Genomic DNA, 71,808 nt, shown 5'->3' on the forward strand with positions numbered 1-71,808 from the left:
GAGGTGTGGGGAAATGGGGGCATAGTGTGCCAGCAAGTGGACAATGTCTCTCTCTCTCAATCGATAAACACTGGTCACACAGACAGCTAAATGAACAGGCACACTTGAAACCCCAATGACAATGTAAAAATAGAGCATGAATCTCAACAAGGAGATGGCAGCTGGAAAACTACATCTCACACAACATAAAATGTATGCAGGGGCATCTCAACAGCAGGTACAGTCAGACCTCTCTTTTTTTTATAATTCCATTTTCAATTTACCTTGTTATATAATATGAAAACCTATGCAGAGAGGATATTATGCTACTGGACATGGTAAGAGATGTTTTAGGTGATAAGATGTGGATGTGTTGATTGTTGAAGTAATTCATGCATTTACAAATTGAGCACCTGGTTACAGGGGGTGGACAGCATTCATCCCAATGTTCAGGCTGTTCTCGTTATCTCATCCTCTGGTTCATGGTACAAAGAGGAGTCAGGACCCATCACCGTTTTCTCAGAACAGAACAATTGGAGCAGCTTTCTTTCTTTTTCAGAGCTATGCACACAACTGTATTCTTGGAAACCTTAAAAATGTTTATGTCTGTGAGCTGGGTTGCTTTGGTGACGTGACACTCAAGCTCTACTGTGACTTTTTTTTAATACTGACATTTCGCAGAATATTCCACGGCTAACACGTTTTCTACATATTGTGTTAAATGTCAAATATGTATAAAGAAAAGAGACAGTTATTTTAGTCTTGTTCCATTTCCACAGGCCCCCCTCAACTGCACCTGCACCTGCTACGGTTAGTAAAAGCTTTCTTTAAGCTCGTCATTATTTGACTCTTTGTTACTGATGCATCCACAAGAAATACTGGGAGTGGTGTTATTATTACACCATAGAAATAGAATTTTTATTTGATGGCTTACACACCGTCAATGAATAGCGTTCCCCCATATGGTTATGAGACATGGGTATTAACGGACAGAATGGGCTGTGAGAACACCATCAGCACCTCACTGAGTTTAACCTCGGCACAATAATCCCTTCAAGGTAGAGAGATTCATGTGCAGGTAGAAACCCTGTGGCTAACTCATCCCTGAGTGATCAATTGATTCAAAGGAGATAGCCTCCTGTGGATTAACTTTTCCCTGTGTGACATTTAGTGACTGTTCATGGCTTGGTAACAACCCAATAGTTCGGCAGCACACAAATAGGTACCCATGGAAACATGAAATCCGTGTTATCAGATGATAAGGGAGGACCGACGAAATGGAAACGGCATTATCTACACTTTGGGTAATACTGACCGGCTTCTTCATTATACCGAAAGGTGTTAAATAAGGTAAAACCCACCCAAGCCTAACCCAGCAAATGAAATAGGAATTGTAAGTGTTTTGTTTCCTGTTCTGTTCCATTGTCCTCTGCTGTGTTTGAGAGAGGTATTAATGCTCTCAACCTGCTCTTCAGACATGATGTCGGTTGGAGAGGTCTGAACAGACACAGACACAGATAACTAGACATCTTTGAAAGAAAGAGACAAACAAAACACTGAAATAACAACATCCTTGAGTGCACTGAGTAAACAGGTAGGCTGTTCTCAGTGAAGAGACAGCCTACCTGATATTCATAAATATGTCTGCAGCTCACAGAGATCCTCTCCAGCCAAAGGGTCACCGTCTTTGGTTGCTGAGAATTTTCCTGCACTTGTAGTATATTTGAGGTTTTTAAAAGCTTCAAAAGTTTAATTTCAATTTAGAAATTTTGCCCTGATGAAGAACATATCAAAACATATCAACCCCTACAAAAATGTAGATTAATTACAATCCACATAATCTTTTTTTTTTTTTTTTTTTTTTTTTACAATTTCGTGTTGCTACAGGATTATTTTCCTGCTTTAGTAAACTGGCTCAAATTAAGATCCCAAATCTGCCCCAAAACAGTCATCCCGTGCAGGCAATTTGTCTTAATTTCACAGATCAGTAGAGCAGACCAGGACAGACTTAAAGCTAGAATCCTTAGTTTCTACATCCATTTTTGGACGTATGAATGTATGATATACTGTATACCCGCTGATTCTTGAAGAATATAACTTATAAATGCCTAATGTGCTTAGTTCAACTGTCGTACCCCACCAGAACACAAAATATAGATTGTTTTACTCCAATGTTTGTAAACAAAGTAAATGTAAACAACCACTAAAAACATGGTTAAAACTATCATTTTGATATCATGGATGGTCAGTCCTTGCATTCATAGCTCTGTGAATGAATTTGAGAGTGGTAACATTTCTCCAGGCTCCTACCTCAGCTTTTTACCAAAACAGAGGTGGGGTGTCCGCTTTGTTGTTTCAATTAAGGACTCTAGCTTTAAAATAGGTGAATGGAGTTCAACCTCTATCCTGTTGTTTTACCAATCTATCTAGATTATATTGTACTTCATGGAAAACATGGGAGGCATGTTCCCAATAATTCATGAATATGCCAGTGCAGTACATTTCCTTGGAACCTCCTATGAGCCCTAAACCTCATCCCATCCCTGGAGTGACAATACACTAGGTGAGCCAGGATTAGATTGCCATAGAAGAGTTGATAAAATACACCTTTATTCATGTGACTTACTGTTGAGGCACATTGTGTGTGCCTATATTCAAATGTGTCCCTTTCACCTGAGCATTGCAGTAACAGCTTGTATTTGCCAGGAGCATTCTCCAACCAACTGAACAATTTGGACAATAACTATGTCACCCTGCACATGGATGACTGACACAAGAGGACCACGTAGTGTCTGTAAGTATTGGACTTGAAGAAATCAATCTTGACCAATCAATTGGTTTTCTTCAAAACACATTCTGCAAGCTCTGAAACCAAGTGAATTATCAGATACCCATTTTTTTCTGGCTATTATTGTATAGCCTATGGGCAGCCAATTACAGGTAGGCCTACTAAAATTATAATAAAATGTATAATAGAGTCTGACACTGGAGAAAATAAAATCTCCACCCGACTGTGAGATAACCGTCCGTCTCTCTCTCTCTGTCTTGCTCTCTCTTTCCATATCAGCAGCAGTGGCTCTGCAACGTGCTGTGTACTCACCACTGTTCAGGAAGGACATGAATGTGTCGAGAGCGCACTTGACGGAGGTTCTCAGTCATTCAAGGAGTTCACTTCTCCTTTTGCTCATCAGCACTTGAGGTACGATGCCTTTGATCATTTTTACCTCATAAGCAAGGTAGCCTGAGAGTTGTAGGATAAATTAATTTGTGATTTACTATTATTAATTGCTATCATTCTGATCTTTACTATAAAAAGTGTTTTTTTCCAAAATAATGTGTTGTTGATATTAATCAGTATATTACTGTGGTTATCATTATGTTGTGTAGTAAATTGTTGTTGTTATAATAGAAGTGGTAGTAAAAGATGTATAGCAAGAGTACATTAGTATTTTATTAGAAAAAGATTCCACATTGAATTAATGTCTAAACCTTTATTTCATTCACCCTGCAGTTGTCCTTTTAGCAAATATGAAAAAAGATGCCTGGAAACAATTACTCAGAATTTAATAAAAATTACTAGCAGGCAAGAAGATAATAAAATACAATAGTTTTCATTAACCCATACTTTATTGGAGCCCAAGAGGCCATTGGCATAAAGATATTGGGAACAGATATATTGAATGCAGGTTTTAAAATAATTGCATATTATTGAGTTGCAGCCAGGTAGCCACAATATATATATTTTTTTCAAATAGAATGCGTACATCTCACATTGCATCCATCTTTATCTCTATATAGTTGTATCTGTTGGCTTAGACAGTGGGTATAATCCTTTGATGAATAATTGTCTAGATTCTCTACTTTGTCTCCAATCAGACCCACGAGCCACTGCGGCCGCTCCTGAGAAGTAAAAAAAAAATAGTGGCCACCACCCCCATCTAAGTTGCCCATCAGTGCATCATATCATGTTAAATGTATATATTAATCATTATAACACTCATTATTAACCAGAGGTATTTTTACATCAAGTTGAGGGTCATGTAGGCATGTCAGCAATCTGAACTGTTACATTTCATCCAAGCCAATACATTTTTAAATAGCTTCTTAGCATAGAGCAATTTCTCAAGCAAGAATTTTGCTAAGACTGTCTAGGAGTGGTCTGAGTGAGGAGGAGAAAACTGAAAACTAGCTGTTATTGGCAGAGATTTGGAACTCACCGCCTGTTGATGTCAGATGAGGTAGTCATCTGGAATGCATTTCAAATAACAGGTGTGCCTTGTTAAAAGTACATTCATGGAATTTTTTCCTTCTTAATGCATTTGAACCAATCAAATGTGTTGTGACAAAGTAGGGCTGGTACAGTATACAGAAGGTAGCCCATTTGGTAAAAGACCAAGTCCATGTTATGGCAAGAAGAGCTCAAATAAGAAAAGAGAAACAACAGTCCATCATTACTTTAAGACATGAAGGTCAGTCAATTCGTTATTTTTTCAAAAACGTTGAAAGTTTTTTCAAGTGCAGTCAGAAAAACCATCAATTGCTATGATGAAACTTGCTCTCATGAAGACTGCCACAGGAAAGGAAGACCCAAAGTTACCTCTGCTGCAGAGGATAAGTTCATTAGAGGTACCAGCCTCAGAAATTGCAGCCCAAATAAATGCTTCACAGAGTTCAAGTAACAGACACATCTCAACATCGACTGTTCAGAGGAGACTGTGTGAATCAGGCCTTCGTGGTCGAATTTCTGCAAAGAAACCACTACTAAAAGGACACCAATAAGAAGAAGAGACTTGCTTGGGCCAAGAAAAACAACCGGTGGAAATCTGAGGAGTCCAAATGAGAGATTATTGGTTCAAACCTCAGTGTCTTTGTGAGACGCAGAATAGGTGAACGGATGATCTCCGCATGTGTGGTTCTCACCGTGAAGCATGGAGGAGGAGGTGTGATGGTGCTTTGCTGGTGACACTGTCAGGATTTATTTAGAATTCAAAGCACACTTAACCAGCATGGCTACCACAGCATTCCTCAGCGGTACGCCATCCCAGCTTCGTGGGACTATCATTGTCCTGTTGTTTTTCAACAGGACAATGATCGAACTCACCTCCAGGCTGTGTTAGGGCTATTTGACCAAGAAGGAGAGTGATGGAGTGCTGCATCAGATGACCTGGTCTCCAGAATCACCCCACCTCAACCCAATTGACATGGTTTGGGATGAGTTGGACCGCAGAGTGAAGAAAAAGCAGCCAATAAGTGCTCAGCATATGTGGGTACTCCTTCAAGACTGTTGGAAAAGCATCACATGTGTAGCTGGTTGAGAGAATGCCAAGAGTTTGCAAAGCTGTCATCAAGGCAAATTCTACTTTCATAGTTTTGATGTCTTCACTATTATTCTACAATGTAGAAAATAGTAAAAATAAATAAAAACCCTTGAATGAGTAGGTGTGTCCAAACTTTTGACTGGCACTGTGTATATAACACAGGAGTATCACGTTTTTGACTGCAAAGGGCCTTTAATTGGCCATGCATGCACTTATACTATAAGATATTTTTGTAGAAAATTCTTTATGTTTCAAAATAGCTTCCCCTCCCCAAAACTCGTTTCCCGAAAGCATTTGGAATACTGTGCAGCTGAGTCTATCTGAAGGGTTGGGAACATTTTCTCAATCACTCCAGAGCTAATTCACTTTAATAGACATAGCCTGTAGTGTGTAGCAAGCCCCACACTACAGGCATGTTCTGATTGATTAAAGTAGTCATGGATCTTTTTGGGATTATTTGATTGATTAGGATCCCCATAAAGCAAAGGTTTGCTGTTCACTTGCGCTGTATAAGATGAAGGGAGTTCCATGCACTCATGGCTCTGTATAATACTGTAAGTTTCCTTCAATTTGCTCTGGACCTGGGGACTATCATACTCGTAACCAATCATCGAAAGGAAAAAGTCCTATAAAAGCAAAAGTAAAAGTCAGTTTGGTTTTGTTGATGAAGATATACTGTACATTAACGTACGATCTACTGTATATCATTCACATGTTTGAATGCCATTCATTTCCAGTTATGATAAATATACCGGTAGTTAAAATACATTTTTGCTTATTGTTTGTCACAAAAATTTTCCCAACCTCTTTTCCCAACCTGTGCTCTGACTCTTGCAGGGTAAGGTGCTAAGAGGCTGCTACTCAGGGCTCCCTATTGCCTATTGCTTTGCGGTTAATCAGATAGAGTATGGATGGCAGTGGCAGTGGCTGGACTGGGGGTCTGCTGCCCTCTGTAAGCGAGAAGACAACAGAGGGGCACTCAGTCTTTGAGATGGCTGTTCAGAATGACTCGGCCAACCACAGCTCCCTGTTTGCAGACGTGGCTCTGCTGCAGAGCTTCAAGCTGCTCATCATCCCCTGCTACTCCCTGGTGGTGGTGGTGGGTGTGTTGGGGAACTACCTGTTGCTCTACGTCATCTGCCGCACTCGCAAGATGCACAATGTCACCAACTTCTTCATAGGGAACCTGGCCTTCTCAGACATGCTGATGTGTGTGACCTGTGTACCCTTCACCCTGGCCTATGCATTCAACACTCGTGGCTGGGTGTTTGGGAGGTTCATGTGCTACCTGGTGTTCCTGATCCAGCCGGTTACCGTCTATGTGTCTGTCTTCACCCTCACCGCCATCGCTGTTGACAGGTGAGTGTACCCACTTCGACTCGAGAGAACTAAAAAAGTCCATGGGTTTTCAAAGGGCAGTTTCAAATTAACTGTGAAAATAAAAATAAATAAAATAATGACGTTGTAATTGTTGATCTATATCTATGATTTTTTTTCTTCTCAATTCATTCAAATGAATACTGCTGTGCACTTTCCCTGCCAGGTACTACGCCACTGTGCATCCTCTGAAGAAGCGCACCTCTGTGTCCACCTGTGGTTACGTCCTGTCAGGGATCTGGCTGCTGTCCTGTGGCCTGGTGGCTCCGGCCGTGGCCCACACGTACCACGTGGAGTTCAGAGAGGAGGGCCTCACTATCTGTGAGGAGTTCTGGCTGGGACAGGAGAAGGAGAGGCTAGCCTACGCCTACAGCACCCTGCTGGTTACCTACATCCTGCCACTCTCCGCTGTCTGCGCCTCCTATCTCTGCATCTCTTTCAAGCTGAGGAACTGCGTGGCGCCGGGACATCGGTCCCGAGACCAGGCAGAGGCACAGCGAGCCCGAAAGCGAAAGATCTTCCGTCTGGTGGCGTTAGTGGTGGCGGCCTTCGGGGTGTGTTGGCTGCCCATCCATGTGTTCAACGTGCTGCGTGACATCGATATCCGCCTAATTAACAAGCGCCACTTCCTGCTCATTCAGCTGCTGTGCCACCTGTGTGCCATGAGCTCCTCCTGCTGTAACCCCTTCCTGTATGCCTGGCTGCACGACCGCTTTCGCGCTGAGCTGCGCAAGATGTTCACCTGCCACCACCGCATCGGCATCCCCACCAACCACTGTGCTATGGCCAGTGTGGTCCTCTGACTGCGCAGGGACAAGGAGATAGAAGAGACACAAGGCCTCTGATACCTGTGTAAGCATGTTGTAGGTCCAATTTCCTGATAGTGTTCATGTTTGTTCGTGACCTAATGTAGACATAACAAGAGATCATCATTAACAATACAGAAAATCTTGGACTTACAGCTGATTATAGAGATATGAGGTGGTTTCCTCATTGTTCATAGGTAAACAAATCAATTGAACATAAATTAGGTGATTAACTGGAAATAATCAATAAATGAGCAGATTGAACAACATTAAGAAGGTGAAATTCAAGAGACAAAAAGAGCAAGAGAAGAGAGACGAGAGAGAGAGAGAGAGAGAGAGAGAGAGAGAGAGAGAGAAAGAGAGAGAGGGGAGAAAAGAGGTGGCAGGAACTTTCCGTTTGATGTTTTGGAATATAAAAGGCAATTATGCATACAGTCAATGTTCAACTAATCTCAGTTACCCAGAAGTAAAATTCTAGCGAAAGTTGTTACTTCCTGTCAATCTGTCCACGAGAGATTGTTTAACACAAGGAGAACAGTAGCAAACAGGAGAATCTGAATACACAAAATGTTGTCAATGCTCATAAGAGGTCTTGTAAATAATACCATTAGTTAATAAGTAATCATCACAGTAGTTGCTACAGGAAGTCATCTTCCATTCATCCAGATGGACAGCTGTCTGCTGAGGTTAGAGCGCAGCACTCAGTGCACAGACTATATACTGTCAACTCAAATCAGTGTCCAGTATGCTTCTGTCTGTTGTGTTAATAGACAGGTTTGGTCCCCAGACTGGTCAGCCTGGTCTCATAGACTAGATGTAACATAGTAAATGTAAATATGTAAAGTCCCAAATTAATATGATATGACACCTTTAGTATGGTTACAAACAGAAAGTAGGGTGGTTGGTTGGGGTGGATGGGTTCTAAAGCGAACGTCTACCAACCCAAGGTTGCGTGTTCGAATCTTATCACGGACAACTTTAGCTAAATAGCAACTGTGCAACTACTTACTACTTTTTTAGCTACTTAGCATTTTACCTTCCCCTAATCATAACCCTAACCTTAACCCTTTAACCTAACTACTAACCCTCACCCTAACCTTAACCCTTTAACCTAACCCTAACCCAAATCTAACCTTAACACCTAACCCCCAGCAAATGTTAGCCACCTAGCTAATGTTAGCTACAACAAATTGGAATTCGTAACATATCATACATTTTGCAAATTCATAACATATTGTACGAATTGCAATTCATAACATATTGTACAAATGCAATTCGTAATGCATCATACAAATTATAATTCGCAATATATCATACAAAATTGATAATGGACATCCATAAATTAATACATACCCAGAAGTCAAATATCATACTAATTGAAGTAACTTGGACTTACATTTACTATGTTACGTCTACCAGAGTCCAGGTTGGACTGCACATCCCTGGAGCACTGCTGAATGATGTGATTAGAGATATCTCTGTCTGCAAACTGTGAATAAACATGCTTAAATAAAACAGTAGGTGAGCTTTTTCCCCCTATGGTTAAATAATTCATTTTTATTGCAGTCTTCTCAGTCTCCTACATATGTTTGTTTGTGGGGAATGTACCACGCCTCTGAAAATAGTCATTCAGAATGAGGTGTTTGTTAGGCATTTGCTAAGGTCATGCTTGCCACTGCTTGATTGCATTATTGACTGATTATCATAACTCCAGAAAGTTTCACTGAGGTGTTGATTCTCATTATTTTTTAGACAAACCACAAGACTACCCACTTTCAATACATTTAAGCAAAACGTCATGGTGGTTTGCTAAAGTTGTCGTGTGTCAATTTGTAATAAATGGCCTTCTGTGGTTTGTCATGCTATATAAAATGCCTGTCCTTATTAAGTGATTGCATGCAGTTATGTGTAAAATTCTCAATAAACGAACACTGACAATTGGCCCATTTTTTAAAAATTGAATTACCTTTGGAAGTGCTAATAAGCTTAAAGGGGCAGTGCAGTCAAAAATGTGATTTTTGTGTAATTGCCTGGAATTTCTGCCTGTTCAGGTGGGATAGAGTGTTTGGCCCAGATCTGATCAGATTATTCTGACCAATGACCAGTCATCTTTTATTTGCATATGTAACCAAGGGGTAGGTGGGGTATTATCAACCAGCTAATAATTAGAATCAGGTGCCCTGGATTGGGGTTGGAGCAAAAACCTACAGGACGGTAGCTCTCCAGGAACAGGGTTGGAGACCCCAGGTCTAGAAGATCCTATCCGCCAATCAGGGTTGTGTATGTAAATATGTCTACATTTGTATCAACACGCCCACATGATCAGACTGAGCATTTCAATGGCAGAGGCTCAGGGAAATAAATTATAAAAAATATATTTGGAGTTATTGTCATGAAATAAAAACCCAGTGATTTATTAGACATTATTAGTGATGATTTAAAAATACAATTGAAAAGACTGCATTGAGGCTTTAATGTATTACAGATGGCAAATGTCTTAATTAATAAAGACTTGAAATCACATAGACCAACATCACAGAACAATATTTACACAGGACTAATTAATATACACTTTAATTAAGCTATTCCATCAATAGAGTGCCTTTTGCATAGTTTAATTTGGTAATTTATTTATTTCACCTAATTTTAGGATTCTGTCAGAAAGAACACCTGCTTTTAGACTATGATTTGACTATTAGATATTCAATGTTCCTTGAAAAATAATTTTAAAAGGAATAGTTTCACCACATTAAAACGAGAGTTAAATTCACGTAAAAGGGTTGACCTTAAAATGAGGTACAAATGTAAATGAATCACTAATCACATGAAATACATTTACATTTTAGTCATTTAGTAGATGCTCTTATCCAGAGTGACTTACAGTTAGTGCATTCATCTCCCACATCTTGCTGTGGGATTATTTATTATACTCTTTGAAGAAGCACGGTTTCAGAGAATAGCTTGACTGGGCTGAGCAGGAGCTGCCCTCCCATAGGGTTGGGATGGCTATGAGACCAAAGGTGGCAGAACAGAGTACTCGGGTTGGGGTGTAGGGTTTGAGCATGGCCTGAAGGTAAGGAGGGCCAGTTACTCTTACTGCTCCGTAGGTAAGTACCATGGGCTTGTAGTGGATGCAAGCTTCAACTGGAAGCCAGTGAAGTGTGCAGAGAAGCGGGGTGACATAGGAGAACTTGTTGAAGGTTGAACACTAGGGAGGCTGAGCTTGCTGAGCTTGAGGTAGTAGGCCAACATCTAAGCTGAGATATCTGCCAGGCAAGCAGAGATGTGTGTCACCACCTGAGTGTCAGAAAGATAGAAGGAGAAAAGTAGCTGAGTGTCATCCGCATTGCAATGACAGGAGAGACCATGTGAGGATATGACAGAGCTGAGTGACTTGGTGTATAGAGAGAAGATGAGAGGGCCTAAAACCGAGCCAGTAGTGAGAGTACGTGGTGCAGACACATATTCTCTCCACGTAGGTAGGATGCAATCCAAGAGTGTGCAGAGCCTGAGACTCCCAGCCCTGAGAGGGTGGAGAGGAGGATCTGAGGGTTCATGGTGTTGAAGGCAGCGGATAGATCTAGGAGTATGAGAACAGAGGAGAAAGAGTCAGCTTTGGCAGTACGGAGAGCCTCCGTGTCACACATGAGCGCAGTCTTGGTTGAGTGACATGTCTTGAAGCCTGACTGGTTAAGGTCAAGAAGATCATTCTGAGAGAGATAGTGAAACAGTTGGTCAGACACAGCACGCTCAAGTGTTTTGGAAAGAAAAGTAAGAAGAAGTTTTTGACAGAGAGGTTGAGTGTTCATTTCTAGAGGAGGGGAGCAACTCTTGCCAAGTCAGAGGGGACGCAACCAGGGATGAGTTGATGAGGGAAGTGAGGAATGGGAGAAGGTCTCCAGAGATGAAGGAGAAAGAAGGGAATGGGGTCTGGAGGAGGGAGAATGTAATGGGGTCAAGTGGGCAGGTTGTCGGGCGGCCGGTCCTCAACAGTCTCTGGAGAGAGAGGGGAGAAAGAGGTCAAGGCGTAAGGTAGTTCTGTGTGAGTGGGACCAGTGGACTCAATAGGCTGCGTGGATGAGGAGCAAATGTCATAAACCTTCTTTTCAAAGTGGTTGACAAAGTTGTCTGCAGAGAGGGAGGGGGGAGGGGTGGAGGATTAAGGAGGGAGGAGAAGGTGGAAAAGAGTTTCCTAGAGTAAGAGGCAGAATCTTGAAATTGAAATCTATAGAAAGTGGCTTTAGCAGTGAATACAGAGGAAGAGAAAGTAGACAGGAGGGAAAGAAAGGATGATAGGTCCTGCGGAAGTTTAGTTTTCCTCCATTTTCTGTAAGCTCGCAATTAGTTACTCAGCCATAGAGCAGAAAGGGAGGGCCAAGTCAGAAAATTGTGCACATTTATATATATATATATAAATAAACTGAAATATCACATTTACGTAAGTATTCAGACCCTTTACTAAGTATTTGTTGAGGACCTTTGGCAGCAATTACAACCTTGAGTTTTCTTACGTATTACAAGCTTGGCACACCTGTATTTTGGGAGTTTCTCCCATTCTTCTCTGAAGATCATCTGTCAGGTTGGATGGGGAGCGTCGCTATACAGCTATTTTCAGGTCTCTCCAGAGATGTTAGATCGGGTTCAAGTCCAGGCTCTGACTGGGCCACTCAATAACATTCAGAGACTTGTCCCAAAGTCACTCCTGTATTATCTTGGCTGTGTCATTAGGGTCGTTGTTCTGTTGGAAGGTGAACCGTTGCCCCAGTCTGAGTGCTCGAGCGCTCTGGAGCATATTTTCATCAAGGATCTCTCTGTACTTTGCTCCGTTCATCTTTACCCTCAATCCTGACTAGTGTCCCAGTCCCTGACGCTAAAAAAACATCCCCACAGCATGATGCTGCCACCACCATGCTTCACCGTAAGGATGGAGCCAGGTTTCCTCCAAACGTGATGCTTGGCATTCAGGCCAAAGAGTTTAATCTTCGTTTCATCAGAACAGAGAATCTTGAGTCTTTAAATTGTCTTTTGTCAAACTCCAAGCAGGCTGTCATGTGACTTTTACTGAGGAGTGGCTTCCGTCTGGCCAATCTACCATAAAGGCCTGATTGGTGGAGTGCTGCAGAGATGGTTGTCGTTCTGGAAAGTTCTTCCATCTCCACAGAAGAACTCTGGAGCTCTGTCAGAGTGACCATCGGGTTCTTGGTCACCTCCATGACCAAGGCCCTTCTCCCCCAATTGCTCAGTTTGGCTGTGAGGCCAGCTTGCGGAATAGTCTTGGTGGATCCAAAAATGTTCCATTTAAGAATGATGGAGGCCACTGTGTTCTTGGGGCCCTTCAATGTTGCAGAAATGTTTGGTACCCTTCCCCAGATTTGTGCCTCGACACAATCCTGTCTAGGCGCTCAACGGGCAATTCCTTTGACATCATGGCTTGGTATTTGCGCTGACATGCACTTTCAACTGTGGGACCTTATGTAGACAGGTGTGTGCCTTTCCAAATCATGTCCAATCAATTGAATTTAACACAGGTCGACTCCACTCAAGTTGTAGAAACATCTCAAGGATGATCAATGGAAACAGGATTCACCTGAGCTCAATTTCGAGTCTCAAAGCAAAGGGTCTGAATTTTTACATTGGGACAGACACAGTGGCGACTTTAGCATGTAAATCTTGGTGTGGCAAACAAAATACAAAAAAAATCGATACACACCAGCAAAGCCACTACACAACACTAAACAATACATTAATTGCACTATAAAGGTGACAAATGATCCCCATAAACTGTTAGGGCCTACATTAAGCTGTCCCAACAGCAGAGTTTTCAAAAAAAGATAGCTGATAGGGCTGACTTTCTTAAACAAATGTGGTTTCTAATGACAATTGACATGTACAAACTATGGCATAAGGGAACGACGAGTGGATAAGAGGCAATCCGTAATTTTGATTAAGACATCAATGAGCGAGCTAGGATGGACGTGGTCAATATAACTATTTGTTCAGCACTTTTGAAATGTACAGCGATAGAATTCAGAACATGGGCCATTTTGTTTTTTGTTGTTTTCTTACAGTATTCTCCCTGTACACCAAGTCAGGACCGTAGGATAAGTAAAGGGGGCATATACTGTAAGCAGACAATGTGTAACGGTGTTCCTCCTCCTCTTCATACGAAGAGGAGGAGTAGTGATTCGACCAACATGCAGCGGGTTGTGAATACATAATGAATTTATTAAGGTAAACGACGAAACACGAAAACAAACACTGGGAAGGATTACAAAATAACAAAAAACGAATGTAGACTGACCTAAACCATGAGTACTTACATAAAACACGAAGCACGTAGGAACAGGTACAGACTATGACAAACGAACGAACAAACGCTACAGTCCCGTGTGGTGCAGACACAGACACGGACGACAATCACCCACAAACAAACAGTGAGAACAACCTACCTTAATATGACTCTCAATCAGAGGAAACGACAAACACCTGCCTCTAATTGAGAGCCATACCAGGCAACCCAAAACCAACATAGAAACAGAAAACATAGACTGCCCACCCAAAACTCACGCCCTGACCATCAAACACATACAAAACAACAGAAAACAGGTCAGGAACGTGACAGAACCCCCCCCCCCCTCAAGGTGCGAACTCCGGGCGCACCCCTAAAACTCAAGGGGAGGGTCTGGGTGGGCATCTGTCCGCGGTGGCGGCTCCGGCGGCGGACGAGGACACCACTCCACCACTGTCTTTGTCCCCCTCCTTAGCGTCCTTTGAGTGGCGACCCTCGCCCCCGACCATGGTCCAGGAACCCTCACTAAGGCCCCTCCTACATAGAGGAGACAGCTCAGGACAGAGAGGTAGCTCAGGACAGAGAGGTAGCTCAGGACAGAGAGGTAGCTCCGGACAGAGAGGTAGCTCCGGACAGAGAGGTAGCTTAGGACAGAGGGACAACTCTGTACTAATGGCAGCTCCGGACTGAGTGGCAGCTCCGGACTGGGTGGCAGCTCCGGACTGAGTGGCAGCTCCGGACTGAGTGGCAGCTCCGGACTGAGTGGCAGCTCATGACTGGAGGGCAGCTCATGACTGGAGGGCAGCTCATGACTGGAGGGCAGCTCATGACTGTAGGGCAGCTCATGACTGTAGGGCAGCTCATGACTGTAAGGCAGCTCATGACTGGCTGGCGGCTCTGGCAGCTCCTGACTGGCTGGCGGCTCTGGCAGCTCCTGACTGGCTGGCGGCTCTGGCAGCTCCTGACTGGCTGGCAGCTCTGGCGGCTCCTGACTGGCTGGCGGCTCTGGCGGGTCCTGACTGGCTGGCGGCTCTGGCGGCTCCTGACTGGCTGGCGGCTCCTGACTGGCTGGCGGCTCTGGCGGCTCCTGACTCTCTGGCGGCTCCTGACTGACGGACGGCTCTAGCGGCTCCTGACTGACGGACGGCTCTAATGGCTCGGGACAGACGGGCGGCTCTAATGGCTCGTGGCAGACGGATGGCTCAGAAGGCGCTGGGCAGACGGATGGCTCAGAAGGCGCTGGGCAGACGGATGGCTCAGAAGGCGCTGGGCAGACGGATGGCTCAGAAGGCGCTGGGCAGACGGATGGCTCAGAAGGCGCTGGGCAGACGGATGGCTCAGAAGGCGCTGGGCAGACGGATGGCTCAGAAGGCGCTGGGCAGACGGATGGCTCAGAAGGCGCTGGGCAGACAGATGGCTCAGACGGAGCTGGGCAGACAGATGGCTCAGACGGAGCTGGGCAGACAGGCAGTGCAGAAAGCGTTGGGCAGACGGCCGACTCTGCCCTGCTGAGGCGCACAGTAGGCCTGGTGCGTGGTGCCGGAACTGGAGGTACCGGGATGACGGCACGCACTTCAAGGCTAGTGCGGGGAGCAGGGACAGGGCACACTGACCTCTCGAAGCGCACTATAGGCCTGGTGCGTGGTACCGGAACGGGAGGTACCGGGCTGAGGGCACGCACCTCAGGGCGAGTGCGGGGAGAAGGAACAGTGCGTACAGGGCTCTGGAGACGCACAGGTGGCTTAGTGCGTGGTGCCGGAACTGGAGGCACTGGGCTGGAGACACGCACCATAGGGAGAGTGCGTGGAGGAGGAACAGGGCTCTGGAGACGCACTGGAAGCCTGGTGCGTGGTGTAGGCACTGGTGGTACTGAGCTGGGGCGGGAAGGTGGCGCCGGATATACCGGACCGTGTAGGCGTACTGGCTCCCTTGAGCACTGAACCTGCCCAACTTTACCTGGTTGTATGCTCCCCGTCGCCTGACCAATGCGGGGAGGTGGAATAACCCGCACCGGGCTATGTAGGAGAACCGGGGACACCATGCGTCAGGCTGGTGCCATGTAAGCCGGCCCAAGGAGACGGACTGGTGGCCAGATATGTAGGGCCGGCTTCATGACATCCGGCTCAACACTCAATCTAGCCCTACCAGTGCGGGGAGGTGGAATAACCCGCACCGGGCTATGCACACGTACAGGAGACACCGTGCGCTCTACTGCGAAACACGGTGTCTGCCCGTACTCTCACTCTCCACGGTAAGCCCGGGAAGTTGGCGCAGGTCTCCTACCTGACTTCGCCACACTACCCTTTAGCCACCCCCCCCAAGAAATGTTTGGGTTGTACTTGCGGGCTTCCAGCCTTGCTTCCGTGCTGCCTCCTCATATCGTCGCCTCTCCGCTTTAGATGCCTCCAGCTCCGCCTTGGGGCGGCGACACTCCTCTGGCTCTGCCCAGGGTCCTTTACCGTCCAGAATCTCTTCCCATGTCCAATCCTCCTTGATCCACTGCTGCTGTCGTTGCTGTCCGTTAACCCGCTGCTTGATCTGGGTTTGGTGGGTGATTCTGTAACGGTGTTCCTCCTCCTCTTCATACGAAGAGGAGGAGTAGTGATTCGACCAACATGCAGCGGGTTGTGAATACATAATGAATTTATTAAGGTAAACGACGAAACACGAAAACAAACACTGGGAAGGATTACAAAATAACAAAAAACGAATGTAGACTGACCTAAACCATGAGTACTTACATAAAACACGAAGCACGTAGGAACAGGTACAGACTATGACAAACGAACGAACAAACGCTACAGTCCCGTGTGGTGCAGACACAGACACGGACGACAATCACCCACAAACAAACAGTGAGAACAACCTACCTTAATATGACTCTCAATCAGAGGAAACGACAAACACCTGCCTCTAATTGAGAGCCATACCAGGCAACCCAAAACCAACATAGAAACAGAAAACATAGACTGCCCACCCAAAACTCACGCCCTGACCATCAAACACATACAAAACAACAGAAATCAGGTCAGGAACGTGACACAATGAAAGCTTTTACAATATTCGATGATTACATCGATGATTTCTCTGAAACAGGCTACAGGCATCATGTGCACCACCAAGTCAGAACAGTAGGCTAAGGGACTAAATGATTAGGGTGAGGCATTTGGGCTATTAACAGCTTACTACACAACATACACTTAGTATTACTTTCTAAGCTACAGTATACACATCTCCCTGGCAAATTACATCAATTATGCAACAGCATACAATACATTTTTTAACTCAACTTGAACTCAACTGGTGCTCACTTGAATAGGAAGGTGGCGCTCAGTCGTTCTTGTGGGCATATTTTGTCGTCAAACTTTCTCATCAAAGTCTGGCATTCTCTGGATTTGTGGTGCTTTCAAGACAACTGGGAACTCTGAAAAAAACAAGGTTGAATCATGATGTCAGTGATCTTCAGGTTGCCGCTCTAGAAAAAGCCCCAAGTTCCCGACATGGAATTCTGAGTTGGATGACCGTTCAAAACATATTTTCCCAGTCAGAGCTAGTTTTTTTTCGAGTTCCCAGTTGTCTTGAACTCACTGAAGTCTGAGATTTCCCAGTTCCGAGTTTCCAGTTGTTTTGAATGGGGCATAAGCAGGGGCGAAGCCAGAGGGGTGTCCGGTGGGCACTGGACACCCCTGACATCTGATTGGCCAACCTGGGTGCCACCTCAAAATTGAATTCGCTGCTGGCAGTTTGATGCTGATTGACATCTCATTTCACCTGTTGTTGAAAGAAGCATTTATTTTGACGTTCGGTGGCGCATTTTTCAAATCGAGGACGAGGAAGAGAGAATATTAACGTTGGTTGCGAGATACAGAAGAATAAGAATAAGAAGAACATACAGAAGAAGAAGAGAGAATATTTCCACAGCTCCACAAGCTCTTTTCGCGATTGGTGAAAACATCATATTTGAAGTAAGATTAAGGTTTAGCATCGGGTTTAGGTTTCCTGAACAACTTTTACGAAAGTTGAGTCGCTGTGTAAGTTAACGTTAGACATTTGGCTCCATTAAAACAGACAGTTAATCAGATAAGAGAGAGCCTAACATTATGTTTACATCTGTGCTAGTAATACATGCATATACAGTGCAGTGTCGTAAGTTACAGTATATGAATGTTAAGCTAATGTGGGGTAATTAGTAGGCTACAGCTGTCAGTTTTCAGCAAGTCAACATTCAGCAATTTGAAATCCATTAACTCCGTTAGATTTTCGTAATTGAACAATTGTTATTATCAATCTGTTAACGTTACTCAAAAGATTACCACAATTTGCAGATAGCCTGTTTGCTATCGTAAAGGTGTAAGAAATTATAGTTAGCTAAGTTACTTACTGCAGAGCAGAGCTAGCCATGATCTAACAGTAACTTAGGCTGGTAGTTGATTTTAAGGTAACGTTGTCACGTCCTGACCATAGTTCTTGTGTGTTTTGCTTGTTTAGTGTTGGTCAGGACGTGAGCTGGGTGGGAATTCTATGTTGTGTGTCTAGTTTGTCTGTTTCTATGTTCAGCCTAATATAGTTCTCAATCAGAGGCAGCTGTCTATCGTTGTCCCTGATTGAGAATCATATATAGGTGGCTTGTTTTGTGTTGGGGATTGGTGGGTAATTGTCTATGTCTAACGTTAGTAGCTTATGTGTGCACTTTCGTTTGTAGCTTCACGTTCGTGGTTTATTGTTTTTGTATTAGTTTGTATAGTGTTCGTTTCGTCTTCGTCTCTAATAAAAGAAGATGTATTCATATCACTCTGCGTTTTGGTCCGATCCATGCTCCTCCTCAGACGAGGAGGAGAACGAACGTGACAAACGTACAGTTATGATAATGGGGATTTGTAATTAAGATTGAGATTGGCCTAAAATGTGGGTAATTGGATGCTTAGACTGTCTTATTTTTGCATAGGGTCAATTAAACATGAAAAGAAATGGAGAGATATCAGACTTCTTTTTAAAGGAGCACAAACAGGCAGATCAGGTGCAAACAGACCCCGGCCCTTGCATCACCACCGGACCCCAGAGCAGCTCCCTACCTGAGGCTAGTCAGAGTCAGTGTGGTCAGACTTCACAAGGACCCAGTCTACCACCATCACATCAGAGCATCTACCAGGCAGTAAGCCACATGCCCAGTTCAGAATTTAAGTTTAGCTTCATCTTGTAATAGATGATTTTGTCAGATTAAGCCTCACTTTAAAATGTTGGTTGTTGATTCATGCGTGTTCTTGTTTTGATGGCTGTGGCATTTTTATTGTGATTATACTCTAATTATTATTGTGTTATTTTAATGTAATAGATGTATCAAGGGATGACACAGAGACCTCTGGCTCTGAGCAAGACAGTGAGCCAGAGCTGCCAGGAGATGTCATCGAGACCCTCCCTACTGCATCAAGCACCAGATATGCTGTTCCAAAAGGACCCAATGGTAGGCCAGGCCTATACTTTAAACTACACATTATAGTTAGCAGCTGTTAGTGTCTAATCTTGTAGATCCCTTAATTATACATTTCCATAGAGATATGTCACATTATTTAATAACATGTATTTCAGACATTTCAAGATCCAGAGAAGAGGGCCCTGTACAGCTGTGTTTGAACACATTTTCCAGAACTCAGCATGGTACTAGGAAAAGAGCTCCTGGTATAAGGACAATTCATGGCTTGAATATTCTGTAAATCAAGATTCAACTTAATGTTTCGCCTGTAGGTATTTTTCTCTGCCCAATACACCTGAATCTGCCTTCACATCACAGGCAGGTTTTTATTAACTGGAAAAAGGCACTGTTTAAAGATTCTGGGTTTAAGCTCCATTCAAAGGCAGAGCATCATATCAGTGCTATGTATGCTTAGAATCAGCATAAAAGGGCTATTGACAGCAACTCATCAATGTTAGAAAGGAAAACTGTAATTATATTGAAACAATTTCAGATGTGCTTCTAACTGCCACTCAAAATATAGCGCAGAGAGGTAATCTAGAGTCTGATGATGCTCACAAGGGTAATTTTTTGACAATCTTAGAAGAAATAGCAAATCATGACCCTCTCATAGAGAAAAGGATGAATGCATGTGATAATGCTATGTACACAAGCCACCAAATCCAGAAGGAAGTTCTTGAGGGCTGAGCTGAGATGGTGCAAAGTGAAACAATAAGAGAAGTAAAAGAAAGTGAAGTTTTGTGTGTAATTGCAGATGAAACAAAGATTTAAAGAAAAATAAGACGTCTTTAGTTGTGAGGTACTATTACAACGGAGCCATCCATGAAAGCTTTTTACACTTTCAGTCAGCTGAAAGCTTAGAATGCAGCAGGTCTCACAAAAATGATAATTGATTGCCTTGAAGAACATGGTCTGGACTACAGAAATAATCTTGTGGGGTAAGGCTATGACGGTGCATCCGTCATGAGCGGAAAGCATTCTGGTGTGTCTGCACGGATTAAAAACAGTGCAAGATTTCCATTTTATGTGCACTGTAATGCACACTGTTTGAATTTGGTTCTTGTTGATGCTGTAAAATCAGGGCTTGAGGCAGTTAACCTTTTTGCTGTCCTGCAGAATCTTTATAACTTTGTATCTGGCTCGTATGTTCATCTCAAGTGGCTTGCAGTTCAGAAAGGGCTGTATCCACAGCAGCAGCCCAGGGAACTACAGAGACTTACGGATGTAAGGTGGGCATGCAGATACATGGCATGCCGTAATCTGAGGGACAGACTTCCAGCAGTTCTGAGAGTGCTACAGGATATCACACTTGAAAATAGTGATGATAGATCAGTGGAGGCAAGGGGCCTTCTTTCTCAGATAGATTTACATTTCATGGGGCTTTTGGTTACCTTTTGTAAAGTGCTTGGTGAGGCCAAATGTCTTTCTGACATGCTCCAATTAAGCTCTCTTGACCTAGCAAGGGCTGTGGCTCTAGTAGGTGCCTTGGCAGACACATTACAGGACTACAGAAGTGAGGGTTACTTTGGAGAACTATGGAAAGAGATTGAAGAGATTGCAGAGCACTGCAAAATAAGTGTACAAACAGTGTGTAAAAGACAGCCTAAAACCAGCTTAAAATGTCACGACTCATTGATGATGAGCACTGTAGGACAGAAAAATAGTGACCAAAGTGATGGTGAGAGCTTCCAAAGAGCTATCTTTTATCAGGTGTTTGACAGTCTCACAGCTGCGCTGGCGAGGCGTTTTTCAATGAAGAATTGCGAGATAAGGCAAGGGGTCCAGTCTCTCAACGCAGTGTACAACATTCTTGAATGAGGAGCCTCTGTTTGCCTTTGCTCAGACCTTTGAGTCAGATTTAGAGGACCTCAAACATGAGGTTCATTTAACCAAGCGGCTTCTTGATAGGAGAGAGAAAAGTGGAAGGGACAGACCATCTACTTTCTTTGACTTTGTTGTGTTTCTAGAATGTTATAAAGAGGTCTTCCTTGAGCTATTTCGACTTTATAAGATTTCTGTTGTTACACCAGTCAGCAGTGCTTCTTGCGAGAGAAGCTTCTCAGCTTTAAAACTGATTAAAACTTAGGACAACAATGGTTGATGACAGGTTAAGTCACCTCGGAATTCTCAGTGTTGAGTCAAGGAGGGCACGCTCCCTCAACATGGATGAGGTTGTGAAACATTTAGCCAGTTCTCACCAGAACCACAGAATAATGCTGTTTTAAATCTACCAGGGATAATGTGGCACTTAGGCAGTCCCCCTGGTCATGGTTAAAACCTGCACTGTATATACTGACGTTTTAAAATGACAAATCGAAAAGGGTATCATGTCACACAGATTTAATTTGGTCTTGATTGGGCCAATTCCAAAACTTTTCTTTGCTATTAGTTAACATAATATATGAGCATAAATATGATACCGTAAGTTTGTAATATTGATATATATTCATGAAAACAGTGACCCAAGTGTGTGTGTGTGTGTGTGTGTGTGTGTGTGTGTGTGTGTGTGTGTGTGTGTGTGTGTGTGTGTGTGAGAGAGAGAGAAAGAAAGAAAGAAATTGAGCTGTAGTTCCGAGGTAGGCAACACTGAGGCATGCATGAGAGCATCAGCTGTTCCGGAAGACTGTGTGACCACGCTCTCCGTAGCTGACGTGAGTAAGACCGTTAAACAGGTCAACATACCCAAGGCTGCGGGGCCAGACGGATTACCGGGACGTGTGCTCCGGGCATGTGCTGACCAACTGGCAGGTGTCTTCACTGACATTTTCAACATGTCCCTGATTGAGAATGTAATACCAACATGTCTCAAGCAGACCGCCATAGTCCCTGTGCCCAAGAACACAAAGGCAACCCGCCTAAATGACTACAGACCCGTAGCACTCACGTCCGTAGCCATGAAGTGCTTTGAAAGGTTGATAATGGCTCACATCAACACCATTATCCCAGAAACCCTAGACCCACTCCAATTTGTATACTGCCCAAACAGACCCACAGATAATGCAATCTCTATTGCACTCCACACTGCCCTTTCCCACCTGAACAAAAGGAACACTTACGTGAGAATGCTATTCATTGACTACAGCTCAGCGTTCAACACCATAGTACCCTCAAAGCTCTTCACTAAGCTAAGGATCCTGAGACTAAACACCTCCCTCTGCAACTGTATCCTGGACTTCCTGATTGTCAGGTGAGGTGGTGAGGGTAGGTAGCAACACATCTGCCACGCTGACCCTCAACACTGGAGCTACCCAGTGGTGCGTGCTCAGTCCCCTCCTGTACTCCCTGTTCACCCACGACTGCATTGCCAGGCACGACTCCAACACCATCATTAAGTTTGCAGACGACACAACAGTGATAGCCAGTGGTAACAGTGGTAGCCTGATCACCCCCGACAACGACGAGACAGCCTATAGGGAGGTCAGAGACATGGCCGGGTGGTGCCAGAATAACAACCTATCCCTCAACGTAACCAAGACTAAGGAGATGATTGTGGACTACAGGAAAAGGAGGACTGAGCACGCCCACATTCTCATCGACGGGGTTGTAGTGGAGCAGGTTGAGAGCTTGGACCTCAGAAAAAGAAATGTAGATCTCCACAAGTCTGATTCATCCTTGGGAGCAATTTCCAAATGCCTGAAGGTACCACGTTCATCTGTACAAACAATAGTACGCAAGTATAAACACCATGGGACCACACAACCGTCATACTGCTCAGGAAGGAGACGCGTTCTGTCTCCTAGAGATAAACATACGTTGGTGCGAAAAGTGCAAATCAATCCCAGAACAACAGCAAAGGACCTTGTGAATATGCTGGAGGAAACAGGTACAAAAGTATCTATATCCACAGTAAAACAAGTCCTATATCGACATAACCTGAAAGGCCGCTCAGCAAGGAAGAAGCCACTGCTCCAAAACGCCATAAAAAAGCCAGACTACGGTTTGCAACTGCACATGGGGACAAAGATCGTACTTTTTGGAGAAATATCCTCTGGTCTGATGAAACAAAAACAGAACTGTTTGGCCATAATGAGCATAGTTATGTTTGGAGGAAAAATGGGATGCTTGCAAGCCATAGAACACCATCCCAACCGTGAAGCACGGGAGTGGCAGCATTATGTTGTGGGGGTGCTTTGCTGCAGGAGGGACTGGTGCACTTCACAAAATAGATGGCATCATGAGGGAGGACAATTATGTGGATGTATTGAAGCAACATCTCAAGACATCAGTCAGGAATTTATAGCTTGGTCGCAAATGGGTCTTCCAAATGGACATTGACCCCGAGCATACTTCCAAAGTTGTGGCAAAATGGCTTAAGGACAACAAAGTCAAGGTATTGGAGTGGCCATCACAAAGCCCTGACCTCAATCCTATAGAACATTTGTGGGCAGAACTGAAAAAGTGTGCGATCAAGGATGCCTACAAACCTGACTCAGTTACACCAGCTGTCAGGAGGAATGGGCCAAAATTCACCCAACTTATTGTGGGAAGCTTGTGGAAGGCTACCCGAAACGTTTGACCCAAGTTAAACAATTTAAAGGCAATGCTACCAAATACTAATTGAGTGTATGTAAACTTCTGACCCACTGGGAAGGTGATGAAAGAAATAAAAGCTGAAATAAATCATTCCCTCTAATATTATTCTGACATTTAACATGCTTAAAATAAAGTGGTGATCCTAACTGACCTAAAACAGGGAATTTTTACTTGGATTAAATGTCAGGAATTGTGAATGCAAACTTCCGACTTCAACTGTATTTCTATCAAACCAGAACTGGAATGTTTACTCAAAGCAAAAGTTGTAAAAGTATACTAGACATTTATGGAATAAATCATATACCTAGTTTGATGTTTCTGTGACAAACAGTGAATTAGTTATTGATTCATACCACTTTAAATGGCTTCTTATAGATTTTATGTAGTTCTATAAATCAAAACTGAAATCTTTTGTCGTAGCAATTTCCTGTATTACTAAATGAGGAGAGTTACAAACCACACACCAGTCAGAGTTATGCTTAAACTTCATCTTTAATTATATGAGCTTCACCATAGCCCTTTGACTCTCAGATCAATTCAGCGTCTATAATGAATTCTGAGTCCCTACAGTCGAAATCAAAGATCTTTTATAGCCAAGATACACCCCTCTCAATTTACATGACGAACCACAGAACTCTTCACAAAGGGCCTTTTACTTGAGAAAGGAGTATCCCATAGCCAGATAGCATTAGCTATACATAATCGTTCTGTTTGGTCTCTAAGACGAGGTTCTGATCTCGTTCCTGGTACTTCATACTACAAAAACATTACCTCACTATCTGGAATGCTCTTCAGGCTTTATTGGCCAAAAACATCGTAAATCTCCTCTGTCAGTGCTATCTCATAGAGGCCCATCCTCAGTGGAACACTGAACACACAATAGTCGCCAGATTCTATTCTGTCAAATAAAAACAACCATTCTAATGCAATACAAAGATTATAAAATAATCTTTCAAGCACTATAACATAATCTCGCAACTTTCCACAAAACAACGGTTGTAATAGTATGCTAGACATTTATAGAATAAATCATATCTAGTTTTATGATTCTGTCACAAACGGTGAATTAGTTATTGATTTTTACTTTTTTAAATGGCTTTAAATGTCTGATGAACGTCCAAATGTGTGAATATAAAACCAAATGTACCTCGGTCGTCTACGTGGTCAGGCTTCTCACTTAACGTTACACCTTTGTTATCGTTCAGGGGACGCGCTGCTGTAACAGACAAGCTGTCTTTCCAGAGCACGCGCTGATGCTGTAACTAGTAAATTGGTTGTCTCTTCTTTCTTCAGTCGCGTGCCACATTCTGTTGTTATGTGAACGATTGGCTGAGCCTTGGATACAGCCAGTATTGCTCCAAACGCGCATTACTCGCTCACAGCCAGTAAGGATCCAACCCCCCTCCTTTCCCAAACTTTTCTCATCAGATATACACAAATCACGTAGGTCACCTATTTTGGATTCAAAACGGCAAATTTCGCCGAAAAGGTGACTAGTTTGCCTTCCTGTGATAAGTGTGTGAATTGGACCATTTTCCTGTCCTGCTAAGCATTGAAAATGTTATGAGTACTTTTGGGTGTCATGGAAAATGGAGTAAAAAGTACATTATTTACTTTAGGAATGTAGTGAAGTAAAAGTTGTCAGAAATATAAATAGTAAAGTACAGATACCCCAAAAACTTACTTAAGTACTGCTTTAAAGTATTTAGACTTATAAGTACTTTACGCCACTGATCATTTCCTGTTTCCATCAGCCCGGTCGTGACTTTTTTTCCCATGCGTCAAGTAATTCATTTGCATGAAATGTTTGGATAAGGTATGGGCAACTTTGATGGGGGTGGGGGCAACAACACATCTGAACTCATCATGGAGGGGCTGTAGTGGCTAGCGGGTCTCCATACCCACATAGTCAGAACTGGCCCTAGCCTTTTGGGGCACCGAAGTTACATTTTATCAATTCAACATCTATTCTACATTGGTTCAACGCCATTTCATTGAAATGACGTAGAAACAACATTGATTCAACCAGTGTGTGCCCAGTGGGATATGAATGGACTGACAAGAGGAGTAAATGAAGAGGCAAGACTGCAGGTAGACAATAACTAGAATGCACTAATCTAAGTTAAAAAAATATGTATACTGTGTGACAAGAAAACAGTGACTGTCCACAAATCCCACATGTGGTTGCTATGGTAACAATCATCTCACCACAACATCAGTAAAAAAAACACTAGAGAACATGGCTTCAGAAAGTTCAAATCTAGATGACTAATGCCTAACTTCTGTAAAAACTAATAAATATTTTAGGCTGACAGCTGTAGACAACCTAATAACCAACAGTGCTGACTGTTTGAAAAAACTATTTTAGACTACAGGCTGTGCTGTGACAACATTGACACTAATTAGGCGAATGTGCTCTAAAATCACTGACAGCCAGCCTGAGATGATGAACTGGGTTTAGGCCACTGTAATTAGTCAAATAGATAATTTGCAAAGAACCACAAATCCAAGGAGTCTATTGGGACACTTCAAGTACAGTATATGGGCTTGTTTTCCAGTTTGAAGTACAGACCATTTAGTAAAATATTTGGATGCACACACACCTTCAATGCAATAAAATTGATCAGCCAAAGAAGAATTTTTCAATTAAACTAACGCATAAAGGATACAATCACCATTAAAATTAATATAGTCCTAAACACTACTGGTGAGTGTTTTGAAATAAGTAGATTTAATGTGTTGCCTTATGACCTGAAGGGTACAAGAGATTATTCAATATTCATACAAAATAGTCAGCCAAATAGTTGCATTATAATGCATTACAGATCAGACAGCGCAGTATAGCTAAGTCACCTGGTTACAATGTGATCCCTTCCTGTCAGAACTCATCATCAGAGGAAGCTAATGCCTCTTTAGCCTCAACATAGTCTCTGATCTCCTGAGGAGTACGGATGTAACTGTCAATCTCACTGTCTGAGATCTCCTCATCACCAGTCACCTCCACCACCGGGACCTGCACCCTCCTTATCTTAGCGTACCTCACAGAAGGGGGTTCAAACAAACTCCTCTTGCCAGAGTTTGGTGCTGAGGGCTGGCTGTGCTGGGAGTCTGTGCCAGGCCCCGTATGTGGCAACCCCTCCATTACAACAGTGTATGTCAGGTCAACATCTCCTTGTTGCTGGATGCTCCCTGTGTCTGGTTCTCCCACAAAGGGTTCTTTAGGGGTCTGCCCTGGGGTCTGGGATGAAGCTGCACCCTCCAGGCAGGGTGTGTTGGTGTGGGATCCAGGTAGGGAGTTCTCTAAGCTTGGTGGGAGTACGGATTCAGAGGCCAGGGCTTCCTCGTGACTGCTCAGGGCCCTCCTCAGTAGCGTGAGTCTATGGTTCAGGATGTCATCCACCATCTGGATCACAGTCTGGGGTGTCACCTCATCCCCCCTCAGCCAGGGCAGCTCCTGGCCCAGCTTACACAGCACCTCCTTCAGCTCAGTCACCCGCTTCGGCGCTATGGAGGACTTGGTCACTTTGGCCATCTGGCAGAACCTGGCCAGTGTGTATTTGAGCCGGGCCTGGGTGGGTTTCAGGGACTGCCAAGCCAGGAAGATGGAGGCCGTGAGGATGGGGATGGGCTGGCGGCCAGTCACTAGCCAGGCATCTGCAGCCAGCTCCAACAGGACAGCAGCTCGCTTTGTCAAATCCTTGGAGGACTCTGACAACTCTTCATGGACATGTTGAGGGCTTAGTTTGTATCTTACAGAGAAAGGAGAGAAAATACAGTTTCTCAATAAGCATCAAATGTCTACCTAATAACAACATGTGCTCAGTCAGGCAATTTATTTATCATCAGGCAATCAAGGCTAATGTTTATAGTTGAGGTGATTGACGTACGCCTGACAGTGTGTCTCCAGTAGGTCAATGATACTGGTGGGGGGAGCCTCTATCTTCAGAATCTTCACCATCTCCTGGTAGACCACACCTATCAGCCTGGGGTTCGCCTCCAGGAGACAACAAATGGTTCCCATGGCGATGGGCCAGCTGTGCTGCCTGCAGGTCGCCAGCACGCAGCATCCTGCCAGAACCTCTTTCTTCTGCAGGCTGACCCTGATGAAGTTAGGGTGCTCATAGGCCTGCTTAAAATGGGTCTCTGCAGTCTCCTCCATGAGGAAAGTGAGCCTGAGAATACGACAGAGAGCACGCACCCGGTGTATGCCTGTTTGGAGGAAGTGATACAGTATTGCCAGCCACATATGATTAAAATACACAGCAATTTGTGATATTCAACCCTCACATTGTGTCAGAAACAGGTAGTCAGTGGTTCTAGAGGGAAACGGTGCAGTTCCTACCATTGATTAGATTACGGCATGGCTTCTTGTCCACTTCTGTGCTATTAGTGTATCTTACATCTACAGGACCAAAACAAGCAGACAAGGAAATACAAACAAAGTGTTCAATTAAATCACAGTCACAATATAGACAGCAGGCATGTGGAATAGCCTTACAGAAGAATGCATGACCAACACTCAGTAGGAAAGCACATTCTTACAGGCAGCTGCATAAATAATTGTGCTAAGGTGACAGATAAACCAGTTAGTTAGATAACTAGCTACCTGTGCCCTGTGTCTCTTCACTTCGGGTAGTGGTGAGTAGACCTTCGGATACCACAGCGCCACAATCTGCACATACAAGTTGTGGTTGTGAATAATGTTCGTCGTCCACTATGTCGAGCGAGCCACACTCCGGACACTTCAGACCGACAGTAGCCATCTTCAGTTTGATGTATGTTGGTTAACGTTAGCTAGCAAATCATAAACTTGTGAGTCAGCCAAAACCTACCACAATACCATTCATGTGCTGTGAACGACCAATGAACGTTTCGAGTTCTTAATGTGAGCTCAGCCTTTATAATCCGTGTAGAAACAAGACACCCTTACTTTCGTTCCGCTATTGAAAGCTACTGCAACGCTCTACTTCTATTGGAACAGCGCATTATATCCATACGTTACGTTCATCGCGTGAAATCGATGCGTCAAGCTTTATTTAAAGGTTTATCACAAGGTATTAATACACACTTTACAGATGAGAGAGCGATAGAAAGTGTGCGCGAGTGAGAGACAAAGAGAGAAAGTGGTGTGTGTGTTTGTCAACCGGAGGCTAAATAAATTACATGATTTTTTGAAAATGAGTCTTTATTTTATCATTGCAAAATAGGCTTTACATGGACCGAATATAGACGTTCTGACTTTCACCTAATCTCTCGTGGACAGATGTAATTGAGCGTTTGACCCAATTACGTGGGATACATGAGATTTTAGTTCTGGGTGTCCGAGATTAACTTTCACCCAACTATACAGTAATAATTTGTATGACCAAAGGCAGACCAACATACTCTGACACATCTTGCTACTGTATTTACCTATGGACAGTGGTAGCTGGTTTAAGAAAACAGTCTCTGAATTTCAATAGCTTTCTTCACAAGGAAATGACACTTTGAACGGTATTTATAGGTTACACCCTTGCAATTTGTTTCCAGGGGTGCACCTGTCAGTGAGATTGCCTTTTGATGAATGCACTCTCGATTCATTGCATAGTCCACACTTCCCAGTAAACCTTGCTTATCTGTAGTCTAAATTGTAATAATTATCAATCCATGTTTACCTCTTAGACTAGCAATTTATCAATTCTTTCCTCCTCAAAGTGATTCAACATGAATTTGACAATAGGAAAAGGACATCTATGTACAACATTTATAGGAGTTATACAGTATCAGGGAATAATATCTGTACCTCAGACAAGCAATACAAACACTTTACCGACAGGTATTACTCATTAGAATTCATTGTAATACTTGTCATAAGCATGTTTGACACCTTATACCAGTCTGTCTGCTTTACATAAAGTGTTAACAAATAAGCAAACTCCACTGTTCTGTTGGAGCTTTCATTATTTATTATTCAATTCATTCTTCAGTGTCATTGCGCTTGATTTAACCTTCATATCATACTCGTCGCAAGAAAATCAAAACATTAATACTAAGAAAAATCGAACTGTCAAAAACGTAAGGCAACTTCCCACAGGCCTATATGGACTTGTGCTTTGTTTGTGTTCTTATACTGTCTTTACACGCCCATAAAGTTAAGAAATCCTTTAGTCAAAATGTAATGAACAATTAAATATTCAACAATCAAAATGTAATGAACAAAAGCGCATCTGTTCAGTAGGAACAGAAAGCCAGTGCTTGGTATGGTATACATGGGTGTCGGGTGAATTCAAAGTTATTTGGGAGGAAAGAGGGAAATATTCAACCAGCCCAATACATGTGCATTGAGGAAGATCCATATTTTAGGAAGGGCCTGCTCTGAATGATTAGGAACACTCATTTGAGTGAGTTCATGGTCATCAGGATACTGGGTTGCTCCTCGATGATGCGCACCAGCAGGTTGTCAATGTACTGCTCCAGCTCCTTGATCTTATCGTCCCTTTTGGAGAGCTGCTCCTGCTGCTTCACCACCAGGGAGATCAGCTCTTCCTGGGTCAGCTGGGAGTAGGGACCTTTGACCACTGTGTCTTTGACCTAGAAGGAAAGGGAGGGAATGGAGGTGGTACAATCAGTCAGTGCCATTTATATTTTTCCATAGACTTCTCCAAGGATACTATATGCCATGCATTATCTATAATGTCTATAGCGTTGGGCCAGTAACTGAAAAGTCACTGGTTTGAATCCCCAAGCCGGCAAGGTGGAAAATCTTCCGTTCTACCCCATGAGCAAGGCAGTTAACCCCAAACAACTGCTCCCTGGGCACTGATGACGTTGATTAAGACAACCCCCCACACCTCTGATTCAGGGGTTTGGGTTATTTTTGGAAGACATATTTTGGTTTAATGCACTCAAGTTGTGCAACTGACAAAGTATCCCCCTTTCCCTATTAAGCAATGTTTGAACTATGCACAAACCCTTACATAGAGAAACATTCAATGCACAAGAAAGGTCTAGCTTTCAGACACTTATAAATGGAGGGCATTGGATGGGTGCAATGTTACCTAAATCTCCATTCTAAAAAGTCTTTGAGCCTATGATATGGGCACAGAGACTCAGAGAGGTTTGTGAACTCTAAGCTCTGACAGCTTTGTGAGAACTCTGTTAGAGCTCGTATGTCTCAGATCCCAACACGATAGGCAAAGCCCAGTGTTATTCACAGTGAGCTTAAGGTGCGTCATCGACAAGACAAAGAATGTTGTAGAATAGATCAAGTAATCTGTGGCAATTCTTTACAGGGACCATTTGGTGGGAGGGATTGTTGTGACTGTGTTTGTGTGTAAGTGTGCGTGCGTGTTAGTGTGTGCCCGCCTACATGTAGCTAGAATGGGATTTTATTGTACTAATGTTTGATTAAAACCAACTGTGCATCAAATAACTTGTTGGATAAATTGAAACAGCAGCACAGGACATTTGCATGAGGTGCCTGGGGGATTGATTTCAAATATATCCTGGTACGTTAATTGCATAAGATTATTATGATAATATTATCAAAAAGAGCCCCTGCTGTGCATATTAACACTTTTCCCAACATACACTATTAGAAAAAAGGGTTCCAAAAGGGTTCTTTGGCTGTTCCCATAGGATAACCCTTTTCGGTTCCATGTAGAACCCTCTGTGGAAAGGAACCGAATAAGGTTCATCAAAGGGTTCTCCTTTGGGGACAGCCAAATAAGCCTTTTAGGTTCTAGATAGCACCTTTTTTCTTAGACACAATGGGGTCTGAATATTCAGTACACATACAGAGGGGTGTAGTGCCATTCTTTTAGGTGCGGAAATGCATTTTTTTTTTTGTGACATCATTTCTCAAAGTTTGTAACAGATGCATTATAGAATAATGCATCCTCCAATTGCAACATCTGCCTATGCCCACACATATTGTCTCAATAAATTATTCCCATTTTCTTTTTCTCCCCAATTGGTAGTTACAGTCTTGTCCCATCGCTGCAACTCCCGTACGGACTTGGGAGAGGCGAAGGTCGAGAGCCGTGTGTCCTCCGAAATAACCCAGCCAAGCCGCACTGCTTCTTGATACAATGCCTGCTTAACCCGGAAGCCAGACGCACTAATGTGCTGGGGGAACCACCGTACACCTGGTGACCGTGTCAGCATGCATTGTGCCCAGCCCGCCACAGGAGTCTCTAGTGCGCGATGGGACAAGAACATCCCTGCCGGCCAAACCCTCCCCTAAACTGGACAATGCTGGGCCCATGGGTCTCCCGGTCACAGCCGGCTGCGACAGAGCCTGGACTTGAAACAGGATTTCTAATGGCACAGCTAGCACTGTGATGCAGTGTCTTAGACCACTGCGCCACTCGGAAGGCCAAATGTTTCTATTTTTAAATACCCTCAAACACCAAAATAGGCAATCATGAATGTTAATTATTCAAGTTTTACCGGTGAAATGTCCAAACTCCATGCCAATCATTTGATCTCAATCAGTTTCATGGGAATATACATTTAGATCTTCTTGAACTACTGTTCTGTAAGTGAATTACAGCAGATGGCCTCAACAATTAGCCTTTCTTGTATTTTGTTTCAATCTAAGCATAGACTATACATCCTGCCGAGTTGCGTGCTCAGTTGAGTTTTGGGCGCATGAGGAAAAAAAACCAGTGACTTCAGCGAGAACCCTAAAAGTCATAAAAAAATGACTGAGGTAGTGTTTTTGGTGTAACTGTAATATAGGCCTACTACTACGCTATTATATTTGGGTCTGTTATGTAAATACTAATTAAATCATTAGGCCTGTGTGATCTTGCAAGACATAGGCTACACTAACAGGGCAAGTTCATTAAATGCGTTATACATGAGCCTAAGTCCATAAACTGTTTTGAGGACAGACGTCTTAGCAGCCTGGTCTCGGACTAGACGTACCATAGTAAATGTAAATCCGGGACACTGAAATTAGTATATGTTACAATTGGTATGGTTACATAAGACCGGTCGCTTAACTTCTCTAGGATAGGGGGCAGCATTTTCACGTTTGGATCAAAAGCATACCCAAATTCAACTGCCAGCTACTCATCCCCTGAAGATAAGATATGCATATTGTTAGTAGATTTGGATAGAAAATACTCAGAAGTTTCTAAAACTTTTTGAATCATGTCTGTGAGTATAACAGAACTTATTTAGCAGGCGAAACCCTGAGGACAAACCATTCAGATTCTTTTTTTTTTTTGAGGTCACTCTCTTTTCAATGGATTTTCTTTGGGAATACAGATTTCTAATTGACCTTCTTGCAGTTCCTACCACTTCCACTGGATGTCAACAGTCTTTAGAAATTAGTTAAGGGTTTTTCCTTTGTGTAATGAAGTACGGCCATTTTGAATCAGGGTCACTTGTTGTGTACTGTTAGATAGAGGCGCGTGACCAGAAAGCATGCTACAGATTGTTTTAATACTGTATTGAACACAGATCATCCCGTCTTCAATTTTATCGATTATTTTTGTTAAACAATAGCTAAAGTTGTATTACAAAAGTAGTTTGAAATGTTTTGGCAAAGTTTACAGGTAACTTTTGAGATATTTTGTAGTCATGTTTCACGAGTTGGAACCGGTGTTTTTCTGGATCAAACGCGCCAAATAAATGGACATTTTGGATATATATCGACGGAATTAATCGAACAAAAGGACCATTTGTGATGTTTATGTGACATATTGGAGTGCCAACAACAGAAGCTCATCAAAGGCATGAATTATATTTTTATTTCTGCGTTGTGTCGCGCATGCAGGGTTGAAATATGCTTATCTCTCTTTGTTTACAATGGTGCTAACTCAGATAATAGCATTGTTTGCTTTCGCCGAAAAGCCTACTTGAATTCTGACATGTTGGCTGGATTCACAACCAGTGTAGCTTTAATTTGGTATCTTTCATGTGTGATTTAATGAAAGTTTGATTTTTATAGTAATTTATTTGAATAAGGCACTCTGCATTTTCTCTGGCTTTTGGCCAAGTGAGACAGTAGCGTCCCGCCTAAAGTCAGATTTTTGGATAGAAATATGAACTTTACCAACAAAACATACATGTATTGTGTAACATGAAGTCCTATGAGTATCATCGGATGAAGATCTAAGGTTAGTGATTAATTTTATCTCTATTTCTGCTTTTTGTTACTCCTCTCTTTGGATGGAAAAATGGCTGTGTTTTTCTGTGGCTATGTACTGACCTAACGTAATCGTTTGGTGTGCTTTCGCCGTAAATCCTTTTTGAAATCAGACATGTTGGCTGGATTCACAACAAGTGTAGCTTTAATTTGGTGTCTTTCATGTGTGATTTCATGAAAGTTGGATTTTTTTAGTAATTTATTTGAATTTGGCGCTCTGCATTTTTACTGGCTTTTGGCCAAGTGGGACGTTAACCTCTCTGGGATATGTGGATATGTAAGGCAAAAATGAAAGTAAGGTGGCTGGTCGAGTGTATAACGCGAACATCTTGCAAACCAAAGGTTGCTTGTTCGAATCCCATCATGGACAACTTTAGCATTTAACTTCTTTGGGACTAAGGGGCAGTATTGAGTAACTTCGATGAAAAGGTGCCCAGAGTAAACTGCTTGCTACTCAGGCCCAAAAGCTAGAATATGCATATAATTAGTAGATTTGGATAGAAAACACTCTGAAGTTTCTAAAACTGTTTGAATGATGTCTGAGTATAACAGAACTCATATGGCAGGCAAAAACCTGAGAAAAGATCCAACCAGAAGGTGGAAAATCTGAGGTTTGTAGGTTTTCAAGTCTTTGCCTATCCAATATACAGTGTCTATGGGGTCATATTGCACTTTCTAAGGCTTCCACTAGATGTCGACAGTCTTTAGAACGTTGTTTCAGGCTTCTACTGTGAAGGGGGAGAGAATAAGAGCTGTTTGAACCAGGTGTCTGGCAGAATGCCATGACCTCAGTCAGGCCTTTCTAAAGACAAAGGAATTGTCCGGTTGAAACATTATTGAAGATTGATTCTATACATCGTTTGACATGTTTCTACGAACTGTAATATAACTTTTTTGCCTTTGTCTGGACCTAGTGCCTGCGCTTTTGGATTACTGTACTAAACGCACAAACAAAAAGGAGGTATTTGGACAAATTATGGACTTTATCGAACAAAACTAACATTTATTGTGGAACTGGGATTCCTGGGAGTGCATTCCGATGAAGATCATCAAAGGTAAGTTAATATTTATAATGCTATTTCTGACTTCTGTTGACTCCACAACATGGCGGGTATCTGTATGGCTTGTTTTGGTCTCTGAGAGCTGTACTCAGCTTATTCCATGGTGTGTTTTGCTGTAAAGCTTTTTTGAAATCTGACATGGTTGCATTAAGGAGAAGTATATCTTTAATTCCATGCATAACACTTGTATTTTCATCAACATTTATGATGAGTATTTCTGTAAATTGATGTGGCTCTCTGCAAAATCACTGGATGTTTTGGAAGCAAAACATTACTGAACATAACGCGCCAATGTAAACAGATTTTTGATATAAATATGAACTTTATCGAACAAAACATACATGAATTGTCTAACTTGAAGTCCTATGAGTGCCATCTGATGAAGATCATCAAAGGTTAGTGATTAATCTTATCTCCATTTCTGCTTTTTGTGACTCTTCTCTTCGGCTGGAAAAATGGCTGTTTTTTGTGACTAGGTACTGACCTAACATAAATCGCATTATATGCTTTGGTCGTAAAGCCTTTTTGAAATCGCACACGGTGGTGGGATTAACAACAAGTTTATCTTTAAAATGGTGTATAATACTGGTATGTTTGAGGAATTTTAATTTTGAGATTTCTGTTTGAATTTGGCGCCCTGCAGTTTCACTTTCTGTTGTCAACTCGATCCCGTTAACGGGATTTGAGCCAAAAGTGTTAAGCTAATTAGTAACTTTGCAACTACTTTTTAGCTACTTTGCAACTACTTAGCATGTTAGCTTCCCCTTCCCCTAACCTTGCAAAGTAGTTGTAAAGTTATGTGAGAATGCTGTTCATTGACTCAGCATACAACACCATTGTTCCCTTCAACCTTAGGACTTTGGGACTGAACAACTCCCTCTGCAACTGGATCCTGGACTTCCTGACGAGCCAACCCCAGGTGGTGAGGGTCGGCAACATCACCTACGCCACGCTGACCCTCAACACGGGGGCCCCACAGGGATGTGTGCTTAGTCCCCTCCTATACTCCCTGTTCACCCATGACTGCGTGGACCCACACGACTTCAACACCATCATCAAGTTTGCTAACGACACGACAATGTGGTGCCGGGACAACAGCCTATCCCGCAACGTCAGTGAGACCAAGGAGCTGATCGTGGAATACAGGAAACGGGGGGCCGCGAGCACGCCCCTTACACATCGACGGGGCTGTAGGGGAGCGGGCCAAGAGCTACAAGTTCCTCGGTGTCTAAATCACCAAGGACTTAAAAATGGTCCACTCACACACGTAAAGTTGTGAAGGCGTGACAGCGCTTCTTCCCACTCAGGAGGTTGAAAAGGTTTGGCATGGGCCCTCAAATCCTCAAAAGGTTCTACAGCTGCACCATTGAGAGCATCTTGACTTTTTAATTTTTTTTGTTATTTAACCTTTATTGTACTAGGCATTTAACTGGCTGCATCATTGCTTGGTATGGCAACAGCACCACCCTTGGTCGCATGGTGCTACAGAGGTTGGTGCCGACAACACAGCACATCACTGGAGCCGAGCTCCCTGCCATCCAGGACCTCTATATCAGGAGGTGTGAAAGACCAGCCACCCAAGCCATAGACTGTTCTCTCTGCTTTCGCACAGAAAGCAGTACCGGTGCATCAAGTCTGACACCAAAAGGCTCCTGAACAGTTTCTATACCCAAGCCATAAGAGTGCTAAATAGCTAACAGAATGGCTACACAGAGACAAAAAAATATACAAGGGTCAACTCAGTCTATGCACACAAACTCCAACACACACATAACATGCAGTCACATTTATACTGACTCTACACATACATACAACCATAATTTAAACTACTGCTACTCTGTTTATCATATATCCTGATGCCTAATCACCTTACCCCTATACATATCTACAGTTGAAGTCAGAAGTTTACATGCATTAACTCATTTTTCAACCACTCCACAAATTTCTTGTTAACAAACTATAGTTTTGGCAAGTCGGTGAGGACATCTACTTTGTGCATGACAAGTAATTTTTCCAACAATTGTTTACAGACAGATTATTTCACTTATAATTCACTGTATCACAATTCCAGTGGGTCAGAAGTTTACGTACACTAAGTTGACTGTGCCTTTAAACAGCTTGGAAAATTCCAGAAAATGATGTCATGGCTTTAGAAGCTTCAGAAAGGCTAATTAACATAATTTGAGTCAATTGGAGGTGTACCTGTGGATGTATTTCAAGGCCTACCTTCAAACAAAGTGCCTCTTTGCTTGACATCATGTGAAAATCAAAAGAAATCAGCCAAGACCTCAGAAAAAAATTGTAGACCTCCACAAGTCTGGTTCATCCTTGGGAGCAATTTCCAAACACCTGAAGGTACCACGTTCATCTGTACAAACAATAGTACGCAAGTATAAACACCATGGGACCACGCAGCCGTCATACTGCTCAGGAAGGAGATGCGTTCGTTCTCCTAGAGATGAACGTACTTGGTGCGAAAAGTGCAAATCAATCCCAGAACAACAGCAAAGGACCTTGTGAAGATGCTGGAGGAAACAGGTACAAAAGTATCTATATCCACAGTAAAACAAGTCCTATGTTGACAAACTGAATGGCCGCTCAGCAAGGAAGAAGCCACTGCTACAAAACCGCCATAAAAAAGGCAGACTACGGTTTGCAACTGCACATGGGGGACAAAGATGGTACTTTTTGGAGAAATGTCCTCTGGTCTGATGAAACAAAAATAGAACTGTTTGGCCATAATGACCATTGTTATGTTTGGAGACAAAAGGGGATGCTTGCAAGCCGAAGAACACCATCCCAGCCGTGAAGCATAGAGGTGGCAGCATCATGTTGTGGGGGTGTTTGCTGCAGCAGGGACTGGTGCACTTCACAAAATAGATTGCTTCATGAGGCGGGAAAATTACGTGGATATATTGAAGCAACATCTCAAGACATCAGTCAGGAAGTTAAAGCTTGGTCGCAAATGCGTCTTCCAAATGGACAATGACCCCAAGAATACTTCCAAAGTTGTGGCAAAACGGCTTAAGCACAACAAAGTCAACTTACTGGAGTGGCCATCACAAAGCCCTGACCTCAATCCCATAGAAGATTTGTGGGTAGAACTGAAAAAGCTTGTGTGAGCAAGGAGGCCTACAAACCTGACCCAGTTACACCAGCTCTGTCAGAAGGAAGGGGCCCAAATTCACCCAACTTATTGTGGGAAGCTTGTGGAAGGATACCCGACACGTTTGACCCAAGTTAAACCATTTAAAGGCAATGCTACCAAAGACTAATTGAGTGTATGTAAACTTCTGACCACGTGATGAAAGAAATAAAAGCTGAAATAAATCATTCTCTCTACTATTATTCGGACATTTCACATTCTTAAAATAGTGGTGATCCTAACTGACCTAAGACAGAGAATATTTACCAGGATTAAAATGTCAGGAATTGTGAAAAACTGTGTTTAAATGTATTTGGCTAAGGTGTATGTAAACTTCAGACTTCAACTGTACATATTTTGTCTTGCCCATTCCCCCTCTGAATGGCACACATACACACGACATTTCTGAATTATCTCAAGGCTTAAAAATGATTCTTTAACCGGTCTCCTCCCCTTTCGTGTGCCGTCGACTGGTAAGACGCTTCAGGAGGACGGTCAGGTGGTTTTGGGATTGAGCCTCCGTGTGAGATGAATCAGGAGGAAGTGGTACTTGCTAAGCAAGCGGAGTGACGTCCTTTACACTGGCTATTATAATGTAATATCCTACATAGAGTCATTTCAACATCTCGTTTTTATTTACATTTGGCTGAGTTGTCAACTGACATGAAATCAATAAAATAAAATAAAAATCACCATGTCATTGGATTTGCAATTTCGACCTGTTACAAGCTCTTAAGGATCTGACCCTTTTTTCAATTTTCACCTAAAATAACATCCCCAAATCTAACTGCCTGTAGCTCAGCACCTGAAGCAAGGATATGCATATTATTGATACCATTTGAAAGGAAACACTTTGAAGTTTGTGGAAATATGAAATTAATGTAGGAGAATATAACACATTAGATCTGGTAAAATGCATTTTTGTTTTGTACCATCATCTTTGAAATGCAAGAGAAAAGGCCATAATGTATTATTCCAGCCCAGGCGCAAAAAAGCGATGAAAGTTACAAAGGCTGGCATTTCTGTAGATGTGATTCATACTGGCTGAGGGCATTGTCTGAATGACATCACAATTAAACTAGCAGAGAAAAATTTGTATAAAATAATACAGCTCAGTATTTGTATTATTTTATGCAGTCTGTTTTGCTCATCTTTATCAAGGGTGCCAATAATTATGGACCTGACTGTATATTCCTTTAAAGTACCTGTATCTTCTCTTGAAGACCACCGAGGATCCCTGTAGATTTACCAGCCTGTCCCTCATGGATGTTGGAGGCTGGCTGGTTTTCCAGGGAACTCAAGGGCTTTACTGGGTGTGGCCTGAATCGAGATAGACAGAGACCATGAGAGTGAGAGACTCAAACTTTTCTGAAAAGTATTGTGTTAGAGGGCATGCAGAAGGTGGATGTGGGGGATATCGGGATACATTCCTTTTCTCAAAAAGCAGGTCTGATTATTTGAAGTTGAAGCTTGCTGCCAACAGTGGGAAACGATTTGTTTAATCAGTTATACATGACAAGAAATCCGAGCAGGGTTCGTCTTCACAATTGACTCATTCCCATCATACATGACACAATGACAAGCGTATCTGTACTCTTCTTTCCCTCTTAGATAAGGTTAGACTGCAGAGGATCCACAGTGTACGCGTGGTCTGAGTAATGGCATTTTACAGGCTCCACTGAGCTTTGTCAGATTCTACAGGAAGAATAACATGACAAAAAGCAATGAAAGCTACAAAGGCTGGCATTTCTACAGTCCTTATTCATACTGGCTGAGGGCATTGTGTGAATGACATCGTAATTAAACAACTAGCAGAAAATAAATTACACCTGCAGTAATTAGTAGCTAAGTGCTCTTTGATGACATAATATACTGCTAATTGCTCTGGGGAGCTATGTTCCAATTGCTTTATGTTAAACTCCATAATAATTACAGTATAATAATTAAGAAAATAGTACCAGCTATGATTTCCTTTGCACAATTTTTTAAAGTATTGCAAATACAACCTAGTCATAAGTTTAATTCAGGAAAGTACAGCTAAACATTTGATAAGAGAGTAGAAGAGTTTTATAAAGGGTCACATTCATGAAGTGTTCTGGAACAATGCATTTTACAAGCGATTGGGGAGGTTTAGTAATTCTAACTACAGTACATTCTACAGGAGAGGTTTGGTGGACAGCACATAGCTGCTACACGCTACAGGAAAAGGCTGAGATCTCTCTCACCTGCGTGTGCTTGAGGCAGACCTGTCCCCTCTCCCTCCTGCTTCCTCTCCACTGCACTGCTCTGTAATGGAGGGCAGAGCTCCAGCATGAAGCAGGGTCTTCTGGCCAGGGACAGAGCTTGTTGTCTGGGGAGGGCAGTCTCTCTTGCCCCCTGATCCCTTCAGGGGCTCAGGGTGGGGTAAGGAGGAGGGGGCAGGTGAGGGGAAACATGGGGGCTGGGCAAGGGTAACACACGGTAGTGCCACACCCACCCCGCCATTCTGCTTTCTTACCCAGTTACCTGAGGAAAGCTTACTCGAAGTGGGAGCCGCTGGGCTTTGTAGTTTTCCAGAACTCTGTTTACCAGCTTCCTCCTCTCTAAATGTGGATGTTATCTTCACTGGAGGCAAGGGAGCACGGGCCCGCTTCGCTGATGTGCTTTTGGTGGGACAGGAGACATCCTCAGCTGGCCGAACATCTGGCGCTGGAAGCTCAGTTGTGTCCCCAACCACACGCTTCTGAAACGGACCTAGATCTGCATCTGTGGAGGTACAACTCTGTTGATTGTGAGAGTCCAGGCTCTCCTGACGCTCACCAGTTAGACTCTGATCTTCACTGCGTCCAGAGGACTTCTCCATTCTGCAGTCTTCTGCAAAGGGATTATTTGGACCAAACTGAACCGAAGATTCATGTTCCTCAGTATTTGATTGCTCATCTAACACATCAGCTGTTGACATTGTCTTCCCTGGAAGGTGCTGGGGCCTGGAGGGTGCTGGACCTTTATTGTGTTTCGCAACCATCAACCCCCCAGTGGCTGATGGCATGGGTTCCTCTGCTTGGTTCCCATGGTGGGTAGAGCTCTGGCTTCCACTGATGTGTTCTGTTGGAGCTGTGGAGGAAGATCTCAGTGGTGTGATCATCTGTGCCACACGTTGAGAAACCTTGGACATGGAGGCACCCACTCTGTCCTCATGTCCCTGATTGACACAGGTCATACTCTGGTCCCTCTGTGTCTGGCTTGGAGCCTGGTTTGGTCTGTCAGGAGGCAGTGGAGCAGGACGCTTGTCCCTCCTGACACTGGAATCATCCTGACTAACACTCTCATTTAAGTGCTGGTCATATTCGCTTCCCACCAATGACGTGGCAGAGTGGCGTCTTGGAGGAGGCTGCGGTTTTGTTGACGTTTTTTGGGTGAGGGTAGGAGTGGCAGAATCAGGGTTGGACTTACTGGGCCAGTTGTCCTCATGAGCCCATCGCTGGTTGTCTGGAGGCAGTGGAGCAGGTCCCTTATCCTGTCTGACACTGGAATGGTCCTTACCACTAACACCCCCCTGGTCATCCCCACTTCCCACCAATGACGTGGAAGATTGACGTCTGAGGGGAGGGGGCGGTTTTGTTGGCTTTGTTTTAGCGAGGGTAGGTGTGGCACAATGAGATTTACTAGACCAGTTGTCCTTACGAGCCCAGCGCTGATTGTTGGGAGCCACAAGGGCAGGGTCTTTCTTCTCCATCAGATCAGTAGACGGGTCAATAGCGTCTCCGGTTTCCCTAGCGCCTCTGGGGGAGTCCATAGAACTCTCCAGTTCAGGAGACGAGGATGATAAGGGGCTGGAAGATATAGCAGGCTTTGAAGGGTTCCCCCATGAAGAGGGTCTGGAAGAGCAGGGTTAGGAAGGGGAGGGTGCAGTGAGATTTTTTGTTGTTTCTGACGACAAGGTCTAACTACCAAACATTGAAAATGGAAAAACCTTCAAAACTTTTTAAAGAACATAGGATTTGTTTCTAAAACTAAATGATGAAATGCTTTGAAAGACTGTTGGAATCCACACACAAACACATTCCAGTTAGCAGAGAGGTAGGCAGTGCAAACTACAGAGGTGTTACATAACAAAGTTGTTACTAGTTTCTCGTAACTCACCAGACAAGAACATGGGAGTACGGGTGGGATTTCATTTTATTAGGTCTTTATGAGAGGGACATGACGGTTAGTTATAATGTTTATGTTAGTAACACAAAGACACAGAAAGGTTTTACATGTAGATTTAAAATAACGAAACATAGATCAAAAGGAGAAATACAAAAGAGAAATCATCTTTCTAGCTTCTGAACCTTGCCTGTTCACATGACCAAACAGCCTTGCTTGAATACACTCATATCATCCTGTTGCTTTGTTTCATCCTCATACACTCTCATGAGTCATTCAACATCAACGCCATAGTTAAAAACCTAAACAATCACCTAATGCTTTGTGTCTCACTGTAACACCTTTAATATGACATCTGTAGAAACTGTATAGCAAGGTATGATTCATGAGAGTAGCAGACAATCCAATCTGAGCCAAAGGTTTCCAACACGAACACGCACATCCACATTTTCCACTGCACTGCAACTTTCATGACGGTGTCATATTACTTCAGGGGATTGTGCTTTAATGAGATGCGCATGAGAGAGTAGTGTCATACACCTCAGGCCAACAGATACCAGGACATCTCGCTTAACACCAAACGGCCATGACTCTAACACGGAGATTAACTTAATATTCTCTACTGAGCATCACCCTGTACCAAAGTCATTGATAAGGCAACAGGTTTTCTGCTCGAATCTCAATTTTGTACCAAAGCAGTAAAGATCCAATAAAACCAACCCAATTACATCCAGCCGAGTCTCGTCCATACCGTGCCACGTCCATACATTGGGCGTGTTGCCTCCCTTGATTAACTGGTGGTATAAAAGTCTCTTTCAGACAAGTTGGTAGGTTTTCCACATAAATCTGACTTGTGCCACCCTGCTCTGACAGCGCAGAGGAAAGAGAATGTTAGCATTATTGATATTGTTTTGTTAGAAGATGAAATGGGATGTCTGAATCAGAGAATCTGAGGATTTGAGAGAGGGAAAGTTAGTGTGTGCGGATGAAAGGAGAGATCTCAGGGGGTTCCAGAAGACACTTGGGTATTTTCCCCCTACTGCTTTTGGAGACTAAATAAATAGCGCATCCATAATTTATGGCACCCAAGGGCTAATGGAATTCTGGCAAAGGGAACTGAGACCGTGTGTGTATGTGACTGACCTTGGCTTGACTGCTGATACTTTATTTATCCGGCAGCTGATGGGTCCAGTGGTGGTCATAGCGTTCTCCTCAAACAGATTATTTGAAGCGGTGTCATCAAATGAACTGGTGGGAGAGACTTCCTCAAAAGGATTATTGCACACGGTGACCTTTGCCTCGCTATTCTGCTCCATCTGCTTCTCAACTTCCTCACGCCTTTGCCCTTCCTCCATCTGCTTCTCAACTTCCTCACGCCTTTGCTCTTCCTCCATCTGTGCATTTCTCCTTTTCTCTTCCTGTCTCAACTCCTCTTTTTTCATATTTTCTTCCTCCACCCTAAATCTTTCTTTCTGCTCCTTATCCCTCCTCTCCTGTTCATTTCCCCTTTCTTCTTCAAGCCTCATTGTTTCTGCTTCCTCCTTCCTCAGCCTCTCCTTCCTGGTCTTCCTCTCCTCTTCCTCCTTTCTCAACATCTCCTCCTCTAATCTCCTTATCCTCTCTTCCTCCTTCCTGATCTTCCTCTCCTCTTCCTCCTTTCTCAGCCTATCCTCCTCTTCTCTCTTAATTCTTTCCTCCTCTGTCCTCTTTATCCCCATTTCCTCTCTCAGGCTATCTTCCTCGGCCTTCCTCACCCTTTCTTCCTCCTCCCTCACTCTTCTCTCCTCCTCTCTCAGCCTATCCTGTTCTCTCTTCACTCTTTCTTCCTCCTCCCTGATCTTCCTCTCCCGTTCCTCCCTTCTTTGCATATCTTCCTCTTGTTCTCTCCTAATCCTTTCTTCCTCCTCAATCCTCTCCTCTTTCTCCCTCTTCAATCTTTCCTCCACCTCCCTCATTTTCCTCTCGTCCTCCTTCCTCAGTCTATCCTCCCTCTTCATTCTTTCATGCTCTTCTCTCCTCATCCTTTCCTCTTCTTCCCACCTCTCTTGTTCCTCCTGTAACCTAATCATTTCCTGTTCTTTCTTCTTTACCCTCTCCTCTCCCTCCTCCTTCAGTCTCCTCTTCCTCTCTTCCATCATTCTACTTTCCTCCTCAACCCTAATCTTTTCCTCCTCCATCCTCTTCCTGTTTTCCTGCTCCTCCATCCTCGTTTTCTCTTCCTCCTGTAACCTAATCATTTCCTGTTCTTTCTTCTTTACCCTCTCCTCTCCCTCCTCCTTCAGTCTCCTCTTCCTCTCTTCCATCATTCTACTTTCCTCCTCAACCCTAATCTTTTCCTCCTCCATCCTCTTTCTGTTTTCCTGCTCCTCCATCCTCGTTTTCTCTTCCTTCTCAAACCTCATCTTCTCCTCTTCAATCCGTATCCTCTCCTCCTCAAACCTAAGTCTTTCTAACTCCTTCCCAATCCTCCTTTTCTCTTGTTCCTCATTCATCCTCTCTTCCTCATCTAACTTCTTTCTCTCCTGCTCTTCCTTTCTCTTCATCTCATCCATCTTAACTCTTTCTTCCTCCTCCTCTGCCCTGCTGCTCTCCACCTCTGCCCAGGGTGAGGGCTGCTTCAGGGCTGTGAGAGAGTCCATGGAGGTGCTGGAGCTCTTACGGCCCTGGGCCCTGCGTAGGTCTTCCATGGAACCGTGGCCTGAGCTGGCAAGGCTGAAGGTGGAGCCGGTGCGTGCGCTCCGGGGCTGGGTATGTTCTGTGTACACGTGACTGCCGTTGATGCACAGGTTACTCTGCTCTGCAAGCGGGGCAGGGATCTTCGAGCGCCCTAGAGACAAGGAGCCCTGAGAAGCCTTACTGTCGGAACTGCCTGTGCGTTTATGGGTCAGAAACTTGAATTTATTTTTACCTGTGGATGAGAAAGAAGGGGGGGAAGTTTGATTTGTAAACACAGTGTAACAATTCTAATAGATTACGCTATATTTAAAATGGAAGGCCAGTCTGTGATGATGCTCACCTTCAGAGGAGTCCTCGTTGAGGCCCGAGGGGCTGCCACTCAGTGAGGAGTTCTTCTCAGGCAGAGGGCCCAGGACAGACATGGATTGCGACAGTCCGTGACGCTGCAGATTAGACTTGGGAGAAAACAGAGACTTCAGCTTGTTTTTCTTCTTTTTCTCTTTTTTGTCTGCACCTCCCCCCCCTTCCTCCTCTCCCTCGCTGTCCGTCAGAACCTGGGTGAAGGACGGCACCACGGCAGACGCCGAGTCTGACAGACCCTCCTTCTTCTTGCCTCGAACCTTGTCCTTGAACTTGCCCAGGCGGGAGCGCGGCTTGTCTGTAGCAGAGAGGTCGAACATGCTGGCTGTCAGGTTGTTCTTCATAAACTGGATGTCCACCAGCACCTCTCCCCTGTCTTTGTCTGGCTTGCCTGCCTTATCCAACAGCTTATGCCATCTGTTGAGAGAAAGTCTATTGTTTATCAAATAGTTTCATTGAATTGGTATGAAACACATGCTGTTCTTATCTGAGAGATGGCTCAAGAACAAGGTCTATGAATGTAAGGCAGTGAAAGAAAGGTAATGTTTTATTTGTTTAGATGTCTACTGAGCTCCTCCAATAACTTGTAAGGGCACTCAGAAATAACTAGAAATGTGTAGGCATTCACCCCTCTTTTCAGATAACACACACTTAGCAGACTGATCTGTCTGAACAACCACAGCCTGCATAAGCAGAGGAAGGCTGATGATCAAATAATGTGTCATGTATTCATCAGCCCCTGGGCCTCACCTCCAGTTCTAAAATATATAGTGTCTACATGTTGTTAGCTATCACAAATAAAGAAAGCTGTCACCCATAGCATAGCTTTATTCAAGGATGTATTTCCCCCCTTATTTGTTGCACTCTAATCCTATTGGTTCCTAGGGGTTTATCATAACCCAGAGAATAAATCCAGTAAGTTGGGGCTGCTGCCATTTTGTCTTTCAAATGTTAAGAGTCCTTCCATGGAAACAGTGATTTTTTTGGAGAGGCCCAAGGGTGGAGGAGCCAGGGGAAATGACCGATAATGCGGTAAGTGATCTTGAGTCAGTAGGCATTATGATTCATACTAAATGGTCACCACCGGGAACATAGTAAGACAATTTCATCCTTGCCGTCCTACTAAGTTGTAGCACACTTCTGTTGTATGTTAAGACTGAACACCATGCCTTAAAATGTACTGTACAGGCTACTACAGGCCAGGAGTGGAACTGTGTGGAAGGGGGGGGGGACCGGATTCCGGGAGTGAAATAATTTTGCAATGTGAATTTCTAAACTGAATTAATGGACTTTACATTGGAGGGTTCTAGGAGTGATCATAGCTACAGGCTATGCAGGGAAAATATAGTTGGAGTCTGTTAAGATTGCACTCAATTTAGGTTCATATTTAATTAATGACTAACAAAATCCCCAGGCACTTTTTTTAATGAATGCAGTAAATTAAATATAATCAGAATATCACAAAACGAGTTCCTCTACACCTAGTCCGTTTCATTTACTGGTTCACTTGTATAGAAGATGCCTTCTGGTAAAAAGAAGGTCAGAATACAAAGAGAAAGCCTCACATTGTAAGAACTGCATCAGGTAATTTCTTGTCGTCCATGCTGATTGGTTCAATGACCCTCAAGAAATCCCTGTTGTATGTGTTCTGTTATAAAGAAGGTACTGTTCATACATCTGTATGTTTCAGCTGTACATATAATGGAATAACTGTCAAAACAACCATTCATTTATAGTTTTGAACTGAGCAATGCAGAGCTGAGTCAGCATTAAAAGTCTGTCAAGCAAAACCCATAAGGCCTGTTCCTCAACAACCCAGCTGAAGTCTGGAAGGAAATGAGGGGGGGCAGGAAGAGTCAACCAGGGGTCTCAGACCTGTGAGGTGTGTGACCATGAGTACCCTCTTGGAGGTTACAAAAACAAAATGAACACAATGCTGTGACTGCAGCTTCTTATCTTCAGTGAAGCACTCAATGTGAATCCAAACGGAAAGGCAATAAAAAACAGACTGACTGCTCACAGAATGACAAATATGATGAATAACTGTATGGGGGGAGAGAGAGCATCTCCTCACTATTACTGCAGCTGTGTTGAGAATACAGCATGGGGAAATGTAGGGCAAGGTAGGTAGGGGTGGCAGCTTTCATTGTTGTCCAATGTTATTATTCATTCACAGAAAAATAGAGCAACACATTTGGGAATCGTACAACATAAAACAAATCAAACTTTGTCACATGCACCGAATACAACAGGTGTAAACCTTACCGTCCGTGAAATGCTTTCTTACAACAGGTGTAAACCTTACCGTCCGTGAAATGCTTTCTTACAACAGGTGTAAAGCTTACCGTGAAATGCTTTCTTACAACAGGTGTAAAGCTTACCGTGAAATGCTTTTACAACTTTGCAGTTCAAGAAATAGAGTTAAGAAAATATTTATTAAATAAACTAAAGTAAAAAATAAAAAGTAACACAATAAAATAACAATAACGAGGTTATATGCAGGGAGTACCGGTACCGAGTCAATGTGCGGGGGCACAGGTTAGTCAAAGTAATTTGAACATGTAGGTAGGGGTAAAGTGACTATGCATAGATAATAAACAGCAAATAGCACTAGTGTAAAAACAAAGGGGGGGGGGGGTCAATGTAAATAGTCTGGGAGGCCATTTGATGAACTGTTCAGCAGTCTTATGGCTTGGGGGTAGAAGCTGTTAAGGAGCCTTTTGGTCCTAGACTTGGCGCTAGGATTACCACTTCACATGCGGTAGCAGACAGAACAGTCTAGGACTAGGGTGACTGGAGTCTGACAATTTTCTTGGCTTTCCTCTGACACCGCCTAGTATATAGGTCCTCGATGGTAGGAGGCTTGGCCACAGGGATGTACTGGGCCGTACGCACTACCCTTTGTAGTGCCATACCAGGCGGTGATGCAACCGGTCAGGATGCTCTCGATGGTGCAGCTGTAGAACTGAGGATCTGGGGACCCATGCTAAATCTTTTCAGTCTTCTGAGGGGGAAAAAGGTGTTGTCATGCCCTCTTCACGACTGTCTTCGTGTGATTGGACCATGAAAGTTCATTGGAACATGAGAGTTCATTGGTGATGTGGACACTAAGGAACTTTACTCTCGACCCGCTCCACTACAGCCCCGTCGATGTTAAATGGGTGTCTGTTCAGCACGCCTTTTCCTGTAGTCCACGATCAGATCCTTAGTCTCTCTCACATTGAGGGAGATGTTGTCCTGGCACCACACTGCCAGGTCACTGATCTCCTCCCTATAGGCCGTCTCATCGTAGTCGGTAATCAGGCCTACCACTGTTGTGTCGTCAGCAAACTTGATGGTGTTGGAGTCGTGTATGGCCACGCAGTCATGGGTGAACAGGGAGTACAGGAGGGGACTAAGCACACACCCCTGAGGGGCCCCAGTGTTGAGGATCAACGTTGAAGACGTGTTGTTGCCTAACCTTACCACCTGGGGGAGCCCTGTCAGGAAGTCCAGGATCCAGTTGCAGAGGGAGGTGTTTCATCCCAGGGTGGTTAGCTTAGTGATGAGCTTCGTGGGCACTATGGTGTTGAACGCTGAGCTGTAATCAATTAACAGCTTTCTCACATAGGTATTCCTTTTGTCCAGGTGGGAAAGGGCAGTGTGGGGTGCGATTGAGATTGTGTCATCTGTGGATCTGTTGGGGCGGTATGTGAGCTGGAGTGGGTCTAGGGTATCCGGGATGATGCTGTTGATGTGAGCCATGACCAGCCTTTCAAAGCACTTCATGGCTACCAACGTGAGTGCTATGGGGCGGTAATCATTTAGGCAGGTTACCTTCGCTTCCTTGGGCACAGGGACTATGCTGGTCTGTTTGAAACATGTAGGTATTACAGACTTGGTCATGGAGAGGTTGAAAATGTAATTGTAAACACTTGCCAGTTGGTCCGCGCAAGCTTTGAATACACGTCCTGGTAATCCGTCTGGCCCCATGGCTTTGGAAATGTTGATCTGTTTAAAAGGTCTTGCTCACGTCGGCAACCAAGAGCGTTATCGCACAGTCGTCTGGAACAGCTGCTGGTATCATGCATGCTTCAATAATACTTGCCTCGAAGCGAGCATAAAAAGGCATTTAGCTCGTCAAGGCTCGCGTCACCGGGTAGCTCACGGCTGGGTTTCCCTTTGTAGTCAGTCATAGTTTGAGCCCTGCCACATCTGACGAGCGTCAGAGCTGGTGTAGTAGGACTCAATCCTGTATTGATGCTTTGCCTGTTTGATGGGTCGCCCGAGTCCGTAGCGGGATTTCTTATAAGCATCCAGATTAGTGTCCCACACCTTGAAAGCGTTAGCTCTAGCATTTAGCTCAATGTGGATGTTGCCTGTAATCCAGGGCTTCTGGTTGGGATATGTACGTACGGTCACTGTGGGGACGACGTCTTCGAAGCACTTATTGATGAAGCCGATGACTGAGGTGGTATACTCCTCAATGCCAATGGATGAATCCCGGAACATATTACAGTCTGTGCTAGCAAAATGGTCCTGTAGCATAGCATCAGCGTCATCTGACCACTTTTGTATTGAGCGAGGCATTGGTACTTCCTGCTTCAGTTTTTACTTGTAAATAGGAATCAGAAGGATAGAATTATGGTCAGATTTACCAAATGGAGGGCGAGGGAGAGCATTGTATGCGTTTCCGTGTGTGGAGTAAAGGTGGTCTAGAGTTTTTTTTTTTTACTCTGTGACATTCACATAACATGCTGGTAGAAATTAAAACAGATTTAAGTTTGCCTGCATTAAAGTCCCCAGCCACTAGGAGCACCACTTCTGGATGAGCATTTTCTTGTTTGCTTATGGCCAGACAGCTTTTTGAGTGCGGTCCTAGTGCAAGCATCGGTTCGTGGTGGTAGATAGACGGCTACGAATAATATAGATGAGAAATCTCTTGGTAGATAGAGTACTTTATGATAAACTGTAGATCACACTGCCTCAGGCAAGCAATACCTTGAGACTTCTTTAAAATTAGACATTGCTCACCAGCTGTTGACAGACACAAACACCCCTGCCCCTTGTCGTAACAGACGTAGTTTCTCTGTTCTGCCGATGCATGAAAAATCCCGCCAGTTCTATATTATCTATGTCGTCGTTCAACCACGACTTGGTGAAACATAAGATATTACAGTTTTTAATGTTCCGTTGGTAGGATAGTCTTGATCGTATATCATCCATTTTGTTTTCCAATGATTGCATGTTGGCCAATAGAACGGATGGTAGTGGAGGTTTACTCACTCGACTGCAAAATTCTCAGAAGGCAAGCCTGACATCCGCAACCTTTTTCTCCGTCTTTTCTTCACACAAATGACGGGGATCTGAGCCCATTCCCGACAAAGCAGTATATCCTTTGTGTCGGACTCGTTAAGTAAATAAATCTTTGTCCAGTTCGAGATATTTAATCGCTGTTCTGATGTCCAGAAGTTATTTTCGGTCATAAGAGACGGTAGCAGCCACATTATGTACAAAATAAATTAAAAAGGGCAATGTGGTCAGGCTTGTTCAACCTGTCCCTCCATTCCATTGACTCAATTACTGTGAAATGTACATAGAAATTACATAATTGATGTAGATTACTGTGTGTGAGTAAACAAGTTCTGAATAGTTAACAAATCTCCCTTCATGAGGGAGGCCATTGCGTCTAAAAATACTGATCCAGTCTGGAATATTAGTCAGGTTCACACACCCTCCTACTATGTTACCGAGTGACTGACAACACCCCAAAGACTCATCCTTTCCTTCTACACCTCCCGGATAGTGTTTGGAATACTGAGCAAGCACATCAGGGAAATACGTGCCCGCTTGTGGAATCTACTTAGTGGCCACATAGCAGTCACAGCTGTTATTACTGTATGCAGTAGCTGAGTAGTTATGAAATCAAACATTCTAAACCAACTCTCTGGCCTTACAGCTGCACGATCACAAGCTGCATTGCCAAAGCAGTAAGGATAGGTAGGACACTTACAGTTACCCCAATCATTATTTCATCCCAATATAGCTCTGTAATTCAATTGACATTAGACAACAAAGGACAGGTTATTCTTCTCTCTGTGAAAATGTCAAGTTGTTTGAAAGTTTCTCAGTGAGCAGGACACACCCAGACAATCCTTGTAGTTGTTCACTGATGCCTGTGTGGACGTCATGTCACACTTCTCAACAGACCCTTGTGAACAACACCCTGCTAGGGAAGGGCCGGGCTTTGGAGAAAGGGAAAGGGGGATATCTAGTCAGTTGTACAACTGAATGCATTCAATGAGAAGAACAAGAGAAGTAACTTAACATCAGTAAAAAGGAAGTTACAACAGTTAACTGTAGTGGCGTTAGCTGGGTGGAGGGAGCTGACTAAGAACAGGATAGAACAGTCAATGAAAGGGTTGTTTAGTATGAAAAGGCCCAGCGTATCATCTCAATGCAGCAGTCTTGCATCCCAGTGTGAAGTACACAACGTGCAGTACTACTGCTGCTCACAGGCAGGATAGAATAATGGAAAGAGATGGAACACTGTGTGAGTCAGCATTTAGGCTGTTATTATTCTAATGGCTCTTTCAGCACATACTCTTCCTGTGTAACCCTGAATGGCTGATAAAACAATGCCTTCCTTGACACAAACCGTTCTTATCACAATATGCAGCTGAGTCTCTCCCCTTCACACACTCACTGAGAGAGACTTAACTTCACTAGGGTAGGGGGCAGCATTCGGAATTGATATTGAAAAGATATGATATGCATATAACTGGTATATTTGGATAGAAAACACTAAAAGTTTCCAAAACTGTTACAATAGTGTCTGAGTATAAAATAACTGATTTGGCAGGGGAAAACCTGAGAATACTTCCTGAATGGACTTGTTTTTTTGGGGTTTTGTAGTTCTATTCAATGCCATTACAGTATCCATTGACTTAGGACTCAAATTGCAGTTTCTATGCCTTCCACTAGATGTCAACAGTCTTTAGAAATGGTTTCAGGCTTGTATTCTGAAAAATGAAGAAGTAAGAGCAGTCTGAATGAGTGGACCCTAAAGTGCCAGAGCTTTTTCATGCACGCGACCGAGAGAGTGCGTTTCTTGTTTACCTTTTAAATTGACAACGTTATTGTCCAGTTGAAATATTATCGATTATTTAGGCTAAAAACAACCTGAGGTTTGAATATAAACATCGTTTGACATGTTTCTATGAACTTTACAGATACAATTTGGATTTTTTTGTCTTCCTGTTTTGACTGCGTTTGAGCCTGTGGATTACTGAAGAAAACGCAAACAAAATGGAGGTTTTTGGATATAAAGAGACTTTATCGAAACAAAAGGAACATTTATTGAGTAAATGAATGTCTGCTGAGTGCAACCATATGAAGATCATCAAAGGTAAGGGATTAATTTTATCTCTATTTCTGACATGTGTAACTGTTCTACTTGGCTGGCTACTGTTTGTAATGATTTGTCTAGTGGGCTATGTTCTCAAATAATTGTACGGTATGCTTTCGCCGTAAAGCATGTTTTTAAATCTGACACCGTGGTTGGATTCACAAGAAGTTAATCTTTAAACCTATGTAAAATATGTTTTGTTTTCTGAATTTTTATAATGAGTATTTCTGTATTTGAATTTGGCACCCAGCAGTTTCACTGGCTGTTGAAGAGTGCCCAAGAGAGGTTAACTGAAAGCCAGCCTTTTATTCAAAATATGGCCTATAATAAGGTTTGCAGATGAAATCGTGTTTGGTGCAGTCAATGTTAAAGTAACTGTGTATGAACAGCCTTGTCCATGACATAGTTATGCCACAGAGGTACTCCATGTACCTTCATTGTGATAAAAAGAGCTGAAGAAAAATATGCACCGAAAAATGTGCTGCCATGTCGCATTTCCATATCCTCATGGAAATCAAGCAGTAGTAATCAGTAGTTACATGCACACAATAATATGATTAGGAATAAGTCAGGTTAATATAATAGTTCAATTTAAATGTTTACATGCTTTGAAAGAATAATTATTTCCCTAATAATCCTGTTTACATGGACACATCTGAAATCAGGTTACCTGATGGGACTTCGGCAATCAAAAGAAACATTCTTTACAGCAACCGTGTTATTTTTGTGATGCCTATTTGATTCTGAGTTGGGACATATGAAGTTTGTATGTGAAAACTATTTCTAAGATGCATACTTTCAGTTTTACCAAACTCACAAAAGAGGGACGCTTGCATATGCGCAGATCAAATACACCTCTATAACACTAAGGCGTTTACATGTCCTAATAATTCCAAAGATTGCTTCGAAATCCAGGTGTACAATCGGCGTATACTTACTGCGATTATGACTTTAGGCCGATTAAGATAAGCAGAGTAAGGTGTTTACATTACAAATGCCATGCTCAGCCTACTGCCATAATCAGTTTAATATTGAATTATTAGTGTGCATGTAAAAGTACTAAATGTTATATTAATACACTATGCAAAACTATCCAACAGTTTATGGTCCCCATTGTACATCTACCCTACTTCTATACATGTGTCAGATCAGTAACACACACAGAAGGGATTTGAAGCTGATTTCTCAGGTCCATGTTCCCTCTTCAGAAAATGGATGGGGAAGCGCTGTGCAGGTATGTACAGTACCAGTCAAAAGTTTGGACACACGAACTCGTTCAAGGGTTTTTCCTTTATTTTTACTATTTTCTACATTGTAAAATAATCAAAACTATGAACACATGTAAGTAATCATGTAGTAAGCAAAACAAGTGTTAAATCAAAATATATTTTATATTCTTCAAAGTGGCCACCCTTTGCCTTGATGACAGCTTTGCACACTCTTGGCATTCTCTCAACCAGCTTCACATGGAATGCTTTTCCAACAGTCTTGAAGGAGTTCCAACATATGCTGAGCACTTGTTGGTTGCATTCCCTTCACTCCACGGTCCAACTCATCCCAAACCATCTCAATTGGGTTGAGGTCGGGTGATTGTGGAGGCCAGGTCATCTGATGCAGCACTCTATTACTCTCCTTCTTGGTCAAATAACCCTTACACAGCCCGGAGGTGTGTTGGGGCATTGTCCTGTTGAAAAACAAATGATAGTCCCACTAAGTGCAAACCAGATGGGATGGCGTATCCCTGCAGAATGCTGGTTAAGTGTGCCTTCTAAATAAATCACTGACAGTGTCACCAGAAAATCACCCTCACACCTCCTCCTCCATGCTTCACGGTGGGAACCACACATGCAAAGATCATCCGTTCACCTACTCCGCGTCTCACAAAGTCACGGCGGTTGGAACCAAAAATCTCTAATTTGGACTCATCAGACAAAAGGACAAAATGTTGAGATGTGTCTGTTACTTGAAGCATTTATTTGGGGTGCAATTTCTGAGGCTGGTAAATCTAATGAACTTATTCTCTGCAGCAGAAGTAACTATGGATCTTCCTTTCCTGTGGCGGTCGTCATGAGAGCCAGTATTATCATACTGCTTGATGGTTTTTGCGACTGCACTTGAAGAAACGAGCTCATGTAGCTGGTTGAGTGAATGACAGCTTTGCACACTTGGCATCAAGGCAAACGGTGGCTACTTCGAAGAATCTCAAATATATTTTGATTTGTTTAACACTTTTTTGGTTACTACATGATTCCATGTGTTATTTTATAGTTTTGATGTCTTCACGATTATTCTACAACATAGAAAATAGTAAAAATAAAGATTAACCCTGGAATAAGTAGGTGTGTCCAAACTTCTGACTGGTACTGTACAAACACAGTTCAGAGTTAAGAGTAAGAAATCATTACCAGAGGGATATATGTGCTGTGTCAATGTCTAGATACAGTGCTAATGTATGAAACTGCTCTTTGAATAAAACAAGTTATTTTTCAAAAGGCAATCAGCTAGTCCTTTAGAAAATGACAAAACGAAATGTCTGAATGAACTGCATGTGTTTCAGAGAGAGGTAGAAGCTGTCTGCAGCTGGCAGGGGCTAGTGAGAATGGGAAGGAAGGCGGTGTCAACAGTAACACTGAGTTATCTGCTTTAAGTCAAACATAACGCGGTCTGTTTTGGAGCTGGTAAAGCCACAGTCAAGCCCCAACCACCAGAAAGGGGGAGCACATAACAGGTTTGTTTTTCAAGTTAAACACTCTGGAATGTGAGGCTAAGTCTGGATTTGGCCGCCGCAGAAATCAGGTACACCATAGTCAACCTTGAGAAAGCAGAGTAGAACACAATAAGAAAAAACCAGTGAGCTGTGTTCAGGGAGTTAAGAAATTTTCTGAAGAACTCAAACAAATGTTGATAGTACTGTATACAATGCATAAGGTGTATGAATCAGTATTTATGAGTTACCATGGACATCCCTTGACCAGACATAGAAAAACAGCTGAGAGGCTATGAAGATGGCATATAAAAGTTGCTCTGGGAAGAATTCAGGTCTGAGAAGAAAATAAAAAATTCTGCTGAAGTTTGGCATTTTAGCTAAAGGTCAGTGATAACAACAACGTCACATGAACCTATCACTGTCAGAGGGAGAAAAAAATATCCGCCGTGGAGATCCTCAGCCCTGTCTCCAGACTGTCTCCTACTCAGATAAAGCATGTAGCATGAAACCAATTATCATCATGGAGAATGGACTTTACATAGGGCTGATCCTATATAAGGAGATAGCAAATCATGATGGATCTTTGCATAGGTCATCAGAAAGATGCAATAACCAAACTAGATGTACTTTAATAGGCTGACCAAGAAGCGCTCTCCTTACACATCACAAGACACAGCAATATCCACTTTCAAGAGTGTCCACTTACCAGACTTAAGTGTGTACGTACACTGCACATCACCTGGTACTGTGTATAGCAAAATAAGACATGGTCACATGTGTGTGGACCGAAATACCCAGAGACAGCTTAGTGAGATGTAATATTTCTCAAGAAGTTGTGAAATAAATAAGCCTGCAGCCTAATTAATAAACCTCCCGCTGCTGTACTCTCTAAATGTGTCCGCAGATATAGGTTCGGCTTGCTCCTAGCAGAACCCGACTAGGTGAAGCGAATGTCTGTACTCGCATACTCTCTGAAGAGCTTCGGTTGAAAAACGATTAAAAAAGCACCAATATTATTGTTGTCCCTCTTCAGCCATCGTACTAATAACATAACCAATAACACTTCCTCAAAATAGTCTGGATTAGTCAGAAAATTATTTACACATTTCTTGATTTCACGTTTTTGCAGGGGAGGTCTTAGTCGTGCAATTTTACATCTAACTAAGATGTTCGGCGTTGTATTTCTCAAGTGACAAAATGTGCATGAAAACTAGTCGTCCCTTGTTAAATGACAACACTTAATTTAAGAATCCAGTCCACAGTTCCCACTCCTGCTAGTCTATACTGTTGACCAATCACTGACGAAGGGGCGTAGACTTTAGCTATATATCTTTGACTTGCCTCCCAAAAATCTAGACAAAAATGTGGAACACCAAAATGTTACCAAATCATAATACATGCACAAACTGTTTCAACTGGGAACCATGCGACAGGCTTAACAAGAACGTTACTTAATTTAGGACGAAAAACAGTAAAGACTATTGCATGCTTCCCAGTTGAAACAGTTCCTGCATATATTATGATGAAATTTCGTGATGTTTTTGTTCGGTTTGGGTATTCGGCAGGTTTTTTTTCCAACGAGAGAACTAGAAAATTGATGTACATTACTGTGTGTGTGTAAACAAGTTATGTAATTTCTCTATGTACATTTCACAGTAACTGACTCAATGGAATAGAGCAGGGCTCTCCAACCCTGGTCTTGGCAGCAAATGTATCTCTGCATATTTTTCTTCAGCTCTTTTTATCACAATGAAGGTACCTCCTCTGTGGCAAGGACAAAGCTGTTCATACATTGATAGTTTAATAGAGTGACTGCACCAAACACAATTTCATCTGCAAACCTTATTATAGTGGCCATATTTTGAATAAAAGGCTGGCTTTCAGTTAAGTCTCTCTCTCAGTGAATGTGTGTGTGCATGTGTATGAGGGGGAGAGACTCAGCTGCATATTGTGATAAGAACGGTTTGTGTCAAGGAAGGCATTGTTTTATCAGCCATTCAGGGTTACACAGGAAGAGTATGTGCTGAAAGAGCCATTAGAATAATAACAGCCTAAATGCTGACTCACACAGTGTTCCATCTCTTTCCATTATTCTATCCTGCCTGTGAGCAGCAGTAGTACTGCACGTTGTGTACTTCACACTGGGATGCGAGACTGCTGCATTGAGATGATACTCTGACGCTGGGCCTTTTCATACTAAACAACCCTTTCATTGACTGTTCTATCCTGTTCTTAGTCAGCTCCCTCCACCCAGCTAACGGCACTACAGTTTACTTCCTTTTCACTGATGTTAAGTAAAGTTACTTCTCCTCTTGTTCTTCTCCAATGCCCGGCCCTTCCCTAGCAGGGTGTTGTTCACAAGGGTCTGTTGAGAAGTGTGACATGACGTCCACACAGGCATCAGTGAACAACTACAAGGATTGTCTGGGTGTGTCCTGCTCACTGAGAAACTTTCAAAACAACTTGACATTTTCACAGAGAGAAGAATGAACTGTCCTTTGTTGTCTAACGTCAATTGAATTACAGAGCTATATTGGGATGAAATAATGATTGGGCTTACTGTAAGAGTCCTATCCTTACTGCTTTGGCAATGCAGCTTGTGATAGTGCAGCTGTAAGGCCAGAGAGTTGGTTTAGAATGTTTGATTTCATAACTACTCAGCTACTGCATACAGTATAACAGCTGTGACTGCTATGTAGCCCCTAAGTAGATTCCACAAGCGGGCACGTATTTCCCTGATGTGCTTGCTCAGTATTCCAAACACTAGCCGGGAGGTGTAGAAGGAAAGGATGAGTCTTTGGGGTGTTGTCAGTCACTCAGTAACATAGTAGGAGGGTGTGTGAACCTGACTAATATTCCAGACTGGATCAGTATTTTTAGACGCAATGGCCTCCCTCATGAAGGGAGATGTGTTAACTATACAGAAAACTTGTTTACACACACAGTAATCTACATCAATTATGTAATTTCTCTATGTACATTTCACAGTAATTGACTCAACCCTAATCAAGCGCACCGGATTCAAATAATTAGCTGAATCAGGTCAGTTACAACTGGGGTTGGAGCAAAAACCTACAGGAGGGTAGCTCTCCAGGAACAGGGTTGGAGAGCCCTGGACTAGAGGGACATGTTGAACAAGCCTGACCGCATTGGTTTACATTTTTGTACGATTCCCAAATGTATTGCTCTATTTTTCTGTGAATTAATAATAACATTGGACAACAATGAATGCTGCCACCCCTACCTACCTTGCCCTACATTTCCCCATGCTGTATTCTCAACACAGCTGCAGTAATAGTGAGGAAATGCTCTCTCTCCCTCCATACAGTTATTCATCATATTTGTCATTCTGTGAGCAGTCAGTCTGTTTTTTATTGCCTTTCCGTTTGGATTCACATTGAGTGCTTCACTGAAGATAAGAAGCTGCAGTCACAGCATTGTGTTCATTTTGTTTTTGTAACCTCCAAGAGGGTACTCATGGTCACACATCTCACAGGTCTGAGACCCCTGGTTGACTCTTCCTGCCCCCCCCCCCCCCCCCCCCCCCCCTCCCCTCCCCTCATTTCCTTCCAGACTTCAGCTGGGTGTTTTATTCCAGGACAGAGTGTCGCGGAACAGAGGCTTTTACTGTTGACTAAGATCCTCATTATTCAGTTCAAAACTATACATTAGGGATTGTTTTGACTGTTATTATAATATATGAACACCTGAGACATAGATGTACAAAACGTTACCTTCTTTATAACATAATAAATGAGATACAGTCAAACAAAGTACTGCAAATCAATGGTTCGGAGATATTAAACCGTAACAGATATTCATAAAGGGAGAGAGCACTGCTATGAACTGATGACTCAGAGGAGACAGGCAATTTGTGAGGTATTGGTAATGGTGTGTTGTGTTGTGCTGCTCGCATGCTGCACTGTTATGAGCTAAACCAGTAGGCTGTCAAAACAAACAGTGTCACTCAAATGGGAGATGAAGGCAAGCAACAGGAGTGAACTAAAAAGCAACAATCAATATTATTCCATAGGCTCTAACGACTGGTTGTAGTACTGAGTGAATTGTCAGAGTAAAATCATGTGAGATAACACTTTAGGCCTATAGCCTGCTCTTATACTGTATTGTTGTAATTAATACATAACATTGTTGTTGCATGTTGAGTTGGGTGATTATTACACAAGTGGAATATGGAGCAGTCCCTGTTAATTAATAATTACAACCCCTAATGAAGGCCAATGGAGTAGTGACATTGTGGTGCTCCATTGTCTTAAATAGGCTATTACAACTACAGAGATCATCCATTTAAAAAGGAAGTGTGTAACTAACGGCAAACACTTTGAGAAATGTAGAAATAGAAAGCTGTGATTATTACTGGACAGACGTGAACACTCACTCAGTCTTATTGCGGGATTTAACCTCGCTGAGCTCCAACAGGTTGATGACTGCGTGCCCGAGCAACTTGTCCGATCCCACGAGAGCCCGGTGCATTACGTGGACATGCAACGTACACTTCTCTGTGTTACCGTTGTGGAAGAGCGGCAGCTCGAACGTGGCCTCCTCTGTCCACACCGGTGCCACGCTCTTTTCTGCCACCGATGTAGCGAATTTATCCTTGGCCACTTGCATGATGGCGTATGAGTCGTTGGTGCCATTTTTTCCCTTTATCCTCAGGCTTCTTGCCTGAAGCACAGTTACCTGTACGCTGGTGGGATACCACTGTTGGCTCTGGTCCGATAGAGACATGGCTGAGACCTGCGGAGGTTTGGACAGAGTGGGCCTCTGAATAACGTCTAGAAACGTTCTGGTGTGCTAAATAGAAGTAGATAAGTTAGTGTAGCGCGACAGAGAAAAACTTTTACCTATGGACGGTTGAGGAAACAGCTGAGTGGGCGTGGTATGTTGAAATACTCTTGCGAGACAGGTTATTTGCTGAGCCAAGACACTCCCACAAATTAATGACAAAGCTCGACTTTCGACCGGATGCCTGAAAAAATACCCACATCATTATCAAATAGAAGTATATATACTGAACAAAAATATAAACGCAACATGTAAAGTGTTGGCCCCATGTTTCATGAGCTGACATAAAATATCCCAGAAATGTTCCATACACACATAAAGCTTATTTTTTCTCAAATTGTGTGCACAAATTTGTTTACATCCCTGTTAGTGAGCATTTCTCCTCAGCTAAAATAATCCATCCACCTGACAGGGTTGGCATTTTAAGAAGCTGATTAAACAACATGGTCATTACACAGGTGCACCTTGTGCTGGGGGACAATAAAAGGCCACTCAAATGTGCCATTTTGTCACTCAACACAATGCCACAGAGTGCAATTGGCATGCTGACTGCAGGAATGTCCCCCAGAGAATTTGTCAGTATGTCCAACCGGCCTCACAACCGTAGACCACGTGTAACCACGCCAGGCCAGGACCTCCACATCCGGCTTCTTCACCTGCAGGGAGGGGTGCTGAGGAGTATTTCTGTATGTAATAAAGCCATTTTGTGGGGAAAAACTCATTCTGATTGACTGGGCCTGGCTCCCCAGTGGGCCTATGCCCTCTCAGGCCCACCCATGGCTGCACCCCTGCCCAGTCATGTGAAATCCATAGATTAAGGCCGAATTAATTTATTTCAATTGACTGATTTCCTTATATGAATTGCAACTCAGTAAAAATCTTTGAAATTGTTACATGTTGCATGTACATTTTTGTTCAGTATAGTATATGCTTCATATTAAAGCAGTAGGGTTTCAATAGGCACTACAATTTTTACATGAATCTCTATTTCCCATTGAATGCGGAAATTGGTTTTATCATAGTAGGCGAGACCTACAGAAACAATAGAGGTAGTCCTACATTTGGATTTATTTCGTTTAAAAATGTACAGTACAAATAAAAAGTTTGGACACACCTACTCATCCAAGGGTTTTTCCTTTATTTTTACTATTTTCTACATTGTAAAATAATAGTGAAGACATCAAAAATATGAAATAACACATATGGAATCATGTAGTAAGCTAAACAAGTGTTAAACAAATCAAAATATATTTTTTATTTTATATTCTTCAAAGTGGCCACCCTTTGCCTTGATGACAGCTTTGCACACTCTTGGCATTCTCTCAACCAGCTTCACATGGAATGTTTTGAAGGAGTTCCAACATATGCTGAGCACTTGTTGTTTGCTTTTCCTTCACTCTGCAGTCCAACTCATCCCAAACCATCTCAATTGGATTGAGGTCGGATGATTGTGGAGGCCAGGTCATCTGATGCAGCGCTCCACCACTCTCCTTAGTCAAATAGCCCTTACACAGCCTGGAGGTGTGTTTTGGGTCATGGTCCTGTTGAAAAACAAATTATGGTCCCACTAAGTGCAAACCAGATGGGATGGCGTATCGCTACAGAATGCTGTGGTAGCCATGCTGGTTAAGTGTGGCTTGAATTCTAAATAAATCACCAACAGTGTCACCAGCAAAACACTCCCACACCATCACACCTTCTCCTCCATGCTTCACGGTGGGAACCACACATGGGGAACCTACTTTGCGTCTCACAAAGACATAGCGGTTGGAACCAAAAATCTCAAATTTGGACTCATCATACCAAAGGAGAGATTTCCCCCAGTCTAATGTCCATTGCTCGTGTTTCTTGGCCCATTTAAGTCTCTTCTACTTATTGGTGTCCTTTAGTAGTGGTTTCTTTGCAGCAATTTGACCTTGAAGGCCTGATTCACGCAGTCTACTCTGAACAGTTGATGTTGAGATGTGTCGGTTATTTGAACTCTGTGAAGCATTTATTTGGGCTGCAATCTGAGGTACAGATAACTCTAATGAATTTATCCTCTGCAGCAGAGGTAACTCTGGGTCTTCCTTTCCTGTGGTGGTCCTCATGAGAGCCAGTTTCATCATAGCGCTTGATGTTTTTTGCGACTACATTTGAAATTTTGACTAACCTTCATGTCTTAATGTAATGATGGACTGTCATTTCTATTTGCTTATTTGAGCTGTTCATGCCATAATATAGACTTGGTCTTTTACCAAATAAGGCTATCTTCTGTATACCATCCCTGCCTTATCACAACACAACTGATTGGTTCAAACACATTAAAAAGGAAATAAATTCCACAAATTAACTTTTAACAAGGCACACATGTTCATTGAAATGCATTCCAGGTGACTACCTCATAAAGCTGCTTGAGAGAATGCCAATTCTGCAAAGCTGTCATCAAGACAAAGTTGGCTCCTTTGAATAATTTGAGAAGAATCTCAAATCTCAAATATATTTTGATTTGTTTAACACTTTTTTGGTTACTACATGATTCCATGTGTTTTTTCATAGTTTTGATGTCTTCACTATTATTCTAAAATGTAGAAAATAGTAAAACTAAAGAAAAACCTTGAATGATTTTGTGTGTCCAAACCTTTGGCTGGTACTGTATATTATTTTTGAAAGAATTCCTATCAAGACTTTTCTCAGTGTGCAGACATTTCCTGCATCGTCTTTAAAAGTTTTGTTGTGACATTTATGCTGCAATATGGAGAAATATAATATTATGCGTGCACATATTTTACCAGGTACACTGATGAAAGCACTATATTTTGTCCATATCTTCGCTTAATGCAAAACTAGACAGTATAGGCCTACACATGTGAGACTTCGTAGCTACTACCAACCTGTCCATGATAGCTTACCAACCTGTGTCAGTCAAGTCGTCATGGCTTTAATGAGAGATCCAGGCTCACCAGGACAGGTCTATTGAAGCAGGAGCCTGCAGGAAATGGGCGCGTTCCCCTCCCCAGGTGTTGCTGACGTCTGCTAGATCTTGCCACGCCTAGATAGGTATTTTACGTATCAGCAAACTACATCATATGTTATAGAAATCTGTCAGCCGATGACGTGGTACGCAATCATTGGTTGATGCATGCAACATCTGAGCCGGGGAACGTGACCAATATCTACCTGACACTCAGACCAAGTAGTAGTGAGGAGGAAAAATGAATCTCTGCACAGACAGCATCCTCTCCTCCAATGTACCTTACCCATCTTTATTTACATCAAAGTAATTGTCATTCCAGTAGAATTGACTCTGAGCAGAATTCAAATGAACCAAATTCTCTCTCTCTCTCTCTCTCTCTCTCTCTCTCTCTCTCTCTCTCTCTCTCTCTCTCTCTGTCTCTGTACCAGAGATGATTCATTTTGTCTGTTGGAAGAGGACTGAATTGCCAAAACACCCTATCATGGTTTTAGTTCTAAAGCAATACAAGAAAAACCTATTCTCAGTGTTATCCTGGAAATCCAGTAGCCAGTTATGATTGAATGCTTGAGGCATTCAGTATTGAAAGAAGTGGTTTATAATCATTTTCACTTCTGGCCCCTGCTGAATGTTGAATGTCCGTCTTCCACATATGCCTTCAGGGCTTTCTTATATCTCTCATGCAAATGTCTCACCTCCTATTCAAAAGTGATTACGTTATTTTTTACATAATAACAGCGTGATTTGTATTCAGATCATTCTATTTAAACTCATCAATTTAATATAACAGCCCAATATCTAAATTCAATTAAAATAATGGTTACACATAATTAAATGATGTAGTTTTATCATAATTAAATCGCACACACTTTGGGCAAACTAACACAGGCAGCAAATGTGTAAAGGTTGCCCCCTACTGCTTCATTCTGTAGCCAGAGGACTCCAGGGCCCTGTTTCATAATCATAATAAAAATGTCCTACCTTGAGCTGTTCTTCCATCAGTATCTTGGGCAAAGGATCCTTTCTTGGGAGAAATCGTCTTTTGGTGGAAAGCTGTCCTCTTGCCATGTGGAAATGTCAACTACGTTCGGGATGAACTGAAAAGCGTGACCAACTTTTCACATCGTTGCAAAAATAAATGTCCCAAAATCGCACTAAACGGATATAAATTGCTATAAAACGCTTTAAATTAACTACTTTGTGATGTTTGTAACTCCTATAACGAGTGAAAAGATGACCGGAGAAATATAACAGGCTAAACTAATGCTTGGAACAGGAGAGGGTCGGTGTCTTCCACGCGCGTTACGCAGCAAGAAAAGACTTGCTAGCTAAAGGTTTTTTTCATTTGTAGGGCCTGTGAACGAGCAATCGAGCCCGTTGGAATCGTCATCACGTAAAGGCATCCAGGGGAAGACGTAAGAAGTGTCCGTATAGTCATAGCAACGACAGTGCCCGTTTAAATGACTTCAGAAAAGTGGCCAACGTTTCTCAAATCTGACTCCATGTCAGGGAAATTGCTGTAGAATGGGCTCTGTTCCACTTAGAGACAAAATTTCAACTCCTATAGAAACTATAGACTGTTTTCTATCCAATAATAATAATAATATGCATATTGTACGATCAAGGATTTTGTGGGAAGCCGTTTAAAAAATTAGCCACATTAGCATAAATAGTCTAAACAGCGCCCCCATCCCCAACAGGTTAACAAACTCTGAGTTTAAACCTGAACTCTGGGTTGACTAACTCTGAGCTGTCAAACTCAGAGTTTTCGGTTTCAGAACAGGTGATAACAACTAGTTCAATCAACTCTGAGTTAAGTTAACCCTGAGTAAACACGTGCATGAGGAGATAAAAGGCCCTCATCAATAGAACGCAGATAACATCAAGGCAACAGGAGAAAAAAGGGCTTGAATCTCCTACTTCTCCCCAGTGGAGTTAGAAATATTAATGAATGCATATGCAGAATATAAATATATATTTAAGAAAAAAAGCAATGCGTGAGTATTCATTGAAAAACAGTTTTATCTTTGTCACGCCCTGACCATAGTTTGCATTGTGTGTTTCTATGTTTTGTTTGGTCAGGGTGTGATATGAGTGGGCATTCTATGTTGTATGTCTAGTTTGTCTGTTTCTATGTCTTTGGCCTGATGGTTCTCAATCAGAGGCAGGTGTTAGTTGTTGTCTCTGATTGGGAGCCATATTTAGGTAGCCTGTTTTGTCTTTGTGGGTTGTGGGTGATTGTTCCTGTGTTTGTTACGGGACTGGTTCGGCGTAGTTCGTTTGTTGGGTTATTATTTTTGTTCTTTATTGTAAGTATTCTTATTCAAATGACTTCTCACCACGCTGCATCTTGGTCCTCTCTTTCACCCGACGAAGACGTTACAATCTTGAGTGTTCCACTTATTCAAAATGTTATATTATATATGTGCAGCAGCAAAAGAACGTGAGCTGGCGTAGCAGAAAATTGCTGACCAAGTCAATGCGTGAGTATTAATTGAAAAAAAGTTAACTTGAGTTCCACTTATTCAACATTTTATATTATGTGTGTTTAATATTTATGCAGGTGCAACCCAACAGGCACAAAACAAACTTGGCAGCAACTGAAGATGAAATATAAAAATATACTTCAAACCGGTAAGGTATAATTTCATTACAAGCAATTGTGATGTTTAGCCTACACTACATAATTAAACAGCATTCAGTGGCTACATTCAACATGTGATATATTTAAGTAGTGACATTTTCAAATATTTTTTTCAGCCATCCCAACACTGCCAATATTTAATATTGTTTATTTGAAAGTAACACCTAAATGCTTTTATACATACAAGTCTCCAAATGTTGTGCTTACTGGACATGTTCAAATTTGACCTCCATTATAGCCAATATTTAAAAAAAGTCTGAGGGCTGAAAAACGGGTAGGGGTTCACCACCACTCAGAGGCTGAAGAGATGGCCCTCAGTCAAAATAGTGGGTGACCTATTGCTGAAGGCATCTCTGGAGGAAGCTCATCTGACCCAACCACCCCCCTAAGACACAATGGCCTACATAAGAGGTTAGTTATTCAAATTAATGATATACTGTATGTACATTCATCCTTTTGCCAATGTTACCTCACCCATCCATCTTATACACAACTTGGCACACTGATTTTCTTGTAGCGGTACAATTCTTTGCAATTGACTGCTGTTACTTTTTCAGATTCTTAGCTGTCCTTCAGAGTTATGTATTTGAAAAATTGTGATGTGGTCTGCACACTGTTGTAAAAACAAAATTCAAATTAGGTGGGGCACTGTTGATCATTTGCCTAATCTTCATCTTCTACCAGTTACTGGTGGTGTATTCTGTCTGTGGGAGACGGACCTCCATGCAGTTGTAAGTACTCTTAGTACTCCACTGATTTGTCATAATGGTTTAGAGTAGAACATCAAAATTGTTATTTTTCATTACAGGAGGATAATGAAGACCCTGTGTCAGCTGCCACAGAGAGAGAAGATACAGAGGCCTATTGAGGTTTACACTGTAAAAATAACATCTAACAGTTGATAGTGTTGTATCATAATAAAACATTTTTTTTCTCTAGTAGCGCAATGCTGGAAATTACAATGAGGAAGAGGGTCCATCCCCCTCTACAGCACAATTTACCTCAGTAAGATGTTGTTCAGCATTGGCCCATGACTTACAATGAAACTAAGTAGACCTGGCACTGTGAAATGTAATGTATTTTTTGTGTTCCTATAGCTCCCTGTGAAACAGCTGTACAAGGTGTACTTACAGAAACATTTTATTTTATTTAGAAATGTACCACAAGGCTGCAGATGCTAAATATAGAAATACAACAGCTGGAACATCAGTTAAAGGTGGGTGAGGTGCCCACAGGTGGATGAGTTTACTTGTCTGAACAACACAAAATACAAACTACTGTACTGCATTTGTACTTGCAGGAAATAAGGAAGACTTCATAAAAAGAAAGGCATATAGTCTTTATTTGACACTGGGGAGGTGATGGGTCAATCAGAAATGATGGTAGCATATTGTGTCTCTGACTGCTCTTCCATTTCGTGCGTCAGCTGGGTGGTCAGGATCATTATCAGGACCGTTCACTGGTTGAGTAGGACATTGATTTCCTCATTGTGGCAATGTTGTGGAGAATCACACATGCCCTTTCTAGGGTGACTCTGAGCCTACGAATGCACTGGAACCGGGCCTTGAGCATCCTAATGGTCATCTCTACCCTGGCTTGTGTCCTGCAGTGAGCCAAGTTATAACATTGCTGCGGGCCGGGCTTAGGATCAGGGTATGGGGTCAGCAAATAGGGGTGGCAGGGGTACCATCTGTCACCGAGCAGGTAACCATCAAACTCTCCTATGATAATGAGGATACAGTATACATTTTTAATTGCAATTGGAGGAAACAAAATATTGATTATAATAGGATATAGCTCTATATATAACTCACTACGGGCAACTCTAGCGCTCAGTGTACACTCAAAAAATGTGAGTCATGCACAGACCCAGGCCACTTTGCTTCCACGTTGCTGATGATGTGGGCTGCATCACATATGATCTTCACAGTGCAGAACAGTAATTAACTGCAGTAGCTGTATTGTGAAGTATCTTTCAATTGGAATGCTAAAGGCTACTATTTAGGCCTACCTGTACATTAATGCTGTTCGGAAAGACTTCCTATTCACATATGCAGCCAATCATACCTGGCACCATAAAATATATCAAATTAACTGATTAGTTCTTCAAGTCTTATTGCTTAGATTGATACCTGCAATTTTGTGGAATTCTTCTGAGTCTTGTGGGTCTGTGACTTGGGAACACCACAAAAGTGTACAGTAAACGTTTCAGTGCAAGAGTCACATATCTGACAGCCAGACAGACGGTTGCCTTGGAAATATGCTCAGCGTCACCGATGTTATATAGAAAACTCCCGTTGGCAAAAAAAACAAGTACAACACATAATTTGTTTCCGAACTGAGTATGTCCACGATGTGTCATGAACGATATGAGGGCTGAGAATATTGTTCAGATGAATGAACGATTGTGCAGAAAAACGGAAACGCTCAAACATATAAACATCAGGGAATGATTAAACATCCAAGCGGGGTCTGATCACCCTCTCCCAACAGAGATTTCTGCAGAGTATTTGTGCTTCAATATCAACTGGCTCTTCCAGGAAAGGACATGCCATGTCTGACACCTCCTTCAGTCTGCAGGCTTCAGCTAAAGAAGAGGAGAAACTCCGGGTTAGTTGAAAAACTGCCAGCATGCAGGTTAGCTTCTTTCAATGAGTATGTTGCCATAGTAACTGACTCAGTTAAGCTGAACTGGCTTTGTGAAACCGAAAACCCAGAGTTTCCTTCAACTCCGAGTCAACTAACTGAGTTTTCACTAAACCTGCTTTCTGAAACAGGGCTCTGATATCTCAAGAGGTGATAAGTACAAAGTTTGTCTTTATCTGTTGTCTAGTACTGTCTTTTTGCTAGATTACTTTAAGTGCTGCCTGTTTTCCCAGTAGCCTACTTGGTGTGTGAACTGCTGACTGCTTATACCTTGCAGATGATTGTTGACATATCAACTAGGATTAAGGGGCACGTCAATTTGTGACTTGTTTTGGTAATCAGTGGCTGTATTGGAGTGGAAGTGGTTTCTCCTCTCCTAGGCAATTAGTACAGGGAAGCGAGCTCTACACCTCTGCAAGGCAATTAACAATTAGTATTAGTACTTCAGTCTCTTCTGTTTTCTCATCGCCAGCTGTAAGCAGCGGTCTCGTCGCAAAACTAAGACCGTTGCCGAAACAAAGACAGTTCTGCAGAATTATTCAAGGATGGAAAGAGAGGAATGTTCCACACCGCTCTCTCACTTTAGTATCTTACTTAGTTATTTCCAATTCCCATTTTGCTCTTTTGTAGCTTTGGCAACTAAGAGTGTGTTTTCTAAACCTGTTCGCTCCTCCTCCTGTAAGCTTTACAGACGCTCCCCACCCCTTGGCTGAAACCCTTCTAATTTAGTGTACCCTGCATGCACAACCCATGTGGAATTCCTGGTCTCTGGCAGCATTTGGAACTGCTGATCTGTGGGCAAGAACACAGAGTTCATCTCAGCCTATTCTGCTCTTCAGTCCCTTGACTTTTTGGCCCTGATGGAGACATGGATAACCCCAGGGAACACTGCTACTCCAGCTGCTCTCTTCATCTGAATATGTTTTCTCTCATAGTCCAAGAGCATCTGGTTGTCGCGGTGGTGGCACAGGTCTACTCAGTGGAGATTCTCACATTTCCTCATTTGAATTCCATGCTGTCACTGTCACTTGTCCACTCAAGCTTAACATTGTCATCAATCACCCCCCAGGTGTCCTTAGAGTTCCTCAATGAGCTTGACACTTTGATGAGCTCATTTCCTGACGATCGCTCACCGCTGTTTGTACTTGGCGACTTCAACCTCCTGACATCTGCCTTCGATTCATTTCTTTCCAACTCTCTTTCCCCTCCGTGCCTCTTTTGATCTCACCCTTTACCAGTCCTCTCCCACTCACAAGGCAGGCAATACGCTTGACCTCATATTTACTGGAGCCTGTTTGCCCACTATTCTCACTGCAACCCCACTCCAGGTCTCTGATCACTACTTTGTTCCTTTTCTGTCTCCCTTTCCTCCAACCCTAGCCACTCAGCCCCTACCCAGATGGTCATGCTCCGTCACAATCTTCGCTCGCTATCTCCCACTACTCTCTTCGACCCTACATTCCTCCCTTTCTGTATCCTATGACTCACACTATGCCCTTTCCTCCCGGCCGGCTCGGCCCTCCCCCTGCTCTGAAAATGAAACATCCGGAAGACCTATCATTCTTTCACTCCCTCCTCTCTACCTTCTCTTCCTCTGTATCCACTGCTAAAGCCACGTTTTAAAGTTCAAGCTTCTGCCTTTAACCCTAGGAAACTATTTTCCTTACTTAATCCTCCACCCCCTTCTCCCTCTCTGCGGATTACTTTGTCAACCACTTTGAAAAGTAGGTTGACAACATTTCGCCCCTCATTGAGTCCACTGGTCCTGCTCACACAGAACTACCCTATGCCTTGACCTCTTTCTCCCCTCTCTCTCCAGATGAAATCCTGTGACTAGTGAGGTTCAGCTGCCGACAACCTGCCTGCATGACTCCATCCCCTCCTCCCTTCTCCAGACCATCTCTGGAGACCTTCTCACTTCCCTCATGTCTCTGACCAACTCTATCTCACTCACAACAATCTTTTTGACCCTAACCAGTCAGGCTTCAAGACGGGTCACTCAACCAAGACGGCTCTTCTCTGTCACGGAGGCTGTCGGCATTGAAAAAAAGCTGAAACTCTCTCTGTTCTCATCCTCCTAGATCCATCTGCTACCTTCAACACCATGAGCCATCAGAATCCTCCTCTCCACCCTCTCAGGGATTGCATCCTACCTAGCAGGCTGCTCCTACCAGGTGACGTGGAGAGGATCTGTGTCTGCACCACATACTCTCACTACTGGTGTCCCTCAGGGCTTGGTTCAAGGGCCTCTCCTTTTCTCTCTATACACCAAGTCACTCGGCTCTGTCATATTCTCACATGGTCTCTCCTATCGTTACTATGCAGATGACAACTACTTTTATCCTTCCCGCTTTCTGACACCCAGGTGGCGACGCACATCTCTGCGTGCCTAGCAGATACCTCAGCTTGTATGTCGGACCACCACCTTAAGATCAACCTTGAAAAGACTGCGCTACTCTTCCTCCCGGGGAAGTTCTGCCCGCTCCAAGACCTCTCCATCATGGTTGACAACTCCATGGTCTCCCCCCTCCCAGTGCAAAGAACCTTGGCGTGACCCTGGAAAAATACCCTGTCATTCTCTGCAAACATCAAAGCAGTGGTGCTTTGGTTCAAGCTCTAGTGAAACTTATCCAGAATGCTGTAGCCCGCCTGTTGTTCAACCTTCCCAAGTTCTCCCTTGTCACCCCACTCCTCCAAACACTCCACTGGCTTTCAGTCGAAGCTCGCATCCACTACAAGACCATGGTACTTGCCTATGGAGCAGCAAGAGGAACTGCCCCTCCCTACCTTCAGGCTATGCTCAAACCTTACACCCCAACCCGAGCACTGTGTTTTGCCACCTCTGGTATGTTGGACGTCAATCCTCTATGGGTCAGCCCGCTCTAAGCCCAGTCCAAGCTATTCTCTGTCCTTACACCGCAATGGTGGAACCAACTTCCCCCTGAAGCTAAGACAGCAGAGTCTCTGCCCATCCTCTGAAAACATCTGAAACCCTACCTCTTCAAAGAGTATCTCAAATAATTCCCACAGTGCAGCTCATCAACCCAGAGGTGGCGCCTCTTGAGCAGGCTCAGCCCACAGTCCTACAGGTGTAACACTGCTGGTGTCTGTGATGCCTCTCTCTGATCCTGACAGGTAGAGTACTGCAGAGAGAAACTCCATTACCACCACAGTCAATGGCACAGAGGATCAAACATTTACCCAGCTGCATGGATCACAGAATGGCATACATTACAATTTGTACATTAACTTTGGACAGTTTGTACGCTGACTATTTACTCTGTGTGACTGTTTTACTAGATAGCTCAAAAAGGTATTTCAAAATACTTGATACAATAATTGGCAAAAAATATCATGGCACACCCTGAGAAGGAGACCAAGAGCAGGG

At 43.0% G+C, this 71,808-nt stretch overlaps 3 protein-coding genes and 1 long non-coding RNA gene across 5 annotated transcripts; 2 read left to right on the forward strand and 2 right to left on the reverse strand.

Moving 5' to 3' along the window:
• Window positions 1-3,017: 3,017 nt before the first annotated feature.
• LOC129818585 (prolactin-releasing peptide receptor-like) lies at window positions 3,018-9,422 on the forward strand. The gene is made up of 3 exons (XM_055874630.1): window positions 3,018-3,178; window positions 6,135-6,656; window positions 6,841-9,422. The coding sequence occupies exons 2-3, from the start codon at window positions 6,205-6,207 to the stop codon at window positions 7,475-7,477; spliced, it is 1,089 nt and encodes a 362-aa protein (XP_055730605.1). The 5' UTR covers window positions 3,018-3,178; window positions 6,135-6,204; the 3' UTR covers window positions 7,478-9,422.
• Window positions 9,423-26,480: 17,058 nt separating this feature from the next.
• On the reverse strand, window positions 26,481-28,679 carry brf2 (BRF2 RNA polymerase III transcription initiation factor subunit). 2 transcript variants are annotated; one of them, XM_055874628.1, is made up of 4 exons: window positions 28,379-28,679; window positions 28,115-28,174; window positions 27,660-27,981; window positions 26,481-27,521 (listed from the first exon to the last, which is right to left on the reverse strand). In XM_055874628.1, the coding sequence occupies exons 1-4, from the start codon at window positions 28,533-28,535 to the stop codon at window positions 26,651-26,653; spliced, it is 1,410 nt and encodes a 469-aa protein (XP_055730603.1). In that variant the 5' UTR covers window positions 28,536-28,679; the 3' UTR covers window positions 26,481-26,650. The 2 variants fall into 2 exon arrangements, with proteins under 2 accessions (XP_055730603.1, XP_055730604.1); XM_055874629.1 differs by having other exon boundaries at window positions 27,660-27,944; window positions 28,379-28,396.
• Window positions 28,680-29,501: 822 nt separating this feature from the next.
• On the reverse strand, window positions 29,502-60,255 carry LOC129818582 (rab11 family-interacting protein 1-like). The gene is made up of 6 exons (XM_055874622.1): window positions 59,771-60,255; window positions 45,261-45,697; window positions 43,388-45,152; window positions 40,342-41,973; window positions 39,322-39,436; window positions 29,502-30,342 (listed from the first exon to the last, which is right to left on the reverse strand). Exons 1-6 carry the CDS (start codon window positions 60,118-60,120, stop codon window positions 30,145-30,147), a joined length of 4,497 nt encoding a protein of 1,498 aa, XP_055730597.1. The 5' UTR covers window positions 60,121-60,255; the 3' UTR covers window positions 29,502-30,144.
• A 5,067-nt stretch (window positions 60,256-65,322) lies between these two features.
• Window positions 65,323-67,207, forward strand: LOC129819135 (uncharacterized). Its single transcript, XR_008754024.1, has 6 exons — window positions 65,323-65,439; window positions 65,562-65,613; window positions 65,694-65,764; window positions 66,013-66,185; window positions 66,459-66,505; window positions 66,583-67,207. It is a non-coding gene; the product is annotated as an uncharacterized LOC129819135 (long non-coding RNA).
• Window positions 67,208-71,808: the final 4,601 nt, after the last annotated feature.

Source organism: Salvelinus fontinalis, chromosome 21 (assembly GCF_029448725.1).
Source record: "Salvelinus fontinalis isolate EN_2023a chromosome 21, ASM2944872v1, whole genome shotgun sequence".
NCBI classification, from domain to species: domain Eukaryota; kingdom Metazoa; phylum Chordata; class Actinopteri; order Salmoniformes; family Salmonidae; genus Salvelinus; species Salvelinus fontinalis.

Bases quoted from the DNA above. Each gene is read 5' to 3' on its own strand.
- LOC129818585 (XM_055874630.1), top strand. From the start codon at position 6,205: ATGGATGGCAGTGGCAGTGGCTGGACTGGGGGTCTGCTGCCCTCTGTA. The intron at 6,657-6,840 runs GTGAGTGTACCC...TTTCCCTGCCAG, and splicing joins ACCGCCATCGCTGTTGACAG to GTACTACGCCACTGTGCATC.
- brf2 (XM_055874628.1), bottom strand. From the start codon at position 28,535: ATGGCTACTGTCGGTCTGAAGTGTCCGGAGTGTGGCTCGCTCGACATA. The intron at 27,982-28,114 runs GTAGGAACTGCA...TCCTCCAAACAG, and splicing joins ATGCCGTAATCTAATCAATG to GCATACACCGGGTGCGTGCT. The intron at 27,522-27,659 runs GTACGTCAATCA...TTTCTCTGTAAG, and splicing joins CTGGAGACACACTGTCAGGC to ATACAAACTAAGCCCTCAAC.
- LOC129818582 (XM_055874622.1), bottom strand. From the start codon at position 60,120: ATGTCTCTATCGGACCAGAGCCAACAGTGGTATCCCACCAGCGTACAG. The intron at 45,698-59,770 runs GTGAGTGTTCAC...TTCTCTCAACAG, and splicing joins AAATCCCGCAATAAGACTGA to ATGGCATAAGCTGTTGGATA. The intron at 41,974-43,387 runs GTCAGTCACATA...CTGCTCTTCCAG, and splicing joins GTATCAGCAGTCAAGCCAAG to ACCCTCTTCATGGGGGAACC.